This window comes from Boleophthalmus pectinirostris, unplaced genomic scaffold (assembly GCF_026225935.1).
Source record: "Boleophthalmus pectinirostris isolate CB_2022bp ecotype Guang Dong unplaced genomic scaffold, ASM2622593v1 HiC_scaffold_6, whole genome shotgun sequence".
Classification (NCBI taxonomy): domain Eukaryota; kingdom Metazoa; phylum Chordata; class Actinopteri; order Gobiiformes; family Gobiidae; genus Boleophthalmus; species Boleophthalmus pectinirostris.
The window spans coordinates 33,509,398-33,581,486 of record NW_026571447.1 but is presented as its reverse complement, the minus strand read 5'-3'; positions in this window follow the sequence as shown (position 1 = coordinate 33,581,486).

The window sequence follows — 72,089 nt, the reverse complement described above, 5'->3', positions numbered from 1 at the left end:
TGGTGGCAACCTTAGCGGTCTTAGGAGGAACAGAGTCAAGTTGAGCCAGTTTACAGTGCAGATCCCAGTGCATTTATTCCCAACAAGACCAAAAAAACTATTTACAAAAATTCCAAAAAGGTTAAAAACAGGCATAGCAGTTACCTGCGCTCACACAGCACCTTCTCTGAACAATGTGAGGCTGGCTTCTTTTAAAGGCCCTGTCGTAATTGGGTGAGCCCACTTTAACGATCAGGTAAGCACCAATCATTTGTACATTTAATATCTAAAAAACAACTATCCAACAGTGCCCAAACAACATCCAATTACATACATAAAAAAAAATATATATATCTTTATTTAAATTAGCAGTGTTCAAATGTTTTAAAATACTAAATAGAACCAGTTAAAAATGTGTGCTCCCCTCCTCCAAACACATGGTTGGCTGCCCCGGAACCTTCTTAAGGTGCTCTGGCTCCCCGGGGACTCTTTTGGCCAGAGCACCTGAGGCAGACCACACCAGAGGGCAAGTACAATCACTTTAGAATTACTTTTACAATTTAAATGCACTTTACTTTTACTTATTTCCTTTTCTTTTTCAGGTAACTTCAATCTGCACATACATTTTCAATAAACATTTCTTAAACTTTGTTTCAGTTCCTCATTTTACCTTTTAACTAGCCCTAGGCCCAAGTAATGGACTGGCTACATTACAGATCCCAATGTCGATATTTTGGCTTGAAGTATATGCAGATACCGATATCAACCAATACTAGGGTAGAGACTGAAAATAGCATTGATTTCCTTTAAAACACAAACAGCATAACATAAAAAGAAAAAAATAAAATAAAATAAAAGAAGATCCAAATGTCTTTTGTAATTACAGAACACTTTGTAAAAATACAAGTTTAATATTATGAGACGTTTTGAGCCCAATCTACGTTCCTCCCCTCACATATGGTCATGAGCTTTGGGTAATGACTGAAAAGACGAGATCATGGATACAAGTGGCTGAAATGAGTTCAGTGAAGAGCTCAGTCACAAGGGAGGAGCTTGGAGTAGAGTCGCTGCTCCTCCACGTTGAGAGGAGCCAGCTGAGGGCATCTGCTCTGGATGCCTCCTGGACGCCTCCCTGGAGAGGTGTTCCGGGCATGTCCCACTGGTAGAAGGCCCGCGAGGAAGACCCAAGACGCACTGGAGGGACTATGGCTGCGTTCAGACTGCAGACTGAAGTGACCCAAATCCGATTTTTTGGCCCCTATGTTCCTGTATCTGATCTTTTAATGACAGTCTGAACGACACAGATTTGATTTTTTCAAATGCAACCCAGGCCACTTGGATATGTGCTCCTGAAACCGATACATATCCGATCTTTTGACATGCGACTTCAGTCTGAACGGCTAAAGCGCATTCATCCGACCTACACGTTATCAACAATCCACAAACGTCACTATTCTGCGCTGAAGTGGGCGAAAATTGTTAATGAACTCGGTGTCACTGAAGCAAAGCACATCACCACTCACCACTCTTGGCTACATCTGCGCATCCAAACGTTCCTTTCAACGGACATTGCTGCCACTGTCCAACAAAACGCCAAGGCCAAAAACGTTGTCCTTCTCCTTCTCAATCTCCTCCTTAAAACAAGTAAGTTGTTCATGTTCTGGCTTCGGTACGAGAGGTAACTTTAAAATCTCCAGGTGCTCAGTGCTCGCGTTCATGTTTGTACAACTTCCGTAAACACAGAGCACGCTCGCTGCGGTTGACATCGTCGTGTCTCCAGTGCACATGCGGGACACTTTCGGGCCGTTTAATGTTCACACTGGAGTCACATACAAGTTGTATATAATTAGAAATGTGAACGACCTCGCAAAAACATCGGATTTCACAAAAAAATCGGAATTGAGCATTAAGCCCTGCAGTCTGAACTTAGCCTTTGTCTCTCAGCTGGCCTGGGAACACCTCGGGATCTCCCCGGAACAGCTGGAGGTAGGGTGTGTCGAAAGGGAGGGCTGGGAGTCCCTTCTCAGACTGCTGCCCCCGTGGCCCGGCCCAGGATAAAGCAGAAGAAAATGGATGGATCAGTCTTGAGCCCAGATTGGCCAGTAAATTGTCTTATTACACCAATTTATAGACTAAAATGGGATCCTGACTGAACAAATATCTTGGAAGTCGATATCCGGTCCACCAAGATGTTCAATTTTGGCGCAGATACCCATTAACAGTATCGTATTGGTGCATCCCTAGTTCCAGATTCTGAGCTTGTTTCAGTGGGAGAGAGGCTGGGGAAGACCTAAGACACATTGAAGGGAGTTTGACTCTCTGCCACACTGTGATGAAGACACAGGAGTGAAGAGTGTGGAGAGAGAACAGAAGTCTGAGTGTATTTAGTTTCATTTAACCAGAAAACTCTTGGAATTCACTGTCTCATTTTCTTTTTTTTTTTTTTTCTTTTCCCCAGACCGAGGTTGCCAGGCTTCAATAACCAAACCTGCACAAAAGCATCTGAAGAAATACTCACAGAACATTCAACGTGACTGTCCTTTCCACTGTACTGTAGTGGTACATTTACATTTAGTTCAATAGAGTTGAAATGATCCAAATGATTCTAGTGAAGTCTACGGAGTTTAAAGCAGTGGCCATTGGTGGGATACTGCAGGTCTGTACCACATTACCTTTTATAATAACCTTTTACTTCCACCCCTGTCTTCTGTGGCAGGTGCTCCTCTTTCTGTCACATTTCCTCATCACCTTGATTTGTGATTTTGCCAAACATCCCCAAATAAACGGCTTCCTTCCACCTGCCTCCTCGGCCTTCAGTCACCACCGCCCACAGGTAACTCATTTAGAGGACAAATAAACCTGCGTCTGACTCTTCTTCTGACCCAGGCTCCTCTGCTGCTCCTGACATCTGTCCAGAGCACCACCAAACGCCCCCAAAACATATACAAGCATGATAAGACCCCCATTTGGCTGCCAGGGATAACAGGTTCCTTTGACTGTTCCAAACTTACCTTAAAATTTGCCCAAAAAAAATGCATAACGAAGAAGAAAAAAAAAACATAATTCCCTCAAAAAATGCAACTTAATTCTACAAAATCAGAGACAAGGGACTGACATTTCATCTTGAAAGTCAAGTTCAGAATCAGAATGTGTCATTTCAGTATAAAAAAAAAAATACACAGAGACGAAATACTGCACTCAGGTCCAGGTGAACAGCAGCACAAATAATAATAAAAATAAATAGTTAAAATATCATATGTCAAATACAGTCTTTAAAAAACACAGCCCCCACCTGCCCCCATTTTCTAAAGTGTGTTCCAAGTCAGTGCTGTTTTGTAAGGGGCATTAGTGTCTGGGCTTTCTGACAGAATTGATCTGTCTCACCGCATCAGGATAAAAACTGTTTCGTGGTCTGGTGGTCCTGGCCTGCAGATGGCACAATCTTCTGTCTGATGGGAGAGCTGAAAATAGTCCATGTGCTGGATGGGTGGAGTCCTCCATGATGCTGTGGGCTTTTGTCCTGCACCTGCTGATGTAAATGTCTTCAATGCAGGGCAGACTACAGCCACAAATGCCCTGAGCAGCTCGAACTACCTTCTGCAGAGCTTTCCTCTCTGCCACGGTGCTGCTGCTCAACCACACAGTCATGTTGGTGGTGAGGATGCTCTCCACCGCACACCTGTAAAAGGCCTTCAAGTTCTAGTAAAAACAATAGAACAGAGAACAACAGACTGTTAACATCACATATGAACAGTTCTTCAGATAAACTATAACATAAACAACAGAACAGAACAAATTTACCAAACTCTCCATCTCACTCCAAATCACTAAATCCATTCAATTCTTCATCCTCGGTGTCACTTCTGAACAACTCCATGACCTCCGGAGGTAAACAGAGCGCCGCTTCCTCTTCTGTGTAGCTGTTGTCAGACTCAGCATCAGTTCCAGTTAGAATTACTCCGGCCTTTCTGAATCCCGACAGGATGGCCGAAATCCAGGCTTTGTTGATTCATCCAATGACAGACAGGAAAGTTGCATTCAATTTTCAGTGGTGCAGAAGTAAAGGTGCGATTGACTGACATGATACAGACGGGACAGAGGCTCTTTCTGCAGGAGACATGCGCAGTAGAGCCAAGTGACAGTGGTACAGGAGTAATAGGAGCAGCAGATACTGACAACCAAGAATACAGCCTCTCACGACTGTCAGTGTGAAAATGTTAATATATAAGTTGCAGTGGAGTATAAGTCTTAGGACCACCCAAACCAAAACCAAACCTAAACGGGAACATCTCCCGTTTTCTTCTCCTTCCACAAGGAACTGTCAACAATTGGTCTAACGTATATGTCAAAGTACACTGATGTTTGCATTAAACCCATAGACATTTATAGATGTTTATATGTCTATGATTGAACCGAGTAGTAAAAGCAGGGACTTCAAGTTTAAGCTGCCACTGAACGCTGCGTAGTGAACTGTTGGGGTGTGCAGTGCATTGAGTTTTACTTCTCAAAATAGCTTATGTCCCCTTCCGAAAAAAAAACAAAAAACAAAAAAAAACTCTTGTACTGCCTACTTCCTTAAGTATTTTCAACACAGTAGTATGTCTACTTCTGTAAGTGCAATCATTTAGATACGAAAAAACACTAGTACTAAACACAGTTAATGCTGTACTTGGGTTATGTCCATAAGTTTCATTTATTTGTACAGTTTGAGCAATTCCAGCGTCATGTTAAATGTACATAAACAGATTGATGTTGGAATGTGATCAGACCCTCTCCGGGACAGGCACTGACAATGAAAGATAACAAGTGAACAAGTCAGTTAATGATAGAATGACATGAGCCTTGACGTTAGTTATTGATTGGCCGCATAACCGTAGATCTACAGCGAGCCAGGGGTTTATGTTTATGTTCTTAGCAGAAGCTTTTACCCAATAACTAACGTCAAGGCTCATGTCATTCTATCATTAACTGACTTGTTCACTTGGTTGCTTTCATTGTCACCGTACGTACCGGAGAGGGTCTGATCACATTCTATCATCCATCTGTTTATGTACTTTTAACATGATGCTGGAATTGCTCAAACTGTACAAATAAATGATACTTACGGACATAACCTCTTGTGAAACACACGTGTTGCCTCTTTGCTTTGACCGTACACAGTATAGACTAGGCCTGTAACGATAACAAATTTTGCAGGACGATTCATTGACCAAGAATTTATTGCGATAAACGATAATATTGATATTTTAAGACCGATTTCAACTAATATAATAACCATGGAATAAAAATGCAAATACATCCTCTCAGTGATCAATAAACCTGACTTTCTAAAGAACATTTAACACAGGAACTGTAAGACAACCAAAAACAATAGGCCTAAATAAAACAGACTTAACATAGGAATAGCCTAATGTGTCTGGCTCACAGCAAGGACTTGTTAACAAAAATGCACTTGAATAAACCACTGCTGAACCAAACACAACCAAAGCAATAAATAAAATGGATTATTTAGTCTGTAACGAAATTGTCCTTAAAAGTTATATTAGTGATTGACTTACATTGGGATATTGTGTCTCGTTTCTCTGTGGCTGCTGCTGTGAGTCTCGTCATTTTGGTCTTGAAGTGTTCGTATAAACCCGAGATACAGGATGTTATTTCTCTATGAAGGAGCCTCTGTCCTGTCTGGTGTCATGTCGGTTCGGTTTCGGGATTTCGAGTTCTCCCGGGTGCTACGCTAGTTCTGTCGCTCGGGTTTGGGTTTATGTCGGCTGTTGGGGTTTGAGACATTTCTTCTCGTCGTTTGCGCGCTCACTGTATTTGACGCACGTGGCTGTTGAGACGTGTCCCGTTCACTCGTGTTGTTTCGGCATCGTCACTTGTTTTGTCACTCGGCGATGAACTGCAAGCACATCGCACAGACAGCGGCGCTATAGAAGTTTCTAACATTCACTCTCTTTGAAAGCGAGAAAGAGCGAGAGAAAGCGAGGAAAACAAACAAGCATGCAAATAGAATTTATCGTGGCTGGAAAAGTTATCGAGCTTGTTAAAAGTTATTGTACAATTAATCGATTTATTGATTTTTTTTACAGGCCTAGTATAGACTTTTGCCAAGAAGAAGCGTTAGTTGATTACACGCTACAGAAAGGCCCATTAGGGAGGTTCACTGAGTTACACGTCGATGCTGCAGACCAAACCTCCTCAGGAACATACTGTGAAACATTACAGACAAAGCATGACATCCTTGGAGAAAAGCAGCAGAAAAGTTAAACAATGCACCTTTAAACTTAATTAAATGGTCACATTTGGTAAATGGTAAATGCACATTTTTCTATTTTCCACCTCAAGGCACTCAAAGCGCTTTACAACAAGGAACCACTCACCCATTCACACACATATTCACACACCAGTGTACGCAGACACTGTGGGCAAGGTGGGTTAAGTGTCTTGCCCAAGACACAATGGCAGCATTCATCTGTGGGACTGGAATCACACCAGCCAACCTGTGGGTCAGTGATCTGACCGCTCACCTGTGATGTTTTAATGTCGAGAGCAGGATTCAAACTGCCAACCTCAGATCAGTGGGCGAATGCTCTACCAACTGAGCTACTGCCGCCCCAATTAATTCCATTCATCTTTATCAAAACCATCCACACACTCACCATATACGACAATAAAACACAACTTTCATTCTTCACTGACCCTGTAACTCGACTGCTGCTGCTTCCACCTGTACACACACTGCTCCACGTCCTCCATGACAGGCCCCAGTCGCTCACAGCGGGCCATTACAGGCTCTAATTACGGAGGCAGCCTGCTATAAGTCAACAGAGGCTGGGAAGAACCATTGTGAGCTCCACGCACATACGCCCCCAAGCAAACAGTGCCATCCATTTTAATAAAGATGTCCCTTCTGGCACACCGTAGGGAGGAGCGAGAACAATGGACTGATAGACACTGTGAACATAGGAGAGGGTGCTGCTGCCGAGTAAAGTATGCACAAGAAAAGCAACTAAAAAAGTCAAAGTTCTCACAATAACATCGTGGACCATCACGATATATTGAATTTTGAGTTTCTTTGCTTAAATTAAGAGTTATGGTGCAGCAATAGCTAAAAAAAAAAGACAGAGAACTACATAGACCATGATCCTTTGCTCCATTTCAGTGCAGACTACATGAAGAAATAACAGTTCTAAGCACTTTTAAGCTTTTAATTCTTTGGGTTAAGTCTTGTCAAGGCATTTTAAGAGGAAAAAGTTGCATTTTAACAGTTTTATTTGTAAGTCTCCATGAAATATCACAATAAATATCGTACCGTGAGATGTATATCGTGAAAATATTGTACCGAGAGATTTGGATATTGTTACATCCCTAATCGTGAGCCTTCTTTGCCTGATTCATCAATCTGTTCTTCGTTTCACTTCGTAGAAACCTTGTGACCTCGCAGCCTTAGATTTTGTTCGCTCAACGGTAGGTGGGTGCTTTTTTTATTTAACCAATTGCTACTATTTGGTCGTGACGTATGTAATGCGCCGCTAACGGGGCTAACTGGTATATTAAGCTTTTCCCAAATCCCGTAGGAAAAAGGACAATAACATCTTTCTCCTTGATAAAATTCACCAAACATTCTCTTTGTTCCGGCTTTAAATCCTCGATCTCGGGAATCGTTGCCAACACAGAATGTATGACTCTTCGCTGATTGGCTCGTGCCTGAACTTACACGTCTGGGGTTTTTGCGAACCGTCTAGTGCAGGGGTGTCAAACTCATTTTGGTCCGGGGGCCATATCCAACCTACTTTGATCCCAAAGGGGCCGGATCAGAAAACTCATGTCATATAAACCCCAAAAATAACAATAAGTCAAATATTTGTGCGGAGAAACACAAATCTATTACAGAAATCTTTTTAAAGAACTTTGAAACTAAACATTTTTAAACTAAAAATCTTCGTAAATGAACTCTTTCTTTTACAAATTATTATGAAGAACCTGAAACTTTAAGAAAAATGCAATTTCAACACAATATTTTAACATGAACTTGTATGTAAATAGGAATAAGTAAATTTTTGTTGTAAAATCCTGCACTCGGCTCCACTTTTCTCATCTTGGACATTTTTCTGATGAGGGTGTCACGGTCAAGAGTCAAAACGATCGTCCTTTAAGAGCGTTTGGAAAGAGACAAGTCTTCATTTGTGCTGCTCTGGTGGGAGGGGCCACGTACAGAGACACTGGAGACGCTGCTGTGATAAACACCACAGAAAATTAACAAGATTTTAATAGAAAATAGAATTAAAATATTTTAGTAGAAAATCAGCGGAGGGCCAGATTAAAGGTGTTGGAGGGCCGCATCTGGCCCCCGGGCCGCATGTTTGACACCTGTGGTCTAGTGTATTCCGATTCCTGACCTCGTTGCTGGAGAGAAATGAAAATGAGCGGAGACACTAGGTGGCGCCAGCCTGGCTAGAGCCTCCCCACCATAACCATGAGCTTTCCCAAGATATTGCAATAAATATCGTACCGTGAGGTTCAAACCGTGGCAATATCGTATCGTGAGACTTGGATATCATTACAGCCCTAATTATTACACCAGACTGTCAATGGAAATGTCTGTGTTGACAGAATAATGTCTGAAATAAAACTAACTTTACATCGCATGAATCGTTGCATGTTGAGGGACTATTTTCTCAGCAGCAGCAGAATTTTACTTTGCCGGTAAGATAGGCGCGAGGTAGGGGTGTAACGATGTAACGATATTCAGGTTCTATGATACGATATCATCACGGTACGATATTTACTGTGATATTGCTTGAAAGCTCATGATATTGTGGGAAGACTCACGATTAGGGATGTAACAATACCCAAATCTCTCTGTACGATCTTTTCACAATACACATTTCACTGTACGATATTTATTGTGATATTTTGTGGAGGCTAAACAAAACTATTAATATGCTACTTTTTCCTCTTAAAATGCCTTGACAAGACTTAAAGGTTGTATGGAGGATTTTTTTTTAGTTTCAAACTGTCAGTGAAAGATTAAAATACCATTACAGAGCAGCTTTGTAATTATGATGACCAAAAAAAAAAAGAACGCAAATCTATCAACTGTGGACGTAGTGAGGCCAGATAAACATCAGCCAATAGAAAACGAGGCTCTCTCATTTTCTATTGGCTGTTGGGTTGTCAATCAAACTCCCTAGTATAACTGACTCGTCGGAGCGCGGGGATTACGTGGTTTACGCAGCGGTTCTTAGAGGCTTTTACGAACTGTCGCTTCCTCGCATTTCGCACAAAGTTTGTCGCGACGGCGGACGAGAATCCACGACCGGTTCGCCGCAAAAAGAAAGTCTGTTTTTGAGGTCGCTGAAAGAAGAAGAGAAGAGGAAAAGGAGCAAAGCCAAACTGAGGTGATTCTTGGAGATCTCGTCCAGCGATGGCGCGACCGAAGCAGACGAAGGGTCTAAAAAATGACGCGTTGGTCGCTGAATTACTTCTAGACAGGAAACTTCAACAATAATTCTGAACGCGCACAAGGACTGTCGCTGTATTTCTCTTCCCTTAAAAAAATCCTCCATACAACCTTTAATGTAAAGACTTAAAAGTGCTTAGAACTGTTATTTCTTCATGTAGTCTGCACTGAAATGTAGCGAAGGATCATGGTCTATGTAGTTCTTTAGCTATTGCTGCACCATAACTCTTAAATTAACTTGTAATTTGATATTATTGTGAGAACTTTAAAGATAAGATATCACAATATTCAGGTTATTGTTACATCTCTAGTGCAAGGTGATATCAGTCCACCGCTGCCAAGCTTTCTATCAGAAAGTACAATTCACTGCTGCTGTTCAGACATAAATCCTTCAAATACAAGATTGGTTTTACTTCTAAAATTATTCTATCAACACAGACATTTACATGGACAGTCTGGTGTAATAATAGATTTGTTTCGTGTGCTTTGTGGAGTGGGTAAGACTGTTTTTAGTGGCAGGATAAGTATGGCCATAGACATGCACTAGTCTAGTATTTTATTTATTTATTTATTTATTTCGGTCACAGGTATATTTTGACATTAATTCATAAACAGTCATATTTAACATATACAGACCGAAAAGGTGCAGGCTGAAGCTTAAGCTTATTATGCCTTTACCCTTTATTCCTTTGTCAGAGCTTCATCTTGACACCAGTTCATCTTCATAAATACAGCAGGAAGAAACAAGCTAATCAGTAACAGAACAACAAAGTTCTACAGCACAAACTAAGTCTCATATTTCATGTATCTGTCCAGAGTTAAACATTTAAACTTCTTTATGAAGTGAAAGAAAGTGGTGCACAATTTTAGGTTTTCTGTACAGTTGTTCCAGAGCTCCACCCCTTTAACAGATTTACAAAATTTCATAATGTTTGTTCTGATTTTTCTTTTTAATAAACATGGTCGTGCCTCTGAGCTCATATCGGCTCTTTCGGATTTTGAACATGTTCTGTAACGATTTCGACAGGAGATTGTTGTTTACTTTGAACATGATTTTAAGAGTGTACAGGTCGACTAAATCGTAAAATTTCAGCGTTTGAAGGTTTATAAATAATGCATTGGTTGGTTCGTTATAAGTTGATAATGTGATTGCTCTTATTGCCTTTTTTTGTAGGGTAAAGATTGGCTTTGTATTCGTCTTATATGTATTGCCCCAAATCTCAATACCGTAGGTTATGTAGGGCATTACCAGCGAGTTATATATAATAAAAAGAACAAGCGACCTCTGCAAATCAGTGTCAGTGGGACTTTGTTTGGTGCGTTCACGGTGACTCTGGGCTTTGTTCATTTGTTTCGTGTAGGGAGGGTGCTGGATTGTCGGCGTGTTCGCAGTGACTCAGTTGTTCAGTTGTGTCTAGAAGTGGCACATTGGACTCGCTTTTTCGGTTCATTCCTCCGTTCCTCCGTTCCATTCCTCGTCAGCATGGAGTGATGAGTGCGTCTGTGGGTGCTTTTCGCTTTGTAGTTTACTGAAGTCGTGCTGTGACACCCGAGTGGATTCATGTACAGGGCGCTCTGGATTGCGGAGCGCGCAGTCGTTTTTTGATACGGTTAGCGGCTTAAGAGTGCGTCTAATAGCCCAGGAAATACGGTACAATGTTGTTTCATCATCTAAAACATACCTGGAGTTGTGTTTTTCACTACAATAATTTGGATAATTTCAGCCCTGGAACTTCCAATCCCTACTAAACAAAAGGTTAAACGCAGCTGTTAACTGGAAAATGGTGGAAAAGAGCATTTTGAGCTTTGGAGATGTAGACAGACTAATAATAAAAGGTTACTCAAACATGTGTGGATGAAACAAAACTCAACTCCAGGTCTGTTTTTGAGGAGGTAACAGTATTCCAACGTTACTAAAAGGTCACAAGAGTAAATTTTGCATAATATAGGTCTTTAAATGTTGTAAAAGAAGAGCAGTTTCACAGCTCTCAGGTCCTATTTCCTCTTTATATACTGTATATTTCTGCAGTTATGTCTTATTTCATTAACATATAGTTGAGAGATTTGAAATCTTGAGATCTGTAATCCATTAATTTAATCCATGGTCATTTATCTTCACCAAACTTAATGATTTCCACTCTCAAATCTCTGCTTTTCTCCTTTTTCTTTTTTTTTTTTTTCTTCTCTTTTGCTGGTGCCCAATGTAGCTAAACAAATATTCATTGATTATGTGTCTGGTCTTTGAAAATGCCACTTTAATGCCAATTCATGCATCATTGTTTCTCCTCCCACCAAATCTAAAATGCACCACTTAAGTCCAAATAATTAAAAGTCCTATATTATAGAAAATTGGTTCTTTTGAGGTAATAATTTGTTCTAATCCATACCTGTTTTGTTTCATTCACACATTTTGAGTAACCCTTTATTATTTCTGTCTACATTTACGCAGCGTTTGTGTGAATGAAACAAAACACAACTCCAGGTCTGTTAGTGATGAGGAAACAACATGATAACCAGTGTTGTAACGAGTAATAAAAGTAACAAATTACTGTAATGCATGTAATGTAAGGTATTAGAGGAAAAAAAATTTAATATTTTACTCGGTGCAAATATCAGTAATGTAATGCTTTTTTTACCTGGATTGAAGTGGTAGGTTTTTCATTTTTATTCATACAAATTTGCTAAAATCACCGCAATATCAGCAGCGGTGAAACGCCATTGCTACAGTTCCGAGTGTCGGGACGGGCCTGGAGATGCGCCCGTGTAGACTGTCGGGTGACCGCGGACGAAGGACCGGCGCAAAGCTCCACGCTCCACGGGGCTAATTGCAGCTGACGCTCGATCACACTTTGCGGACACCCTGCTCCTTGGGCTCGGGGTTCTCTCAGGGGTGGTCCTAGATTCCAAATTCTAGTCCAAGATTAGTCCTGGTTTAGTCCTGGTTTAATCCTAGTTTAGCCCTGGTTTAGATCTGGTTCAGTCCTCGGTTCAGTCCTTGTTTAGTCCTGGTTTAGTCCGGGTTTAGACCTGATCCAGTCCTAGTTCAGTCCTCGGTTTAGTCCTGATTTAGACCTGGTTTAGTCCTGGTTCAGTCCTAGTTCAGTCCTCAGTTCAGTCCTGGTTTAATCCTGGTTTAGTCCTGGTTCAATTCTGGTTTTAGTCCTGGTTTAGACCTGGTTTAGACCCAGTTCAGTCCTCGGTTCAGTCCTGGTTCAGTCCGTATACAACGCAGAAGTTCGGCATCTTCACTCGCTGATTTTTATTTGACGATCAGTTGTTTTGATGAGAATAACTTAAAGTGATGCAATAGTAATGTAATGTTTTACATTTTAAATGCAGAAATATTCTAATGTCACAAATTACTTTGAAATGACAGTAGCAAGTAATAAATAACACATTACAGTTTTGAAGTAACTTCCCCAACAGTGATGAAAACAAAGATCAGAATTGTTATTTCACACCATTTTCCCTTTAATTAAATTTCTACTTTACTTACACTTAAATATAAAACAAAAGTACTTTACCTCCTCTGATCAAACGCAGTGTCAGTTGTACAGGGCTGTCGAGGTTGAGATAACATATTTGGATTCTGTTTGGTGCTCTGGCCTCCTGAACTTGTCTGACTCTTTATGGGAGTGTATCTGAGGAGACTTGGTTAAAGCTGTAATGACGCTATCCCACTGTGGAAAAGTTCAACAAACAACATTTGGAAAGGTCGATGCAGCGGCTCACGAAGGAGCTTGTCTCCGATGGTTAAAGTGTTTGCCAAACCGTTCACTAGGTTTTCTTGGTTTTGTTTTGCTTTTTTTTTTTTATATATATATCTAAGTTAAGAGTTTACGACCTCTCACTGAATGCCACAAAATCTACAGAAGGGACAATAGTACACAATACAGTAAATAAAACACAGGTATTAAAGGTTTTATATGTATCTATATATCGTGAGCGTTAAACCATATTAAAATGTTCTTACCTCTTCAAAAATAAACCTGGAATTTTGTTTTTGTTTCATTCAAACTTGTTTTATTATTAGTCTGTCCAAAGCTCTGTTCCACCTTGTGATATCATGAAGTAGTACTTTTCAAGTTTCATGTTACAAACCAGCGCTAGGGACAAAGGAAAATGGTAACACTTTATAATAACTACACCTTATTTAGCCTTAATAAAGTATGAACAAAGACTTAATTAATAATGATTCACGCTTAGTAACTACTTAATTACCACCTGAATTAGCACTTAACTTGCACTTAATTTGCCTGTGCTGTAAATAGTTATGAGTAACTATTTCTTACTTAATTACTCATGAACTAACCATTTGTGTGTGCATTTGTAAATGTATATTTAAGTACAAATTTGAGCATTTATTAATGATTAGTAAGCCATGAGAGAATGATTTACTAGTAATGCATTATTGTTTCTCTGGAATTTGACCAACCTTAACAAATGTTTAATAAAGCATAATTAGTCTTCACTTTAGAAAAGCTCTCAGAAAGACTTAACTAACAGATAACAGCTGCCGGAATTATCATTGCATTGTATTATTAGTAAATCATTCTCTCATAACTTACTAATGATTAATAAATGCTCAAATGTGTACTTAAATATACATTTGTAAACATGCAAATAGTTAGTTCATGAGTAATTAAGAAGTATTGAGTTGCTACTTACAGCACAGGCAAATTAAGTGCAAGTTAAGTGCTAATTCAGGTAGTAATTAAGTAGTTACTAAGCATGAATCATTATTAATTAAGTCATTGTTCATGCTTTATTAAGGCTAAATAAGATGTAGTTATTATAAAGTGTTACCAGGAAAATTACACGAACACATGTGATGTAAAGTAAGTGGCTTTTATAAAGAGAAGTAAGTAAGTACAATAACAAAAAAGGGTGTTTTGCATAAGATAAATCAAAAATGCCCAATACAACTAAACAATAACTAACAGGATTAAATAATTCAATGAAAATACAAATGCTCAAGGGCTGGGGGTGGACAAACATATCCTCTTCTTTTATTGAACTCCATGATGAGAAACAGGAAGCAGTGATAAACTCTCCTTTGTTCAGCTGACACTGAATTCACACGTGGCAAATAAACTAGAGAGAATCAAATATCCAAATTAAAATAGGCACTGAGACTGTTTTTTGATTGGTGTTATTTGAAAGAAACTTTAAACTAAATATAGGAAATAGAGGTCAAAATCTTTTTTTTTTTTTTTTTTTTTTTTTTAAACACTAAAACAGAATAATTACTAAAGTTACTAAAAGGTCACAAGAGAAAATTTTGCATAATATAGGGCTTTAAATGTTGTTCACAGCTTCACAGCTCTCAGGTCCTATTTTCTCTTTATATACTGTATATTTCTGCAGTTCTGTCTTATTTCATTAACATATATTTGAGAGATCTGAAATCTTGAGATGTGTAATCCATTAATTTAATCCATGGTCATTTATCTTCACCAAACTTAATGATTTCCGCTCTCAAATCTCTGCTTTTTTCCCCTCAAATAAACCAGAGAGAATAAAATATCAAAATTAAAACAGGACAGGAGTTTTTTGATTGGTGTTATTTGTAAGAAACTTTAAAATAAATATAGGAAATAGAAGGTCGAAGTCAGTTTTTTTTTTTTTTTTGTTTGACACTGAAACAAATAATGAAATAACAAACTGTTTTCTTGGTACACTGACTGTGGAGCAGAGGAAAAAGACAAAATCATCTCCTATAAAACCTTAAGCCCACACTTTCAAACCAAAAAAAAAAAAAAAAAGTAGAAGTATGGTTTTATTTGAAAGAAACGTTAAAATAAATATTGAAAATAGAGGTTGAAATAAATTTTTTTGTTTGACACTAAAATGGAATAATGAAATAACAAACTGTTTTCCTGGTACAATGACCGTGGAGCAGAGAAAAAAGACAATATCATCTATTATAGTGAACATAAACACCCATTTGACACTTATAAACCAAAACAAAACAAAACAAAACAAAAAAAAGTAAAAGTATGGTTTCTGAAATACATAGAGAAATAGTATTTTTATTTGAAAATGACTCTAGGGCAGAGACTCAAAGCCACGGCGTCACTGATTTAAGTCTATTTTGTGTAGAAAATTGTATTGGAAAAGATGTTTTTGCTTGAATAAAACTGCACCTTGGTATTCATTCTTCTATTATTGCTTTTCAAAATATATAAAACATGTCAACAGGTAAAAAGAGAACAGCCCAAATAGTTCAGCCAAAAAACAAGATGCACGATGATCTGGAGACGTGGACATAAACTCAACGCTACAGTAGCTCTAATCCGTCATCCGGGCATCGCGCCTTTAAAAGTACATCGAGTCTGTAGACGGTGTCAGCGAAGGAGACGGCCCGTAGATTAATAACGCCGAGTAAAGCGGTACACGCTCACAAACGCTTTTATAATCTCTGTGTCACTTTTTAATGAGATTTCTCCCCTCCAGCAGATACGCGATACAGCCATCACACCCATCTGCCGACCTCCCGCAGCCAATCGGCGCTCGGGAGGCCGGTCACGTGACCGCGCGGCGCCCCGGACCTGCAGAGCGCGGCGTCAATCAAGAAACAGGATATCATCGTGACAAACCCGCGAGGCGTCGTCTGTGGGGGGAAAGCGAACATTTCGGCATAAAACACTTTGTCATAGCGGTTGTTAATTAAAGTCTGACTAATTAAGAGCGCGGCTTTGATAGCATTAGAGTAATCACACAAGAGCTCCCAGTGATGCAGTTTCCGTGGCGATAGCATCTCCAAAATGTCCGCCGAGAATCGCTCTAATCCAATTCTAGTCAATTGGTTACACAGCGACAACTAACCGCGTGTAAGCTTTCATAATGCTGCTCATTTCGCTGATGTAATGGGTTCCCAACTGCAGAACAAGATAGTGGCGCTGATTCAATATCCACTCATTGGGACCAAAAGGGAAGGTGTAGTTTACGCTAACGAAATTGGGGAGTGGGGAGGACGGGAACGGCTTCTGCGTCCGGCGAAGGGAGTGGGAAATCAATAGCAAAACTGTACTAAACAGATTTTTAAATACATTTTAAATAGTCTCTAATGTGTCATAAATTGTTGTCACCAGTTTTTCATGTACTGAGATGTGGCTACTAATATTATCAACCAATCTGTGTATCATTTGTTCATTTGTTTTTCAAAATAAAACCAAAAATAAGAACATGAAAAAAAAAAAAAATTTTCTTCATTATTTGTCTCCCAAACCAAAATGAAAAAAAATGGATGATTTGTTTTTTTCAGTTTCGATTTTGTGTTTAAATGAATAATGGAAAAAAAATTAAATAAAACGTATAATGTCAGTGTCCCGTTTCCGTGACCAAAAAATTTGTTTTCTTGCCTGGCGAGAATTTATTTGAAAATACATTTTTGGGTTTGATTGACCCGCCCTAAGAGAGCAGGAAAAAAATAAAAATAAATTGGGTCAATGTGACCCCAAGGAGACCGTGAGGATTTTAAACTGCAATGCCACATATGGACTGAACCAGGACTGGACCAGGACTAAACCAGGTCTAAACCAGGACTGAACCAGGAGTGAGTGTCAGGACGGGCCCAGAGGTGCGCCCGCGTAGACTGTCGGATGATCAGAACTAAGATAAGGACCATACCAGGACAAGACCAGGACTGAGACCAGGAGTGATACCGGGACCAGACCGAGGCTGAGACCAGGACCCAGACAAGGCCTAAAACTGGGACTAAACCAGGACTGAGACCGGGACTAAGACCAGAATTGAGACCGGTTTAGTCCTGGTTTAGTATGGGTTTGGACCTGGTTTTGTCCTGTTTCAGTCCTGGTTTAATCCTGGATAGACCTGGGATTTAGACCTGTTTTGATCCTGTTTTAGTCCTGTTTTAGTCCTGGTTCAGTCCGGCATCGCAGTTTAAGGGCGTTTTCACACCGACAGTATTTGGTGCGCACCAAACGGTCCATTCGAACCAAAAGTGGTTAGTTCGGTTCGTTTGCGTTGGTGTGAAAGCGTCAATCGGACTCGGACCCGAACCAAATCAAGCGGACCGAGACCGCAAAAAAGAGGTGGTCTCGGTTCGCTTGAATCCGCACCAAATGACCAACTCTGGTGCGGTTCCTCTGGTGTGAACGCGAACCCGGGTCCAAACCATAGACAGTATGGACAAACGGACTATTCGAAATGCACCATGGGAGGGACACGCGTCTCCTCTGCCTGAAATGACTCGCTGTACGACTCCAGCGCAGTAACAGATTGTTGTCCAGACGCAGACGCGATTCATTTTCGAATTATTTTACCAACAATGGCCAATACAGAGAATGTAACACACGAAGATCAGAGCAAGTATCAGTGTGCGAACGTGTGGCTCCAGAGTGAGTCAAAATTGGGGGTGCGCACCCCTGTTCGGGACCTACACGCACAGAGACGACCCGGTGTCCCCCGTGATCACACAGCAACCAACATTTGTTATTTTAGGCTTTAATTAACCAAATAATTCCATGGCAATAGGCAATCGCCCATTCAATTGATACAACTTAAAAAAGTCCCTGTTTTTAGCCTAGTGTGAGAAATACAGTCGGACTAGATCCAAACCAGAGTCCCGAACCAGCGGGGGCAGCTCCAGTTCAGGCCGGGCTCAGAGGAGCTGGAGCGGGGAGCCTCGACCTGAGGAAGCGCTTTCCCCGGGAAGAACCAAATGCGCGGAGGACGGACGCTCAGAACAACATATAACAAACCAAACTGGACTCGCGCTTCTGTCCGGATGCTGCACACCACCTCGGAACCAGCCGCGGTTCTTGAGCGCAGAGAACCGGAGCAGCGCGCCCGGACCTGTAGTCCACAGCACATTCTTGCTTTTCCCGCACGGAAACAGCGCGCAGACGACGGAACGTACCCGCTCGAACTCAGTCCATCAAGCACTGGTCTTTCTCGCCACCGTCTGGAACCAGCACATGGAGGACAGAGCCTCCGGACCATCTGACCAACGCGCTTGTAGGACGAGAGACCAAGGACCAGACCCCAGCCCCGTCCTGAGGAGCTGTTGGCTGCTGCTGTTACCCGAACTCTGGGCTGATGCGGTGAGTTTGTACAAAGTTCTACATGTTGCTGTTTTATGAGTTCATGGTGATAATTTGAGATGAGGACGGCCCGTGGTATTAACAGGAACATCGGCGTTGATAACTGGAGGTATTGCTGTTTTCCCGGGAAACAGAGACACGTGAATCAAACCAGTTTTGGTTCGTTTGCCGGTGTGAACGCGGACCACACTGGAGTGTATTTGCTACATAATAACAATTTTATTGCCTGGTGCGGACCAAATAATCGAACTAGCGGTGTGAAAACGACCTAAGTCAAAGAAACGGGAAACAGGAATCTTTTTTTTTTTCCATTATTCATTTAGACACAAATTCAAAAAGTGAAAAAAACAAAACAAAGAAAATCATTATTGTTTTAGTTTTTTGTTTTGGAGACAAATAATGAATAACATTTTGTTTTCTTTTCTTTTCTTATTTTTGGTTTTATTTTGAAAAACAAATGAATGAATGATACACGGATTGAAGTCTACCATTTATTTATGTATTCATTTATTTGGTCAGGAGAGTGCACGTGTCATTCACACTCGTGAATTGTCTTACACTGGGTTGAGCTGGATTTGAACCACCAGCCTCTGAGCCAGTTCACATTTCATACTTTTGGTTTTATTGATATAAAATATTACTCCAGGTTCAGACTGTGTGAGGTGCAGCTCTGGTCTGGTGGCTGTGAATATTCGTATAAATTACAAGTAACACGAGGAGCTCAGAGCGCGAGCCGTGCAGTCCGCTGGTAAAGTCCAGTGGTGCTGCAGTGCCCAGTTTTTTTTTTTTTTTCTGGACACTGGACCGATCTCAGCCTTTTGCCTTGACTTCTACACATGGATATATAGTTCGTTTACATGTTCCTGTACATAAATAATACATAAGATGAAGTGAAGATGAAGTGTTCCTGAATTCTCTTGTAATTACATCATTGGACTGTTCCCTATTTTCAGCTTTCATTTTAAGTTGGTTGCAAACAGCTCCAAAGTTCATTTCAGTTTAATGAGACGACCTCAGGGGCAAAAGGTCAATCAAATGTATCTAAATTAACTTCTTCTGGTAAAGAAAAAGTCCTAATTTGATCACAAACTTATCTTCAACACTCCAGACTAACCTTAAAAGTGCATTATGTAACTTTTCCGGTGGAGGGTCTGTCAGATGTTTTTCTTCATGGAGATACTGTGGAACACATTCAAAAAGTTACACAGTGCATCTTTAAGGTTATGTTTACACTGAAACAAATCACCCCATTACCGTATCAGGAACTATTTGCGCCCAGACATGTTGTTTCTGTGTCCACAATCAAAACCTTCTGTAACATGAAACCCCCTGAAATACGAGTCACATGACCAGGCTGGCGTCACGTTTTCAAGACGTAATGTGAGCGGTAAAAACAAGAAAGTGGAGCACCGTGTCTGAAGTTGCAGCAGCTGATATTGAACCGAGGAAAATGGCAAGCGTTAAACTAGTAAGTACTTCTAGCTGTGCTGTTTCCCGTTTGTCTCTGGTTTGTTTAAACTGTTTTCCGCAATAGAGTCACATGACCGATGTCACAAACCGAGTGAATCAGAAAGGAGCAAGTCACAGTGACGTGGTCCAATAAGGACAGAAACTAGAGCTCCTACGTCAGAGTATCAGCAATTTCAGGTGTCTACACAGTGCCAGATCAGATCCGTACTCGGATGAATCCATGGGAGCTGGCGACACCAGATCGTTCCGTCTCTGGAGCCATTTCCCATCGGATTAGTGTGGACGAACACTAGTGCCTCCACTCAGTTTCATTTCTCTTCAGCAACTAGGTCAGGAATCACAATACACTAGACTGTTCGCAAAAACCCTGGAAGTGCAAGAAGGGCACCAGTCAATCAGCGAAGAGCCATACATTCTGTGTTGTCAACAGTTCCCAAGATCGAGGATTTAAAGCTCGGAATAAAGAGAATGTTTGGTGAATTTCATCAAGGGGAAAGACGTTATTGCCCTTCTTCCTACGGGATTTCGAAAAAGCTTAATATATCAGTTTGCCCCGTTAGCAGAGCATTACATATGTGACTACCAAATAGCAGCGATTGGCTAATCCATACGTACTGTTCAGGTCAAATTTGAACCATTTTGATATTCAACAGTAGAAAAAATGCCCTAAGCATCATCCTTTTATCCTGAAATGTGATGACTTTTCCAAAATTTGGCCAAAGTACAAAAAAATTAAAATATTTTAAAATGTTATATTTCTACTATACACTGAAGCTGTTTAGGGTCAGTTTTGACCCCTATTTATTAAGATGGATTTTTAGCCCTATCGGTGCGGGTCAATTGATGGAAAATGGAAGTTTTAGGGAATCTTGAAACTGTGAAACTGTACAGATCATGTTTGTGTGTATTTTTTATGGGACAGTGGTGACAGAGTTCAAGAGGTCACTGATTTGAGATTCCCCCATGCCCCAGGTTCACACAGATAGACGCCTGTTGGTTTTTGAAGGGGCAAAGGAGAATATTTCTGCTCTCAGAAACATTATATTTATATGTTACACATATGTATTAATGTGGAACAGTCTATTTAAACATTCCAAATAGATCTGTAGTTCAAAATTTGGTTTAGACACTTACTATGAGGGAATTCTTGGTCTGTGTCAAATTTGACCCGAACCATACTGTGAAGGCTTCAGAAATGAACAGTATGTAAGGGTTAAATGACAAAAAGTACCTGCCTACCGTCGAGTGAACAAATTCTAACACTGTGAGGTCAGACGGTTTCTACAATGTGTAATCGGCTGATGAATCAGGCTAGACGAACACCGCATTCTCAACGAAAACGACTCAAATACTTACTAATGTGGGGGGTGCCTTAGTTGGTTGCAAACAGCACCAAAGTCCATTTATGTTTAATGAGATGACCTTAGGCGCAAAAGGTTAATCAAATTTATCTAAAGCTGCATAATTTCACCTCTTCTGGTAAAGAAAAAGTCCTTATTCAATCACGAACTTATCTTCAAAACCCCAAACTAACCTTAAAACCCAACACGTGCACTATAAACTCTAATCTTGAATCTTACAGTTCAACTTTTAGCCAAAACATGAACTCCTCCAAAATGCTTATGAAGTTCTTTTCCTTTGCATAATGTATCTCGTAATTACTTTAAGCGCCGAAGAAAACCATGGAGAAGAATGGTGCGAACGGTGTGCCAAAACAAAGTGCCACATCCATTACTTCTTTGTTTGATTCAATTGTGATCGGGGACGTGTGCATTTTCGCGCTTTAACAAATCGCCTCCTGTAGCATAATAAATGGCCTACATAAATCATGTGTCAGCTTCGGTTATGACAGCAGGCAGTAGTGGATATGCTCTGATTTCTGTGCGTTTTCTCCTGATTACATACCCCGTGTTTTTGTGCATCTGTTGTCTTCTGGCTCCCCTCCTGCAGTTTGTCAAGTTACATTTGTTTAATCGTATGGAAACGCGCACACGTTGAGACTTTTCAGCATAAAGGGCCATTTTACTCTATTTTCTGATCTGTTATAATGTTGTTTCCTCATTGAAAGCAGATCGGGAGTTGTGTTTTGTTTCTTTCACATGTTTAATTAACACACAGATCCTGCATATTTAGGCTGAGTTCTGATTTCAAGCACAAAATGTAGCTGCAAGCGGCAATGATCGGCCCTTGTGTGTGCCTATGCCCTGCAAATGGCGAGCCCCGCGAACGCCACACACCCCACAGACGCTGCGTCCCGCAAACATCGCGTTCGGCAGTAACCCTAATAATGTTAAGCGTGAGTTGGAAAAAGTTACCAGTTGGCAAAATTTCAGGATTTTTCGTCATGGTTCACTGAGTAAAAAATGTGTGAGTTGGTTAGGAGAAAAATAAATAAATAATTTTCTGATAAGAGAACAATGTTCCGCTTTTTTTTTTTTTTTTGCCAACAAACTATACATTTTTGGAAACCTCTGGCACATTGCAGCTTCATGGTGAGGGTCCCTGGTCACTACAGGCGAGTCACGTCGCACCGTTTCACTTTCCAGCCACTAGGAGTTTTGCTCATTTTGCGATACTAACAGGTCCTTCGCCAGCTTTTGGCACTCGGGCCTAAATATTTGAGCAAAACCAATATATCCGTTAACATGGGAACAGCATATTATACGTTTTTTGAAAGCTCTCAACCTTCCCCACGTCACCCATTGACTTTCATTCATTTTAGCAGTAGTAAATATAACCCAGGCCTTGGTCGTGGGTTACTGGGATACTGCTGTTCATGTCGGGGCGACCGAGAGGATGAAGCTGCACAAAGTCCTCTCGCATTCACTCATGAGCTCATTGTTGCGTTTTGATCTGGTTTAGACCTGGTTCAGACCTGGTTTAGACCTGGTTCAGACCTGGTTTAGACCTGGTTCATGGAATGGAAAACAGAAGTTAATTTTAAATAGTTTACTTACCTTACGCATTGAGATATTTCCTAATCATTTACGCACTGAGTTTCTAAGCACCTTTCACAACCATCAGAGAGAAACTGCCTGCCGTGACAGCAAACTTAACAGCAACTAGCATGCTAACACACACTTCCTTGTTGACGGACAATAACATGTTTTATAATTAGTTGCAGAGAGCACACAACAGATTTATTTTAACCTCAAGAGCTGCTTATATAATATATCTATACTGGAGCAAGACACATTTTGCTCAAATACGTAGGGAAAAAAATATCTCTTTAAACATATGGAAAAGCGCGCACACTGAGAGACTTTTCTGTTTAATTTGACTGAGTGTACGATAGAGCCGGAAGCCGTGGGGACACTGTGGTATTTCACGGTATCAAATGAATGGTAATTTTGGAGCCGGGGTGAACTCAATTATACGAGTGGAGCCCTATTGTGCGGCACTAGAATGAGCCTGTGATTGTGTCTGGAGTCGTTTTATGGCATGTCATTATCAAGTAACCTACATCAGCTTCATGTAAACAGCTATGTGAGGCTGTAATTGAGACATAAACAGAGGATCAGACTCTATACACTTTACAAATCCAGTAAAATGTGCAACAAGGGTTTGAACGTCGTAATATGTGTTGCCTTTGACTGTATATTTCCCAGTAAATGAATGTGAGATTTGATACTTAATGGTTTTATATGATGCAAAGTTGACTCTTGTGAGCTTTAACCAGTGATTGGGAAGGTTACTTTTAAAATGTATTCCCCAACAGATTACAGTTTACATATCCCAAAATGTAGTTTGTAACGTAATCCATTAAATTATTTAAAGTGAGTAACGTAATCTGAATACTTTGGATTACTTGATATTGTCCTGCTTTTTAAAACTACATGAATGTAACAACCACATCCTGCAAATTCATGTTTGTTCTCTTCAAACTTGTCTGTTGAGCCCAAGTCTCCATGAAAAGGCTTTTGTTTTGCTGTAGAGAAACAACGACTAGGAAATCTTAACATAAGACAATAAAAAGCTCACTCTTAACTTATACTGGTTTTAGTCCTGGTTTAGACCTGGTTTTAGTCCTGGTTTAGTTCTGGTTTAGTCCTGGTTTTAGTTCTGGTTTAGTCCTGGTTTTAGTTCTGGTTTTAGTCCTAGTTTAGTCCTGGTTTGGTACTGGTTTAGTCCTGGTTTAGTCCTGATTTAGTTTTGGTTTAGTTCTGGTTTAGTCCTGGTTTAAGTCCTAGTTTAGTCCTGGTTTAGTCCTGGTTTTAGTTCTGGTTTTAGTCCTAGTTTAGTCCTGGTTTTAGCCCTAGTTTAGTCCTGGTTTAGTTCTGGTTTTAGTCCTGGTTTAGTCCTGGTTTAGTTCTGGTTTTAGTCCTGGTTTAGTCCTGATTTTAGTCCTACTTTAGTCCTGTTTTAGTCCTGGTTTAGTCCTGGTTTAGTCCTGGTTTTAGTCCTAGTTTAGTCCTGGTTTAGTCCTGGTTTTACTCCTGGTTTAGTCCTAATTTAGTCCTAGTTTAGTCCTGGTTTAGTACTGGTTTAGTCCTAGTTTAGTCTTAGTTTAGTCCTGGTTTAGTCCTGATTAGTGTCCTGAGTGACTAGCACTCATGCCTCACAGCAAGAAGGTTCTGGGGTCGATCCCTGGGCCTTTCTGTGTGGAGTTTGCATGTTTCTCCCCGTGTCTGGATGGGTTTCCTCCGGGTGCTCTGGTTTCCCCCATCAACCCAGAACATGCTAGAACATGTTGTACTTGAAGGCCACGCCCATGTTCTGTTTGAATTAAGCCCTGATGAAGACCAGTTAAGGTCCAAACATTTTGGCTTTGGCCATTCAAATAAAGGCCTTTTAACATTTTTTTTTTTTTTTTCTACTTTTTTGGAGTGCCTAGACCTGTTTAATGTTGTACTGCAGAACTTTCCAGGCAGAGCAATGACATTTAATTGGGTTTTTATACGTGTTTATTGTACATAATGTTGATGAATAAAATGTGAAATGTCTGCAAACAAATTTACATACAGATAGAGGTAAGATCTTAAAGGTTGTATAGAGGATTTTCCAAGGAACGAGAAATCCAGCGACTGTTTGTCCTTTTTCAAATGTTGCGCATGCGTGAAACCACCCCCTCCCCTACAGCTCCCTACGTAGAAACGCCTTCTCCCGCCTCCTCACTACGCCAGAAACAGGTTTGTTTACAGCCGGTGAGCTGCACATGACTTGTAAACAACTAACTACAGTGTTGGTTAGGCAAGGCGGAGAAGTGAGGAGCGGGGGGAGCGGGTGTGCGGACATTTCGTTCGCGGACGAGAAGTGAGGAGCAGGGAGAAGAGCGGAGCAGGGAGAGAGGAGAGAGGAGAGAGGAGAGGGGAGCGGTGCGCGGAGATTCCGTGCCCGTAGAAGTGAGGAGAAGGGGGAAGAGCGGAACGGGCAGCGGGGACAGGAGCAGGAAAGGGGAGCAGAGAAGGTTGCGCGGAGATTCAGTGCGAATGAACTAGCTACAACACGCAGCAGCAAGCGGACTCTTTCTTTGCCTTGAAAATTACGTTTTCAGACATAGGATATCGCTTTCGTGTCCTGAAAAACGTTTGACTAGCTCTTGGAAATAAAGTACGTTTTCATAATAAGCAGAAGTTACCTGTCCAGGAGTAATTTGGCGACCAATGCGTCAGTCTTTAGACCCTGCGTCTGCTTCAGTCGCGCCATCGCTGGAATGAATCTACAAGAATCACCTTAGTTTGGCTTCGCTGCTTTTCCCCTTGTCTTCTTCTTTCAGCGACCTCAAAAACGGACTTTCTTTTGCGGCTAACTGCTCCTGGATTCTTGTCTGCCATTGCAACAAACTTTGTGCTAACTGCGAGGAAGATATAGGTCAAAAAAAGCCGCTAAGAACTGTTGCATTGGTGGAGTAAACAGCGTCTGTGCGTCTTGCGTCTGTGGACTGCGTGACAGGCGTACGTAAACCACGTACCGGCGGCGCGCAGGCAGGTCAGTTACGCTAGAAACGTAGGGAGTTTGATTGATAGCCTGTCAGCTAACAGATAACGAGGCCGTGTCGTTATCTATTGGCAAATGTTTAGCTGGCCCCACCACGTCCAGAGTTGATGAATTTTTATTCTCTTTTTTTGGTCATCATAATTACAAAGGCTACTGCACCTCTATAATGCTATCATTGACAACTTGAAACAAAAAAAAACAAAAAAAAAATCCTCCATACAACCTTTAAGACCGAGCCCAAGCCCAAGCTAAAATGTCAATCATTACTTCGGGTCGGGTCGGGCTCGGGCTTCAAATAAATATATGTTTATAAAATGTATGCTAAAACGATGTGTGGATACTAAACTAAGGATTACTTGTTATAAAATAAATAATATGGATAAAACAGAGAAGTAATGTAATGTAATTGCTATTTAACTACTAAACAGGATCCGCAGAGCCAGAGCTCTGCGCACGTGAACGCCCCCTCTTCATTTAATAATCTTCCCCTCCGCAAGTCTGCATCTATTTTGACCTGGTATCCCCAATATGGAGGAGCAAGAAGTTAAACTAAAGGCAGGAGAACTGAAAAGACAAACACGCACCGGTAAGAGTGAGGTGTGGAAAAGCTTCAAATTGATTGTTGAAAATGCTACAGAAACTTGCGTTGGCTTCGCTGAATGTCGTCAATGTGGCGCTTTGCTTTCATACGAGAGCAAAAAGACTGGCACCTCGACGCTGAGCACTGCTCCTCCTCCCGAGTCCTCACAAATAAAATATGACATTTCGGGTTTGCTTCGGGCTCGGGCCTGCAAATCAAGTTAATTGGTCGGGCTCGCACCGGGTCGGGTTTTTAATACCCGCGGGCCGGGTCGGGTCGGGCTGGATTTTTTAGGCTCGATCTCACCTCTACATACAGATATGAATAAAGTAACCTAATCTAACCCAGATCCATCGAAACAAGCAGGTGACGGACCCCCCAACCAAAAAGTCACACCGTGCACTTTTAAAATCCTACATGATTGTTTCTGTCATTTTAAAGTTTACGTCCTCACACAATTCAATACAGACAATTAATAAGAGAAAAAGCTTTATGCTGCTTAAGTCTATTGTGTGCGTGATTTGAAATCCCCGTCAGACCCGAACAAAAGCGTAAGTTTGTGTTGCGCTAACAGGGTTCCCTCTGGTGCTGTCACTCTCTAATTAAACATGTACATTCAGAATCCACCGCCAAAACCACCAGTGTCATTTAAACTGCCTATTACCCAACCGCTCATAATTACATCTCAATTTAGACTGCCGTATTTTCTACACCGCACAATAATTAATGTCCCAATCAACCTTGCTGGAACAAATTATATTACCTCGTTTTAAAATAGCTGTCACATTTGCATAGCGATTACAGTGAAAGAATAGTAGCTCAGGAAAATTACTAATGACGATAATTACAAACAAAAGCATGCGATCACTCATTGAACGCTCACTGGCAGGTCGCTCACTTCTCCGAAATAGAGCCGCGTTGTCTCAAGTGATTGTGTTTTTGGACTAGAGACAGGTGGAGAAAACAATGCAGCTAGATCGATTTAGCGGGAATTAAATCAGGCGATGTTTGAGAATTGTTCTTTGAGCTTGGTTGTGGCGGATCCAGGTGTGGGCTTGTTGTATTGGTAACTTATAAACCTAAAAGTAGAGATTACATGTACTGAATACTAATTTTGAGTAATTGTATTCTGGTACATTTACTTTCATGGCGGAACTTGGAAGATAATTTGTTCCATTAGATTTTTAATTTTAAGCACCAATGAATTTCTCACTTTGAATTTTTTTTAACTCTGAAAAAAAAAATTTATTTATTTTTTTTATTTTTTTGTAAATTCTGAATGGCAGTTTTACATTTTCAAAGTGTTTAAAATAAAATTAAAAATTAATAAAAAAATAAAATAAAATTAAAAAAAATTAAAAATCACTTTTTAAATATTGAGCACAAATATTTTTAAGTCCTCAAATTCAACAGTCAAAATTCAGAGTGGAAAATTTGCAGTGAAAAAATTGCAGCAAAGATCCAAAATGTCAAGGCAGAAGCAATCAATCCACAGATCCAATCTAATTTAGTAACAAATGGTGTAATGAACCATTCAGATTGGTCAGAATTAGCCTCATCAAAACCTCTCTTTTATTTCTTTAAGTGTAAACCCTGTGTTCAGTTATCCTTCCGAATTGTTTTTCTGAGGAAGTTGCCTAGTGACGCACATGACACGCCCCTTTCCCTGGGATGGCACGACTCCTACCTCGGTGGTAGAAAAAGTCGACCGAGCAAGGATTCTGAGTCAGACTCCAAGATACTTCACCCACTGTGACGTGTAAATATGAAGTGTTTTCATGGTGTTTGGACACTTTGGTGGTTTAAATAAAAATTTTAGTCACTCGTGTCAGTGTAATACTTCACTGTGTCCGTATCACTGCCTGTGGGTTTGGTAGTCTGTGTTGCGGTGAGGCCAATATTGAACAAATATTTGATTTAACGGGCGTTAACATCCCTATGGTTGTAACGAAAGAGAAATCATAACATAAAAATGAAGTGCAAATTTCAAAAATTAATTAATTAAAGTGGCAGCGTTTTCATAAAATAAGGGAACAGTCATAATCATAATCCACGTAGTCCGACACGCGAAACATAATAATACCCTTCAAGCTCGGACATGACGTCAAATCCAAGGTCCAAGTGGGAGTTGAAGATAATCGAACGCAGGGTAAACCCCGCCCACAGATGAGAACGGCCAATAAGAAACAGCCTCCGTCCTCCTCACTCACACATGATCAATTGCTTCTGCCTTGGCATCTTGGATCTTTGCTGTGAAATTTTTCACTCTGAATTTTTACTGTTGAATATTTAAAAGGCTTTTTTTTTTTTTTTTCTTTTTTTTGTGTGAATTTGAAACATATTGAAAAAGTATACTTAAAATTACAGCAACTAAAACTCTGAATAAAAATAATTCAAACATCTTTTTTCAGAGTCAAAAAAATCAAAGTGAGAAATTCAACAGTATTTAAAATTCAAAACAAATTATCTTCCATATTGATCGCTTAAAGGTGCATTGTGTAACTTTTCCGGTGGTTGTTTCTATGCATTTCTCATTGCTTTGCTTAGCCAATGATATAAAAGAATGAGGACCTCGCACATCAGTTACTAGAGACGGGTGCGTTGGAGGAGAGGGAGCAGCCCAAGAACACAGACAAAAATCCCGCACACCGTCTTACTTGCAAATTGTGAGATTTATTAGGACAAACCGTGCAACGTTTCGTCAGGTCTAGGTCGAAGGCCTAGTGCCGAAACGTTGTACAGTTTGTTCTAATAAATCTCACAATTTGCAAGTAAGACGGTGTGCGGGATTTTTCTCTATATCGTTGAAATTTTCCACAGTACGACATTAAACAGCTCTACCTTACATTTATTCAATTATGGCTGGTTTTATAGCTCAAAAATACCTAGAAAAAACATTTAGCATTTGTTCACTACAGGTGTTTCTATTGCCAAAAAAAGACAGTAATTTTCTCTGTGAATGTGGGTGACTCTCCACAGATCTGAACTGTAATGTAGCGTAGAGCTGTAACCTGCTTGTCTCCCTTGTGACTCATGATTGATGGGTTTAATCTATACTATGGAACATTCTAGACAAAACAATAGAATTTTGAGGGATAAAAGCAGGCAACGGACACTCCTCTAGTGCCCCTTTAATAAAACGTATGGGCATGAATAAAGTCTGATTGTGAAGTGATTATAATATTCCTTAACTAACTTTAAATGGTGCAGTGTTAATCCTTGATACAAAAGTGTATAAAATCACAGACTAAAACCTTCTTTAACCTTTCGCGGGCTCTGCGGAGATGAGGTGGAGGTAATTATAAAAGCTGTCTTCAGTGGGAGTGGAGTACAGAGAGAACACAGGGCTGGGTGGGATTATAGAAGAGGTGAGGCAGACCAAGAGGAGGTCAAGAAGCACTGAAGAGGGATGAATGATGCGTTCAGGTGTAGCAGGAGAACGGGACACTTCTTAAGCAGCTTTGTCTCATGTCTCTGGTGTCTGAATGAAACCAAAGAGCTGAAAAGACACAAAGACAGAGGCAAGAGGAGGGTTTTGACACAGAAGATAATACAATGAAACACAGGCTACGTTCAGACTGCAGCCTGAAGTGAACCAAATCTGATTTTTTCGTTAATATGCGACATGTATCTGATCTTTTAACGACAGTCTGAACAACACAGATCTGATTTTTTTTCAAACTCGACCCAGACCACTTGGATATCTGCTCCTAAAACCGATACATATCCATAGTTTTGACATGTGACTTCAGTCTGAATGGCCAGGTCACATTCATCCCACCTACACGTCGGGCTCAGGAGTCTAGTCAGTGGAGGGAATGTGAGGTTAGTGAGTTAATTATCATCTGGGGGGGATCGCTGTATTCAGGCCTAATTGGAGGGGTCTTATCTGAACCGGGCATTTTTTGAAATGATTGCCAAAGAAATGGCTGAGCACAGCTACAGGCGGTTCTGGCTCCAATGTCAACAAAAAATAAAGAGTCTTTAGCCTCCATGTATTTGGCCAAATACAAGGAGGCTAAAGACTCAAACAAACAAAGCGGCCATGGACGTTTAATCTGTCCATTTTATGAAGAACTGGACCATATTTTGGGAGACAAGCCCAGCGTTTAGGCAACTTCCGTAAACACTGAGCACGTTCGCTGTGTGTGACATCGTCGTGTCCTCCAATGCACAAGCAGGACACTTTTGGGGCGTTTAAAATTCACACTAGATCACAGATAAGTCACATTTAATTGGAAACGTGAATAACCTCGCAAAAAAATCTGATTTCACAAAAAAATATGAATTGAACTTTAAGCCCTGCAGTCCTAGGCTACGTTTACACTGAAACAAATCACTGTATCACTGTAATTGGAAACTATTTGTGCCCAGACACAATTTCTGTGTCCGCAAGCCTTTCCTATCCACTCAGCTTTGTGCATATTTGTTTACGTTTTACAGAAACAAAACTTAAAACCACATGGCTAATTTGCATAAACTAAGCACTCAAAAAACAGCTCACTACTGTGCACTGATGCGGTTCAGCTTCTGTCAAACTAAAGGACACGACTCAGTGGAATATGAGTGTTCTGTCTGTGACAGAGGGGTGTTCTGCTGGTGGTGAGTCTGTTCTGTGTTTCTATCGTGTTGGAGATGGTTCATGTTAAACTTTTCAGAAATTTTACATCTTCAGGTCATACACATAGACCGGCAGTGAATTACTTTGCGGCGCATAGACCTACATCAGCGTTTTCAGACGTCCACACAGCGCCGAATCAGATCTGTACTCAGATGAATTCGTGGGAGCTGGCGGCACCACATCGTTCCGTCTCTGGAGAAATTTTCCTTTGCATTAGTGTGAACGAACACTGCATCCACAACGAAAACGACTCCAATACGTTCTAGTGTGGACGGGTCCTTAATGTAGCCATAGACTGGTAAGAAGAAGGGATACTGGCCTTGATAATCTGATCTGTTGATTGATCTATTGAAAATGTAAAACAATTTAATGGTTTAATGCAGGTGTAAGGTAAGGTCAGGTATGCTTTATTGTCCACTGTATTTGACCCATCCCTAGGCTACCTTGGCTCTGGAGTGGGATCAAACCCAGAACCTTCTTGCGGTGAAAGGAGAATGCAAGACACTCCTCCATCCCAATCCCACCCCCTTGTAGTTGATCACTGAAATAATCCATAGTTAAAACTAAATATTATATCTGTTGAACTGGCAAAAGAGCCAAGATTTAACCTATAAGCAGGAAGCTGAAACTCATGAATAAAATTAGAATTCTAATTTCTACTAATTGATTTGTGAATACGGCCAAACATTATTTTCCAATCCACACGCTTGTAATAATTAGAAGTGACGTCTTGTATTTTCAGGTCTCTAACTGTGGCAATGTTTTTATAGCAATTATACAAATTATATAAATCAGTATAAACATAATTTGAATCGGAGAAAGTTCTCACAAAATCCTTCAAATCAGAAATGAAACCCATGATTAAAATAATGTGTGACTCGATTATTACATGTTGACAGTACTTTAAGCGAGGTGCCCCATCAGGCTTACGACCCCTTACGGCAATCATTACAATCTCTCTTTCTATCTGAAGTTTTAAACGCTGCTCTTGGTTGGTTGCAACTGGATTAAATGGGCAATTATACATTTAATTGACCATGTACAAATATGGTTGTTGGTCTGTTAGTCGTCTGAGTCAAGGTCATTATATGATGCAGTCCGATCCTCTATAACCCAATTAAAATGTGTAAATAGCATTGTGAAACTCGATATAAAATGTGCTCTGACCATAGGCAGTAGACAGAAGTGAATTAAGGGAGTGTTCTGAATTTTGTATCCCCTGCATCGTCTTAGCAAGGACACCTTCAGTGCATTGTTGACATTTCTCTGTGGTTAACGCCGGCATCAACAAACTATTACAGAATTTGTCCTTGTGTAATATTATCAGTTTCTCTGGTCAACTCATCACAGAAGAGGTATGCTATGCTCTTCTCATTTTATCTCGGTCAGCTCGTCTCCAATCTGTCCTTTCTATTTCTTTCTATTTAAATCTCCTTGTGTGGAAGCATAGTCAGGCTTGAATAGTCAATACTGACGTGCAGTGGATTATGTAGAGCAGGTTAATGTGAATAGTTTAAGACCGAAATGAAGAGTCTGACAGCAGCAGTGGTGGAGAGAGGCGCAACATTTTTCAATACAAAGTGAATTTGAGACAGAATGCTCACGTTCTATTTGGAACACAGGTTAACTATGTCCATTTATATACACAGTCCCATCCATCCATCCATTTTCTTTTGCTTATCCGTGGTTGGGTCGCGGGGGCAGCAGTCTAAGCAGGGACTCCCAGACTTCCTTCACACTTCCTCCAGCTCAGCTCCTCCGGTGGGACCCTGAGGCGTTCCCAGGCCAGCCAAGAGACATTGTCCCTCCAGAGTGTCTTGGGTCTTCACCGGAGCCTACTTCCAGTGGGACATGCCCAGAACATCTCCTGAGGGAAGCGCCCAGGAAGCATCCGGAACAGACGCCCGAGTCACCTCAGCTGGCTCCTCTCGACGTGGAGGAGCAGCGTCTCTACTCTGAGCTCTTCCCGTGCGACTGAGCTCCTCACCCTGTCTCTAAGGGAGCGCCGAGTCACCCTGCAGAGGAAATTCATTTTGGTCGCTTGTATCCACGATCTTGTCCTTTCAGTCATTACCCAAAGCTCAGGACCATAGGTGAGGGGAGGAACGTAAATTAACTGGTAAACTGAAAGCTTTGTCTGGCTCAGCTCCCTCTTCACCACAACGGTCGATACACTGACTGAATCACTGCCGACGCTCCACCAATCCCCCTGTCAATGTCACGCTCCATCCTCCCCTCACTCGTGAACAAGACCCCGAGATACTTGAACTCCTCCACTTGAGGCAGGGACTCCCCACCCACCCGGAGAGGGCAAGCCACCTTTTTCCGGTCGAGAACCATGGCCTCAGATTTGGAGGAGCTGATCTTCATCCCAGCCTCTTCAAACTCAGCTGCAAATTGCCCCAGTGCGCATTGCAAGTCCTGGTTCAATGGAGCCATGAGGACATCATCCACAAACAGCAGAGATGAGATCCTGTGGTCCTCAAAACTGGACCCCCTCTGGCCCCTAGAAATTCTGTCCATAAATACAAAGAACAGAACCGGTGATAAAGTGCAGCCCTGGAGTCCAACATGCACTGGGAACGCAAGAATGACTCAAAAGTTAATTTACTTGAATTATTAGAGCTACAGACTGTAAATCCCAGTGCATAAACAGTCTAAAACTCAAATTCAAGTAAGTTCACTTTTGAGTCATTCTTGATACAATGACCAATTAAAAACATAACACAACTGAAGCTTCCACACAACACGCTTTAAACCCGTTAGTGTGAACGTGGTCGTTGAAAAGTGCTTTGTAATAAACTTGCCTTGTTTTGCACACAACCCCAAACTCGGGTGTTTAAGTGGATCTAGGTAATGGATGGAGCCTTTTGTGTATGTTGTAATTTAACTCTGACGAATGGCTAATGCATTTGCGGGACCTTAATTATCATCAGTCAACTTCAAGTCATGGCGGCAAAACAACAGAAACTCTGCAAACATATTGTTCTGAACCAAATGGGATCGCCGCTGAAGGTAAAATGGAATCAACTTTAAGTAATTGCCTGAAATGCAAAGCGTGCACAAGCCAAAGTCATATATTTACCACAGTTTCTCCAGCTTCATCAGGACTGTCACAGAATCTACCTGGGGTTTGTCTCGCTGTCTGGGCCCACTGGGGTGAGACAATTTATCCACACAATATACAAGGAGAATAAGAGATAAGCAGGTGCATCTTTATTTGCCTGAAGATGGGCTTATACTCTGTGATTTTTGGGACGATTTTTGATGCAAAATTCAAATCCAAATAAAAGTTCTTTTCACAGACCAGTGTGTTGTTTACTTATACCTTGGCATGTTTCATTTTACCAGATCATGTGATGTTGCGGTGACCTCTCCTCCCGAGTTGCTAGTCTTGTCGTTATTGTCTGTTGCAGAGGGTTTCTTCCTTTTTTTCTCTTTATGAACTGGTTTCAGATAGTTAGTGTTGCAGATTCCTGACAGTTTAAATTTCCAGATTTCAGATAGTTAGTTGTAAAGAAGACAGAAGCTATGTCAGATTCCAGACAGTTGAAGGAGCAGAAGTAAAAGATAATTATGTCACAGATTGTAGAAGGAAGGGTGGAAGGAAATGTGTTATTGTTTTTAAAGCGCTTTGTGTTGCATTTTTGTTTGAAAAGCGCTCTATACATAAAGTTTGATTTGATTTGACATGCCTTGTGGCTGATTTACACAGATTTCGGCACCATTCTCTTACCTGAATCAGTGCTGGAATAGCGCCATCTGCAGTCTAACGTCTCCAGAACAGCATCCGTTAATAGGTCCCCTTTTCCATGCTTAAAGGTGCACTACGTAACTTCTTAGGTGGGGGGCTTGCTACTTGTTAGTTTGCATGGAGATGTTATTTCTTTGCGTGGCATGTTCCACCGTAGGAAATTAAAGATGCATTGCGTAACTTTTCTGGTGGAGGGTCCGTCAAATGCTTTCATTGCTTGGTCTGGAAAGTTCACACTATGGTATTAAACTTTTCTATCTTCACAGAGACCAAACCAGACTAAGTGTTAGAATAATTGTATATATTATCCCATATTTGCTGTATTTGCTATGTACCAATCTTTGTGTATTTGAATAATCTTTTGTGCTTGGAAACTGTATGCAGTCATGTGTGAGCAACGGTGATTCGGCTCTCGGAGCGCGGGAGCAGACGACTTTCAAGGCTGCACGGAGAAATCAGTGTCTGAAAGCTAAACGAAACATATGCATCTGCTGTTGATAACACATATTTGTCATAATGTGTATGTCTGATGTTTCCGCTGTTTTCACCCCCTCTCCCTGAGAGCGGAGACACCCATTGTAACTAGGGACCCTCTTAAGACAATAAAAAGAGGAGACGCAGAGAGTGCACCAAAGCGGGTCGAGATTGTAACGGTGAATGCACTCTCTGTCCGCCCTCCTCATGAGAAAACGATTCTAATCTCTTGTCTTTCTTCTTGTTTTTACAATGTTTAGGTGGGTTTAAACCTGACATTAACTTACCAAAGTACAGGTCAGATCTGTCAGGATTCCTGTTTTATTCCCCTTGTTCTGTCTTCACCCTCCCCTTTGTGTCTTGTGTGTCTGGAGCTGGGCGGAGAATCTGGCACCACCCTCACCTCTGGTTCCACCCACCACTCACCTGCAGCTCATTTGCCAGTCAACCTACTCCTCTGTAGTATCCACACCTCGCCAGATCAACAGTTTATCCTACGCAGTGCAACTATTGGCTCCAGTTTTGTCTCTCGAGTTTTTGCCTGTTCTTGCTTGTTTTTCCTCAGACCCGGTTTCTGCACTCTGCCTGCTTTGAATCTCACCCCAGCCTCTGACCCAACTTCCAGCTACCTGTACATTTTTGTTATTAATAAATCCTGTTCATTTTTGGACTTTTTGTCCGCCTCATTTGATCCACCAGTCTCCACAACAAGATCTGTGACAACATCTCCCGCTCACTGTCAAAATGTCTGTTTTCCTGGTATTTTTGAGCTATAAAAACTAGTGCTGTCATGCGATTAAAAAAATTGAGAGATTAATTAATTATGATCTGTAATTCATTAATCTAATTAATCTCATTTTAATCTCACCTAAAAATTGCTGAGAAAAGCTTCAATTTGAGGTATTTTCATTTAAATTCATTATTACATTATTGTGGCAGATCAAAAGACTAATATAGATTAAAAAAAGTGACTTTATAAAGTCATTTATTGTTTAACAAATCTCTCCAAATTGTCTGTTGAGCCCAAGTCTCCATGAATAAGAAACTGTTTGTTGTAAAGTAGCAAAGACGAGGAAATCTGAACATAATAACTTTTGTCTACTTAAAGACAATAAAAAGTCCAGTCTTTCCTTAACCATATTAAAAATATTATTGATAGAGAAATGTTTTATATATGAGATCACTGGTTTTAGTCCTGGTTTAGACCTGGTTTAGACCTGCTTTAGTCCTAGTTTAGTCCTGGAATGGATTAATCCTGGTTTTAGTCCTGGTATTAGTTCTGGTTTAGACCTGGTTTTAGACCTGGTTTTAGACCTGGTTTTAGTTCTGGTTTTAGTTCTGGTTTAGTCCTGGTTTAGTCCTGGTTTAATCCTGGTTTAGACCTGGTTTAGTCCTGGTTTAGTTCTGGTTTAGACCTGGTTTTAGTTCTGGTTTAGTCCTGGTTTAGTCCTGGACTGGTTTAGTCCTGGTTTAGTCCTGGACTGGATTAGTCCTGGTTTTAGACCTGGTTTAGTCCTGGTTTAGTCCTGGACTGGATTAGTCCTGGTTTTAGTCTTGGTGTTAGTTCTGGTTTAGAGGCGCACAGGAGGAAGCGCGGTTTACGCAGCGTACGCGAGAAAACACGATCCACACGCGGCTCACGGGAGCACGTCGGTGTCCACGCAGTGTCTACGGAAGGAAACGTGGTCCGCGCGTTCTCAGGTTGAATGACGATGATGAAGGTGTGTGTTTGTGTTTGTTTGTGTGTGTTTGTGTTTGTTTGTGTTTGTGTGTGTTTGTGTGTATTTGTGTGTGTGTGTTTGTGTGTGTTTGTGTGCGTGTCCCCTCATGTGGCAGGTCACTATAGGACAGTAGTGCAGACATCATGAGCCTATGCAGGTTGTTTTCACCAGTGACATTTAAGTTGTAGGCGATTTTATATTTGTTATTTTCTTTTATATTTCACGTCGGGAGAATAATTTCCAAGACACGAATGTGTTTTTACCTGTGCACTGCTGCCTCTGTTCTACTGGCTCTTCGACTTCGTCCATTGTGCGACAGACGTTTACATCGCTGTTACTGCGTGCGTTTTGTGGGGGTTTCCGGCAATGAGTGGAATTACCGAAATAAAAAAATGTATAAATGTGTTTTGTGTGTGTGTGTGTGTTATTGTCCCAACAACACATAAAAACAGGTTTTATAATAAAGCAACTCGCATACAGAAACACTAAAGTTAGAGATTAAAAATTAGATTAACGCGATTAAAAAACATAACGCGCTAAATATGACTGTAATTAATCAATCGCAATTAACGCGATAATTTGACACCCCTAATAAAACCACCTGTAATTGAAAAAAAGTGTCAAGTAGATCTGCTTAATAAAGACGTCCATAGAAACAAACATGTGATGGACCCCCAACCAAAAACTTACACAATGCATCGTTGATCTTATCTGCCTTGGTGTGTTTTCAATTACAGGTGTTTTATAGCTCAAAAATACCTTAAAAAACATAAATTCTTACCATGCACAGACTTGCTTTTCCATAGATCTGTTCAGTAACATTCAAAGCAAAGTAATAACATCTTCATGAAGACAAGAAGGTGGTAGACCCTCCACCAGAAAAGTTACACAGTGCACTTTTATTTTAACATTCTGTAGACTTGTTTCCGGATCTCAATAGCTTCCTTTTTTTTGGTTTGTTTTGACTTTTCAGACCACATATTGCTACTTTGGATTCAACTCTAAATGTTAATATTGTGTTTTTGTCTGGGTTAGTCCTGATGTGTGTGACCCTTGTAGTCAGATAGAGTGGAGTGATAGAGCGGCTGTACATACACAGTGTTTATTTGCTCACATCGGTGTCCTGAATGTGACTCTCTCTGACAGTTTGCTTATCTTTTGCCACATTCAACTTGATTTTCTGCTTTTCCGTACCAAAAGTTAATATGAAAAGTTCCATCAGTGTAATATTGTGTCTCCTTTGTCTCCCGTATTATCTTGCGAGGTTGTTTTTGCTTTGTGTAGACAGATGGACAAAGTGCTCTCTCCTCACTGTCCTTCCTCTGGAGTTTAAAACTAAAATAAACCCTGTAACGGTCTCCTCCTCCAGCGCACTTCTTTAATCTAAATCATTAGACTGTGTTAATAAGAGGCCTTTGCTCTCCGCTCATCTGAATATTCATTGTCAGATGTTTGGTATGAGACCGTAAAAAGGTCTGGTGTCACTTGTGGTAAATTTTAATGGTGCGCTGTGTAACTTTTTGGTTGGTGATCTGTCACTTGGTTGCAGTATGAGATTAGACAGTTCTACTTTATATATTCAATTGCAGGTGCTATTATACAGCTCAAATATCTAGAAAAACAGACACTCTGACTGTGAGCACTGTCGCCTCTCCTTAGATCTGACCTGTAACTTGGTCTGGTTTGGTCTTAGTGAAGATTGAAAGGTTTAATATCATACTGTGAAATATTCCAGACAAAGTAATAACAACTCCATGGAGAAAAACATTTGACGGCTCCTCCACTGGAAAAGTTACACAATTTTAGCCAGGCTGGCGCCACCTAGTGCCTCCACTCAATTTAATTTCTCTACAGCAACTAGGTCAGGAATCAAAATACTCTAGATCAGGGGTGTCAAACTCATTTTGGTCCGGGGGCCGTATCCAACCGACTTTGATCCCAAAGGGGCCGGATCAGAAAACTCATGTCATATAAACCCCAAAAATAACAATAAGTTTAAATATTTGTGCAGAGAAACACAAATCTATTACAGAAATCTTTTTGAATTGATGAACTCTTTTACAAAATATTATAATATTATGAACAACCTGAAACTTTAAGAAAAATACAATTTCAACAGAATGTTTTAACATGAACTTGTATGTAAACAGGAATAAGTCAATTTTTCTTGTAAAATCCTGCACTCGGCTCCACTTTTCTCCTGTTGGACATTTTTCTGATGAGGGTGTCACAGGTCAACAGTCAAAAACGATCGTCCTTTAAGAGCGTTTGGAAAGAGACACAAGTCTTCATTTGTGCTGCTCTGGTGGGAGGGGCCACGTACAGAGACGCTGGAGACGCTGCTGTGATAAACACCACAGAAAATTACCAATATTTTAATAAAAAATATAATTAAATTATTTTAGTAGAAAGTCAGCTGAGGGCCAGATTAAAGGTCTTGGAGGGCCGGATCTGACCCCCGGGCCGTATGTTTGACACCTGTGCTCTAGATGGTTCACAAAAACCCCGAAAGTGCGAGTTCGGGCATCAGACAGTCAGTGAAGAGCCATATATTCAGTGTTGTCAATGATTCCCGAGAATGATTATTTAAAGCCTGAACAAAGAGAATGTTTGGTGAATTTCATCAATGGGAAAGATGTTATTGCCCTTCTTCCTGGGGGATTAGGGAAAAGCTTAATATACCAGTTCGCCCCTTAAGCGGCGCATTACATACATCACAACCAAATAGCAGTGATTGGTTAAATCAGGCGTGTCCAAACCACAGTCCGTCAAACTAATTTTTCTTGGCCCTCAGGCTTCCAGGTGAATTGGCCCAAATTACTGTGCATCAATTTAAAAAAATACTTTTTGCTGCAAGTAATTTATTTTTTTATCTACCTAGATAAAGGCAATATTTAATATTTTGTGTGTGGTTTTAAGGATCCTAGCATGACTAAAGACTGATGGTTCATTCTAATGTGTTAAATTATTCACTGTATTGAGCACCAGTCTAAGGCCCTCGATCAGCCCTCTGCTTCATCTGTGTTTAGATACGTGACCCTTGATGAAAAAAGTGAAACAAAGTAAAACTGGCTGATGAATCAGGCTAACACAACGCACCTTCAGTGAAGAAAAACAAAAACAAAAAAAAAGCCTTGAATTTCTTTTAAATGCTGGTGTTAAAACAAAACTCAAAATTGACTCTTGTGATTTTTAAGTAATGTTGTCAGCTGCTACCTCCTCAAAAACACACCTGGAGTTGTGTTTTGTTTCATTCACACATGTTTTATTCTTAGTCCGTCGACATCTCCAAAGCTCAAAATTCCACCTTGTGATGTCGTGAAGAGGTAGTTTTCAAGTTAACAGCTCCTTTTACCTTTGGTTTAGTAGACATCGGCAGTTCCAGGGCTCAAATTATCCAAATTATTCAGGTAAAGGTGTATGGAATTTAAAAACACAGCACTGGAGCACTTCCTGTATTACCACATGACAGTACAAGGTGATTAAGAGAAAAACTGAATGAAGAAAAACACAACTCACAATAAGCTTTTAATGAGGAAACAGCATTATAACATAGAATATGGACCATTTACGGACCATGGAGTGCAAACTGGACTAGGCAGGGTGCATCTATAAAACACTGATATCAGACTCCCCTTCCTGATACACACTGATTTTGGCTTAAGATGGATCGACACTACAGTGGACACATTTCCACAATCACAAACACCAAAATGACGACAACAAACAACAACAACAAACAACCACCACCACAACAACTACAACAACAACTACAACAAACAACAACAACAACTACTACAATACAACAACAACAACTACAACAACTACTACAACAACTACTACTACAACAACTACAACCACAACAACAACTACTACTACAACAACTACAACAACAACAACTACTACAACAACAACTACAACTACAACAACAACAACAACAACTACTACAACAACTACAACAACAACAACAACAACTACTAACAACAACAACAACAACACTAACAACAACAACAACAACTACTACACAACAACAACTACAACAAACAACAACAACTACTACAACACACAACAACTACAACAACAACAACAACAACAACTACTACAACAACTACAACAAACAACAACAACAACAATACTACAACAACAACAACAACTACTACAACAACAACAACAACAACTACTACAACAAACAAACAACAACTACAACAACTACTACTACTACAACAACAACTACTACAACTACTACAACAACTACTACAACAACTACAACCACAACAACAACAACAACAACACAACAACAACAAACAACTACAACAAACAACAACAACTACTACTACAACAAACAACAACAACTACTACAACAACAACAACTACAACAACAACAACAACAACTACTACAACAAACAACAACAACTACTACAACTACTACAACAACTACTACAACAACAACAACTACTACAACAACTACAACAACTACTACAACAACAACAACTACAACTACAACAACAACAACTACTACTACTACTACTACAACAACAACTACTACAACAACTACAATAACAACAACTACTACTACTGCAACAACTACTACAACAACAACAACAACAATACAACAACAACAACAATACAACTACAACAACTACTAACAACAAACAACAACTACAACCACAACAACAACAACTACTACTAACTACTACTACTACTACAACTACTACAACTACTACAACAACAACAACTACTACTACTACAACAACTACTACTACAACAAACAACAACAACTACTACTACTGCAACAACTACTACAAAAACTACAACAACTACTACTACTACTACTACTACAACTACAACAACAACTACTACAACTACAACAACTACTACAGCAACAACTACAACCACAACAACAACTACTACTACTACTACTACTACTACTACTACTGCAACAACTACTACAACAACTACTACTACTACTACTACTACAACAACTACACAACTACAACAACTACTACAACAACTAATACTACTACTACTACTACTACTGCAACAACTACTACAACAACTACAACAACTACTACTACTACTACTAACAACAACTACAACAACAACATTATTGATAATAATACTACTAAGAAAAAATATTATAACAAATATGGGGGGAAGGAAAAAAAAGAAAATGCCTTAAAAATTATGCTTTAAGATTGTAATTAATAGTAAAACATGATGAATGGAAATAGTGATGGTAAAAATAATATTAGTTAAGTATAGTGACTAAAAAGGTTTATTAAACAATCGGAAAAAGAGAGAGAGAGAAAAGGAAATTAAATTATAAATTGTCCAAAATACCAATATAAAGCAGCCTAGCAGTGTGGTTATGCGGCACTACCACATTACATTTGTTTTATTTAATTACATTTGTGTTGGTTTGAGTGTTGGGGAGGGGTGTATTTGTTGTGGGTGTTGTTCTGTTTTTGTATTCTTAATTATTTACTTATTTAACTATGTGTGTGCTTGATTTGACTAAAAAACTGTGCGATTTGTACATATGTGTGCAACAAATAAGTAAATAAATACATATATTGGTGGGTTTTTTGATCGGTCTTTGCTTCTTACACTAAAGTGTGCTCAAACTCAAACACAACAAAACAAAACAAAAACAAAAAAAAGCAATTACAAGTATGCTTATTTAGCAAGGGAACAAAATGGGCATAAATCAAAAAGCCTACACGCCGATGCCCTCTGTGTATTTAAAACACTTAAGTCTTGCTTTTGCTGAACCATCATCTCTTTACTCCTCCTCTCGCTTTTATTTATTTTCTATCTGTTTATATTTTGTCTTTTTAGAGCTCGCCGTGCCGTGGTGGTGTGGTGGTGCTACCCAGAACAGCCTTGCCCATTAACACGGAGGAGAATGACTTATGGACTCTATTAGCTGGAAACAACAGTGGCCCTTGGATCCCAGCGCGAGTCCAGCCCTTCTCCGCGATTAGTGTCTGCGCCGTGAAATATAAGTCTGAGAAAATATAACAATAAAACGCAGACGACGCTTTGAGGACCCGCCATGTAAATTATCCGGAGCTGTAAAAACCTATTTCGGAATTCTACCATGAACTGCTTAATTCTCTGTCTTTCGCTGTAATAAAGTACATCTGACACCAGGGCCCATATTTCTTTTTTTTACATTGTGAATGAATAGGCTTGCAATTTAAGGTGCATTAGGCGCTCAATCATAGAAATAGAGAAATGTAATAGAAAAATGCGGCGGCCATCAATCATTAAGAAGTGGGTGATTTATCTTATAGCGTCTGTGTATATATTCCGGATGTACATGTCTAAAATTAACCATCGATATATGACTGTTTCCTTTCCCCTGCCAACTACACGTCTCTGTCAATCAGTCAAATCGTGTGACCTCGCCATCGATTCACGTGAATGCACTCTCTCTCCTCATCTCGTTGGTATTTCCGTTATAGGTTATTCCACGCCAAATCTCCGAATGCCCACGCCCTACCATCTGAGATTTGACTGAAAAAAATGTTGGAGTTTCACACACTTTCCAGTTGAAAAGTCCCAAATTTTAGCTCCCAACTCCTAAAAAATATTTTGTCTGACCTGTTTTGAGCAGAGTTTTCCAAGAAGCCACTTTCTGATTGCTGTACAGTGGTCCCTCTTTTATCGCGGGGTTTACGTTCTAAAAATAAGTAGTCAACTTTATATTTTACAATTATTATATCTGTTTTAAGGCTGTAAAACCCCTCAGCACAAACTTTATACAAATTTCTCAGACAGGACACTTACAACCCTTTTTGCATCCTTCTTAAAACTTATCGCTCCAGTTGTCCTTTTGTTATTTTTTTGTGTTTTTATGTAATGAACCGAAGATTCATTTATTCTGTAATGGAGCCCTACAGCGCAGAGTCCTGCACGGGTCCATTTTTGGAGACCCACACCCGCCAGTACAGAACCGCACCTGCCCGTTAACCAGAGGTTATATCAAACTTTTGCGCTGCATACACCGCGAACCGAACCAAGACTAAATTAGGACTAAAACAGGACTACACCAAGACTAAACCAGAACTGAATCAGGACTCACTGTCGGGACGGGCTCGGAGGTGACCACAGGAGAGAGGCCCGGCTCATATCCCTGCTCTCTCTTAAGTCCAAGATTAGACCTGGTTTAGTTCTGGTGTATTCCTGGTTTAGTTCTGGTGTAGTCCTGGTTTAGTCCTGACCCGCCTGTGTGTAATCACTATCACAAGAAATGGAATATATTCAAGACCTCTGTCGAGCTTTAAATGAAGTACAGTTAGATATCTATAAAACATAAACCATTATCCATCTATTAGTGTACAAAGTTAGGCATCTAAATAATAAATGTTCAATAGTAACAGGCATTTAATCAATCTAATTTTACTTATTCATGATAATACATGAAATCCCAAGAAGCGCAAAGCTTCTTGAAGCTTCATTTGCTCTAGCAGTACATCTACTGGACACAAAAATATCAGTTGACATGAATTTGAAGTGTGTGGCATTTTGCAGAAAGCCCATGAATAAAACTGTCAGCAAAATAAAGCAAAATATGTATATTGTAGTAGGGCCCGGTCAAGCAGAAGTAAACAGCAAGGCCAAAAATGTAAGTTAATGCATCTGATATAAAAATGTATTGAACAGATACATATGTACTCTAGTTTATGAAACTGTTTACATTTTTTCTGTACTATTTTTGGTTCTAAAGTTACATACGTTTTAAACAGACCATGTCACATGTACAAGTCTTAGGCCTTGAACAAAAATTATTTCTCAAATTTCAAAGACCTGCAAATCCTCTTCAGGTTAACTTTCAAAGTTAATCTTTGACTAATCTATTCCATCTTTGAACTGTTGATGAAGGTACATGATTTTTCAAAAAAAAAAGTATTTAAAATGATAAAAAATTGCTTGGAAGGACTGACGTATATTATAGAAATAGTTTCCTTTCATTTTGAAGTAATATTAAAGTATTTGGAAGAAAAAAGCTGACAAATTACGCAAAATCATGCACCTACTACTTGCTTGCACAATTTTCCCTCCGTTACTTTTCCCTCCGTTACCATGACCTTTCTTAATTAAAAAAATCGCATATATGAAGCAAATATTCAAACCAGTTTGTTAAGGATATGTAAGTGAGAACCAAGAGTTATCACTGTTTGTATTTATTGCCCAAAAAGTGCTGCATATTTCATTCCCTCCGTTACCGACATGAGTTTTTACATTTTTTGTCAACAACTTGAAAGAATATCACAGGTTTAACTTTACCCTGTTGGAGTGTAACTCTTTCCTACATTCTGATACTTTACTTATTACAATAGTCCCTCTAGTTTCTGAATAAGAGCTATTTGAATGTAAAAAATCTGCCCCTGTTTCCCACCATTACCACTTGTCCGTACCCAGTGTTGGCAGTGTACTGTCTATCTATGTACTGGCAGTATGGAAAATGATTATTTGGAAATGATGAAAATGGAAATCGCAGCAAAATTCAAACCACTTCCTGAATCAGTCACGTGGTACAGCCGGGCAGCGAGGCTTCGGACGTCATCATTTTCAGCTCCTCCCCTAAATGGAGCGAGCCTCGAGACGCGCATCGCAGAAACACCCCCTCCTTACTCGGCACACACTTTGAAGCTTCGATACGGAACGTGACATCACTGCTGAGCACACAGACAGGTATCATTTTACCGCAAACATGTCAACCCACATACATTCTTATGGTGAGCGGAGTCGTATCTCCGCAGACCTGACCTGTAATTTGGTCTTGGCCTGGTCTTGTCACCTGCTTGACGCTGTGGACATGATTGGAGTTTAATGCCACACTGGGGAGAATTCTAGGCAAAGCAATACAAATTTTAGTGGCAAAAAAGACATTTATGTTCGCATGTAGTAGTATAACGTCACATATCTATTTGAATAATAATAAGATAAAGCAATTCCAATGTTCTGAAGCAATTGTGGTGTATAATTAGCTTGTCTTTTGATCAAGAAACAGTAACTAAACAGAGAAGACTAGCTTCATTTTACTTTACACACCCATTATAGTTGAAAGAAAATAGTCCAGATCACCATTCCACACCTCATTTTGCGATCATTTCCGTTTGCCCCAAAGACAACGCTCTTGGAAATAAATTAGCAGCAATTTTCCAGATGAGTCGTCAGTTAGATTTGCTTGTGCCGATATGTGCTGTGAAAATAACCTCATCAGCAACGCGGCTCCCCTGTTTTTCCCTCTTTCAGTGCAATTTGTACGAGCGCTCTCGGAGAATATAGGGTCTCAGTGAAATTACGTATTATGCATGGAATTACGGGGAATTATTGGTGGATTAGTAAATTTAAATTGTATGCAAAATACTTCGGTCACTGGTCTTGCATCTCGAAGAAACAAATATCTGTAATGAATGGGTCGTAACATCACAGAATATTTTATTATTACTTTACTTTATCATAATATCATAAAAAAATTTGAACAAACTTTATGAAGTTTTGAAATTTTGTGTATCTGTTAAAGGGCTGGAGCTTTGGAACAACTGTATAGAAAACCTGAAATTGTGCACCAGTCTCTTTCACTTTATAAAGAAGTTTAAATGTTTAACTCTGGACAGATACATGAAATATGATACTTATTTGTGCTGTAGGACTTTGTTGTTCTGTTTCTGATTTGTTTGTTTCCTCTTGCTGTATTTATGAAGATGAACTGGTGTTATGACGCTCTGATAAAGGAATAAAGGGTAAAGGCAGAATAAGCTTAAGCTTCAGCCTGCACCACAGGTGTCAAACATACGGCCTGGGGGCCAGATCCGGCCCTCCAAGACCTTTAATCTGGCCTTCGGCTGCTTTTCTACTAAAATATTTTAATTATATTTTCTATTAAAATATTGGTAATTTTCAATAGCATATCAGCGTCTCCAGCGTCTCTGTACGTGGCCCCTCCCACCAGAGCAGCACAAATGAAGACTTGTCTCTTTCCAAACGCTCTTAATGTCAAACATGAGAAAAGTGGAGCCGAGTGCAGGATTTTACAAGAAAAATTTACTTATTCCTATTTGCATACAAGTTCATGTTAAAACATTGTGTTGAAATTGTATTTTTCTTAAAGTTTCAGGTTGTTCATAATAATAATATTTTGTAAAAGAAAGAGTTCATCAATTCAAAAAGATTTCTGTAATAGATTTGTGTTTCTCTGCACAAATATTTGAACTTATTGTTATTATTGGGGTTTATATGCCTTGAGTTTTCTGATCCGGCCCCTTTGGGATCAAAGTAGGTTGGATACGACCCCCGGACCAAAATGAGTTTGACACCCTTGGCCTACACCTTTTCGGACTGTGTATGTTAAATATGACTGTGAATTCATGTCAAAATATACCTGTGACCAAAATAAATAAATTAATTAAAATAAAATCATGCATGTACCATAGCAAGTGTCAGGGCATCCAGTATAAAGAGTTTGGCAATTAATGTAATAATAATACAATAAATCAAAACAGAAATCGAGGTGATTAGTGCAGGAATTAGAAGAACATGGCGTTGCATTTAGTCTCATAGAAAATCATCTGCGTTTATTCATACTCCAGCTATAGATTAATTCATAGTCAGGATTGCCTGGGTAATGGGTTACACTGTGTAACTTTTAAAGTGGAGAGTCTGCTACTTGCTTGTCTCCATGGAGAAGTTATTTCGTGGTCTGGAATGTTCCACAGTGACATTAACACATATCACCTTTGTATTTGTTCAATTACATGTGTTTTATAGCTCAAAAATATCTTTAAAATGTGGATTTGTTCTATGTACAGGCTTGCTTCTCCACAGATCTGACCATTAAATTGTTGTTATGACCCGGCTCTGCTAGGGACAGGGAAGTAACAAAAATAAAACCGGTAACACTTTATAATAACTACATCTTATTTAGTCTTAATAAAGCATGAACAAAGACTTAATTAAGAATGAACAAAGACTTAATTAATAATGATTCACGCTTAGTAACTACTTAATTATTACCTTAATTAGCACTTGCACTTAATTTGCCTGTGCTGTAAATAGTTACTCATAATTATTTCATACTTAATTACTCATGGACTAACCACTTAAGCATTTATTAATCATTAGTAAACTATGAGAGAATGATTTACTAATAATGCAAAGCAATGATAATTCAGGCAGCTGTTGTCTGTTAGTTAAGTCTTTTTGAGAGCTTTTCTAAAGTGAAGATGAATTATGCTTTATTAAGCATTTACTAAGCGTGAATCATTATTAATTAAATCTTTGTTCATTATTAATTAAGTCTTTGTTCATGCTTTATTAAGGATAAGTAAGGTGTAGTTATTATAAATTGTTACCAAGATGTAAAATGGAATAAATTAAATAATGTTTAAGTAACAGGAACAAAACAGACTAAAATATACAGAAAATACTCTAAACTAAGAAATAGAAACAACAGACGAGTTTTGTGCCAGAAAAGGAGTCACGCAGGCTTACCACTTGTTTTGTTTTTGTTTAGAGTATTTTCTGTATATTTTAGTCTGTTTTGTTAATTTACCTGTTAACTAACATTATTTAATTTATTCCATTTTACGTCTTGGTTTTATTTTTGTTACTTCCCTGTCCCTAGCAGAGCTGGGTCGTAACAATTGTGATCACCAATTTTATTTCCATACTGTGCAAAAATCAAGACAAAACAGTAATATCTTCATGGAGATAAGCAGGTGGCAAACCCTCCACCAGAAAAGTTACTTAGTGCAACTTTAAGTCAACCTTTTACACAATATTAAAGCTGGGGTGCCTGATTTTCAAACTGTGAAGGAAGAAAGTGTAGGGATATAAATCTAACTCATTCCTAGCGCTCATAAACTTTTCGACACATTGCTATTCGCATGCATGTGTTTCTGAGCACATGCGCTGCTTTAAAACTGACAAATACTTATATACGGATTGATTTATTTCTAAGTCCTCATTTTGTGCCAATAAGTACACTACCAGTGAAAAGTAGTCGTATAGTTCTTTATTTCTATGATTATCTCATTGCAGATTCTCACTGAAGGCATCAAAACTATGAATGACACAATAAAGAAACTCAAAAGAAGAAGAAACTTAAAAATAGCCTTTACCCTTTACACTAATTCGCACATTTGGCATTCTTTGACCCTGACAACTAGCCTGATTCATCAGCCAGTTTCACTTCGTAGAAACCGTCTGACCTCGCAGTGGTAGATTTCGTTTGCTCGACGGTAAGCGGGTACTTTTTATCATCTAACCAATTGCTGCTATTTGGTCATGACGTATGTAATGTGCCGCTAACGGGGATAACTGGAATTTTAAGCTTTTCCCAAACCCCGTAGGAAAAAGGGCAGTAACGTCTTTCCCCTTGATGAAATTCACCAAACATTCTCTTTGTTCTTTAAATCTTCGACCTCGGGAATCGTTGACAACACGGAATATATGACTCTTCGCTGATTGGCTGGTGCCCGAACTTGCACTTCCGGGGTTTTTGTGAACCGTCTATTGTATTTTGATTCCTGACCTAGTTGCTGGAGAGAAATGAAATTGAGCGGAGACACTAGGTGGTGCCAGCCTGGTTACCTGACAACTGAAGGCTGTATCAAGTGGTGGTTTGAATATTGTTTAATGAAGTTACACATTGAGTTGAAGCTTAAACACTGAGATCTTATCTGTTGAACAGTACCATTGTGTTTCCTATATAATGGGTAACCTATGTGCTTCTAAGCAATTTCCTTTGCAGAACTGGGACTGTGGAGATAACCCAACTTGGCTTATCTAAACAGACTTGGTGTGATTTACAATGGTTTGGAGGGGGTTGTCACTTCCCCCAAAGAAGAAATGCTGACACTTCAAGGCGGCGATTCAAGGCGGGAACCTGCTCAACATATTATATGCACATTCATATGGATGTTTATAAAAACTGTTTTGAAGTATTCAGAAGGGGTCAGATGCCTGATGTGAGCCCTATGTAACTTTGTAGGCAGTTAGGGACAACGATCTGACCCAGAGCTCTGTATTAGAATTGAATTGTCAGGGGAATAAATTTTTGTAACTTAAATTGATTGAGTCTAGTAATTTTTTATAGAACACGCCTAATACACTGTGAAGCGAAAACTATTTCAGTAGACTTCATGAAGCTCACTGAGAGAAGGCCAAGGGTTTGCAGCACTGTGGACAAAGCAAAGGGTGGATACTGTGAAGATTTGAATATAAAAATAAATATTTGGTTGGTTTATTTAACTTAGTCTCTTTGCAACATAATTCTAAACATCTTGCTTCATATATTTGATGTTTTCCATAGGTATTTAAATGTAGAAAATAGTAAACATTGAATGAGAAGCTGAGTCCAAACGTGACACAAATGGACTATACGTTTTTTTCTGATCCACCTCAATCACAAACAACGGAAATTAGGGAGACGAGAGACGATTTCAGACCCAGATCTCTTTGTAAAAACACATGGTTTTGGTTGCCTAGGCAAATTCAGTAGGGCATCCAGCATAAAATGTCACAACACCAACAGAAAACGAGACTCGTTAGTAGTTCAGGAAGAGAAGACAGAAGAAAAGGCACGTTGTATTGACATATAGATTTGACGTTTCGCAGACTACATCGCCAATAATATCACGGATGCACTTAACTCCCCAAAGCTCAATCAGTTGAGCCATCACTTTCACCTGTATATCTATTTCTTTCCTTCTCCATTTATTTTTATCAGCCTTTTTCTTTTAAGATGCAAACCCTTCACGCCTCCCCTTCTCTCCTGTGTCCTCTGATTGGCCTCTATTAACCCAGAGGTGCGAATGGCAGAAGCAAATAAAGCACCATCTAAAAAGAATCGATAAACGCTACATCAGATCTAAAAGACAGTGCTCGCCTGAGGTCCGCCACACTCCGAGGGTGGGCCAGTCCTTGGGTTTAAAAGAAAGCTTTATAGTGCTGTAAACATGGCCCAATTCTCTTTTCCATTTGGAGCACATAAAAGTCCTGACACACCAGTAAATCTGCACAGGAGAGTGGGCGATCTCTGGCCTCACGCTTTCTCATGGTAGATCTGCCGTTACTCTGTTTCCACCTCCATCTGCAGCAGCGCCACGCCAAGGCTAAGGATCAGCACAGGAGAGCTTTTAGAGAGGAGGGTGCTTACATGTGCAATATATCCACTCATTTTTATTTTTTTTCCAAAGATGGAGCAGACACTAAGATGTAGGTATAATAGTAAAAGCTGGACTCCATCTTACAGAAAACGCGAGGTCACTGTGTTGAGTGTAGAAAATGAAACGTCTTGGACTGCTTCAGTGCATGGTATAATGTCTTGTAAAAAGAAAGAATCAATCAACAGTCTCTATAAGCTGAAGGCGATCAGGAAAAAGTGAAAAGTAGCAGGTACTTCAAGCTGATTGGGTGAAGTTCTATGGCCCTGTCACACCTTCACGATTAAGCCAGCGTATGTCGATATACCATAATTTCCAGAAAACGCTGGCATACGATGAACTATCAATGTTTTTTTTTTTTTGTTTTTTTTTCAGTTTTCAGAATCAAATTTATTTGTCATTCCAGTATAAAAAATACACAGAAACGAAACAATGCACTCAGGTCCAGGTCAACAGCAGCACAGATAACAATAAGAACAAATAGTTATAATAAGAATAAATAGTTTAACAAGAATAAAATAGTTAAAAATATTGTATATCAACCCGCCCCCATTTTCTAAAGTGCCTTCCAAGTCAGTGCTGTTTTGTAGTGTTTTTTCTGACAGAATTAATCTGTCTCACGGCATCAGGATAAAAACTGTTCCGTCGTCTCGTGGTCCTGGCCTGTAGGTGGCGCAATCTTCTGCCTGATGGGAGAGCTGTAAAAAGTTCATGTGCTGGATGGGTGGAGTCCTTCCATGATGCTGTGGGCTTTTGTCCTGCACCTGCTGATGTAAATATCTTCAATGCAGGGTAGGCTTTGGGTGTATACTTGGTGTATTCGTAACGAGTTGGACATATACATAACATATTAGTAACTTAGAACGTTTTCATAATTTATACCAACTAATGCTTGGTGTGTTTCCAGTGTCCACAACTTATGCCCAACAACAGTCTTACTTATGCGTAGCGCACGGCAGCGTATCGCCAACGCTCACGTGCCATCGCCTATAAAAAGGCTGCCACTCGATGATTCATAAATGCACTAGACATCGCTGGGGGCATACGCAGGAAGTTGGTGAAGGATGCATGGTCCTCCTTACAGTGTTGCTGATCATACATGTCAAATTGTCATCGCCTCACGATCCATGGTCTCACCCAGTTCCTTCTCCACCGTTGATCTCTGCGTAACTGGTAAGTGACAAATCGATGAGATCGTGCTGATGTTGGAGGACAGCTCGTATGTATTCTCGTCTCAGCCTTGCCAGATCCTCCATCTCTCGGGTGATATGTGTAGCAGGTGGTACCATGGGGTCTGCTCACCTTGAAGTCTGGAGGAGTACTGACGGTTTCCACATTTTTATAAAGCAATTTTCCTACACGCTGACAATGCGCCATTATACGGTAGCTGTAAGTTAGAAACAGATTCAGTAAGTTCTGTAGCCGTCAAACACATCTGCATACGTCAATATGTGTTGGAGGTAAGTTCGATATAAGTTACACACAGGTTCAAAGCACATTACTCAAAAGTTATGGGTACGCTAGACATTATCTCAATATATTTGGACTTTTGAGTAACTTACAATTAACGTGTGTGAACATGTGTCAACGATCGAATAATTTACCTAATTTATGGCCCACATATGCTGGGCGTATAAGCATACAGTGACATACATCCAGAAATTTTCAGCATGTTCAAAATTTTTGATGACCTTGAGGTATGTCGACATATGCCAGTACGCTTCAGCGTGCTCATAACTTACACAAAACTTACATAAACATAAACATTAATTTATCTGACGCACACCAGCATATTTGTCAAATTTTTCATACGTCAGCACATGCTGGGTAAATCGGTGTGACAGCCCCGTTAATACAAGCTGAGAAATCAAAGTTTTGTTTAAAAGGGTCCATTTTACGCTATTTTCTGATGTATGTAATAATGTTGTTTCCTCATCAAAACATTCGCCGAGTTGTGTTTTCTTTCATTCCCACGTGCAAACCACAAACCCTGCATAATGAGACTGAGTTCTTCTCTCATACAGAAAACACATAGTTCCACCTTGTGATGTCATGTGGTAATACAAGAAGTGCTCCACTCTGTTTTTAAACTCCATACACACAGAATCATTTGGATAATTTCAAACCTGGAATTATCAATCTCTACTGAATTAAAGTGACATCACAAGGTGGAACACAGCATTTTGAGCACTTTGGAGATGCAGACAGACTAATAATAAAGGAAATAAAGGGTTACTCAAACTCTAGGTATGTTTTTAAGGAGGTAACATCATTATAACATGGCTTAAAGATCACAAGAGTGAAATTTGTGTAATGCAAATCCAGCTGAGAGAAAAGCACAGACTTGTTCCTGTCCACAACTGCACAAAGCGGTTATCTGTACACATTTAAAAAAATCTAATAGTCCTTTTTTCCACTAAAGTAGGCTGTCAGCGTCACCATATTTTAGTTGGTTTGGGCGCTGTCCTGTGATTGGTCCAGTCTCCAGTGTTGTCAAACAAGATGGATTCTTGAGAGTTAAAATGGACTGTGTCAGTAAAAAAAAAGTGTTGAGCGTTATTTGTTATTGTGCTAAAGAGTTGAGAATAAGGCCAATGTTCAGACGTCCTTCAGTACTGTATAAATGAACACAGCCACCACGTTCCAAATGAGAAGTGAGCATTTGGCTCCATCGACTCTGGGTCCAATTCATTTTCTATTGAAAAACTGTCACCCGTCTCTCTGTAACTGCCGCGGCAAGCTTCGTCATTCTGGTTTTAAAAAGTGTGTAGCCATGCACTCTACATGATCCTTTCCTCTATTTTGTCCATACATCAAGATATGAAAATTAATAACAGACCAGTCACGCGCTTTCGATCCTCAAGGTCGCTCCCTCTAATGTTTGTAACAGGTTTGATTAACAGCATTGCTAAGCTCCTACTCCATGTTTAACCAGGATGTACAGTAAGCAGGAAGAGTTGAACAAAATGTACTTTATCTCCAATATTAAAAGACATACACAGGTAAGAGCGCAGGTGGTGGGAAGGGAGAGGCAGATAAAGGCAGAATAAAGTTTAAGTTAATTTATTTTTACAATAATGAACCTGGAACCATGAATAATGGAGACAAAAAATGATTATAGTACTGCAAATACACGACCAGTCAAAAGTTTTACAACCCTGTTTTTTTTCCACTTATTTATTGCAATTCAAGTCCAATGAAGATCTTGAAATGGTACAAAGGTAAGAACTGAACAGACAGAAGTTAAAAAAAAAAAAGACAAAAGATAGCAAAACACAAGTCCAAGCTCTGCCAAAACTACCTCAGGAAAAAAGAGAAAAGATGGTAAAGCTTGAAAACATGAAGTGTCCAGCACAGTGTCCAGACTTAAACCACATCGAGCTGGTTTTGTGATGAACTGGACAGAAGAGTGAAATGCAAGAAACCTGCAAGTGCCACACATTTATGGGAACTTCTACAACAGACTTGGGAAGAACTTTCGGAAGAATATTTGATTTCTATCGCAAAAAGAATGAGCCACGAGTGTGTTCAGCTGTTATACCTGCCAAAGGTGGACACTTTCATCAATCAGAAGTTTAGAATATGATTTGGTCAACAGTAAAAAGTAAAAAATAAATAAATAAAATGGAAAAAGTGTAATATACTAAAACTTTTGACCAGTAGTGTACTAACAGCTAAAGTTTCACGTGGCTAAAATTGAATAAAACAGCAGTGGCTATCCACCTACAACAATATATTACAATATTAGGCCACAAAACATAATTCAAACACAACCAAATACAAGAAAAGTACAGACAGCAAGTTACCCCAATATTAGTTGGTGCCTTGACGAGAAATGCTGAGGCTCCGCACCAAACTAGCAGCAGCGATATTCTCGTGGCAGCTCACGTCAGGCCGAACTACACTGCCTCTGCAAGTAATATAAACATTGTCCATTTGCTTTCAATATAAAGAACAGGGTATCCCCAGGTTTGACTACCCCAAATTTAACACTTTTAAAAACATTTCTAAGACCACTTAAATGAAAATTAAGACCAACATCGCACTCATTATGCAGGTCAAAAACACCAGATCCAATTCTAATAATGACCAACCAACTACCAGCACTATATCTAGAATCTAAGAGCCACTTTGGATTAAACCTACACTTCCCCGTGATCCATTCAATGTCTTCCTCCACTGTACTGATGTTTACTCATTGCCGCCGGCGCCAGAAACCAAAGTATTGTTTGTGCATACTCCAAATTAGACGTTCATTCATCTTATGTGTTCAAGTTGTGTTTTGTTTTTTAACATTGCACTGCAGCCCGGTTGAGTATACAGAAAAAATAGACCTTTGTGAAAAAAATAAGACTTGGACAATAGAGATGTAACAATTACCGAAATATTGTGATATCGTATCGTCAAAGTTCTATCGTCAATAATACCATGGAGCATCTAAATATATATCGAATTACAAGTATCTTTGCTTAAAATAAATTATGGTGCAGCAATAGCTAAAAAAAAGACAGAGAGAACTACATAGACCATGATCCTCTGTTCCAATATAGTGCAGACTACATAAAGAAATAACTGGTCTAAGCATGTTTAAGTCTTTGGATTAAGTCTTGTCAAGGCATTTTTGTTAACCTCCACAAAATATCACAATAAATATCATACCATGAGATAAATATCTTGAAAATATCGTATTGAGAGATTTGGATGTTGTTGCTTCCCTAATTGTGAGCCTCCCAACCGTATTGTGAGCTTTCCCACGATATCACAGTAAATATCGTGGCCACACCAGCTTGTCAAAGCCTGATCCCGTCAGATCCCAGAAGCTCAGCAGGGCTGGGCCTTGTTAGTACTTGGATGGGAGACCTCTGGGGATTCCAGGTGCAACAGGGGGGCGCCAGTGGTAAAAACTGTCGTTGTGTCCTTAGGCAAGACACTTCATCCACATTGCCTAGTATGAAAGTGGTGTGTGGGTGAGTGATGTTGGCCGATGGCATAGATTGGCAGCCTTGCTTCCGCCAGTCTGCCCCAGGGCAGCTGTGGCTACAGTAGTAGCTTACCACCACCAAGTGACTGAATAATGAACTGTAAAGTGCTTTGTGTTTCTTGAAAGGCGCTATATAAATTCAATGATTGATTAATTAATTGTACTGTGAGGTTCATACTGTGACAATATTGTATAGTGAGACTTGGATATTGTTAAACCCCTATTGGACAACATCATTTAAGACCTTTTTAAGACTTTTAAGACCCAACAGCTACCCTGAAGAAAAATACATGGCAGCAGCTAAGTCTGACTCATCTACACAGCACTTAAATGGCCCTGAGATGCGAAAACCGGGTACAGTACGGTAGCTGGGGAGGGACAAATGCGACCTGCTTCATAAAGAAATTGGTTTCAAATTCGCCCCATAACTGTCAGCCTCGATAAGCTTCATTTGACTGGAGCCGAACGCTACGGGTCACACTTATTTAGTCCACTTCTATATACAGTTTGTGCTCACTTCAGACGCATAAACACAGCAACAGAACTCACAGATAGAAGCACTTTTTATGCCTAATTCATGTTTCCGAGAAGACTTCAGATGACATTTCTAAACAACAGCAGCTCCTCTGTCTTGATCTCGGCAGCCCCGGCGGACCCCGTGAAGCCAGCGCAGGAGTTAAATTTAGGTCAGCACTTTATTATGTGTAACAGATGCCGTGGTGGCTCTACCCCAGGGTTAGGGAATTGCATTTGCGGTCCACCATGACAGAGGAGCAGACAGTTATGATAAGCGTGCGGTGGGGTGGAATCCATTTAACCTCCATGCAGTGCAGTGAGGAGACAGCCCACGCAGGGAGGAAGAGGAGGGGGAGGAGCCGAATGGGACCGGCAAACAGGTGGTACGGGCTAAATCGGACCAGACCTCTCCCTCCTCATCACCCCAATTTCTACATCATTAACCTCAATGAACAACTGCAGTGCTAATGGACTGACCAAGGCAAGAGGCATGCAAACAAGAAGGTTAAGTGGCCGATGTCCATGCAGAGTTAGAACCAGAACTTTTATAGGTTTCAATTCAAGTCAAGCAATTACCACACCGTGTTAAAGGCCCTCTACCTGATTATTACTGTCTTAAAATACAGAACTGATTCATTTTCAACAATTCGCAGTGGTACAAAGTTATTCCTTATTTACCATATGCATTCAGAGCATCCTAATTATTCACCACGATGAGGTTTAAAGCGCTTTTCACGACTCTCAGTGACCAGTGTGGCGTTTTGTTAGCCTGATTCATCAGCCGATTTCACTTCATGGAAACCGTCTGACCTCATAGCATTAGGATTCATTCGATTGATGACAGGCGGGTACTTTTTTTATTTAACCAATCGCTGCTGTTTGGTTGTGACGTATGTAATGCACCAAATCCCGTAGGAAGAAGGACAATAACTAAAAACTCGCTCTTGGGAATCGTTGTCTACACATCAGAACTTGTCGTCATGTTCTGGGTCCTTGTAAATCGTCTAGTGTATTCTGATTCCTGACCTAGTATGAAGAAGGTCAATAACATCTTTCCCCTTGATAAAATTCTCCAAACATTCTTTTTGTTCCGACTTTAAATCCTCGATCTCAGGAATCGTTGCCAACACAGAATGTCTGTCTTCGTCTACATCCATCTCGACCTCTTTGTTTACTGTTGTGCTGCACCACAAAAGGGACCCAGACAGGAGCTTGAGTTTGACGTCATGGCTTCACAGCTCTTCTCTGATTGGCCGGTGCATGGTCTATAACTTCCAGGGTTCTTGTAAACCGTCTAGTGTATTCCGATTCCTGACCTAGTCACTGGAGAGAAATGAAAATTGAGCGGAGGCACTAGGTGGCACCAGCCTGGTTATGTTGTTATGCCTGAAACACAATACAGTATAAAACCTATAAAGCCAGACAAGCAGCATTTTGTTGTGACATCAGTAAAGCTAACACACACTACCTGATTACTGGACACCTTTTTTTTTTAATGTATTCTTTTGGGCAAGTAGAGATCTACATTCTTATACAATGGAACATACAACATAAATGGAATCATAATAGAAATGAAAATAACCACAACTAAAAATTTGCCCAAAAAGAAGTGGGAAGAAGAAAACTTATTTAATCCACACCCACATAAACTGCTGACTGTATTCACGCTTACGTCAAAAAGCAGGAAGACATTTGGAAACATGTGTGGACAACTTCCAGTGTAGTTCCCGACACTGGGCTCACCGACCGACTGTGATCAAACCCACTGCAGTAAATGTGATGTAAAATGACGACTGTATACGTATGTGCTGTTTGGAATCATCTTGAATTCGGCACCTCATCTCTCCTAATCGCTTGTACCCAGTGCGTTCGGAGTTGTGCATCAGTGGAGAAATGATGAAAACTGATGTATGGTTGTAACTGTTGATTAGAACACTACAATGACTATGGAAATTAAGAAAACTGGAACATTTTCCCATTTTTTACTACCGCTAGACTTACTTTACTAGACTTTACTACCAAAAACAGAACCCGACGAAAGTTGTCATCACATGTTTTCAAATGTCTTTATGGGCTGCGAGTCTATTAGATGAAGGAAGAGTGTATATTTTGACCTTGATACGTTGGACAAACGCAGGCACATGACATTAAATGAAACTTTTTGTAAAATTAAAAGAATGTGGAAATAAATTAATGAATAAATGGAATACGTTTACCCATAAAAAAATTATTCTCTGCATTTGACCCATTATTTATTGTCAATCTGCAAACCTGTTACCATTTATTAATCTCTGTTTTTTTTTTTTTTTTTTCCAAAGATCCAACAATTTCTAACATAAAGCAGACTGAGTGGTCCAGTTGTGGATTAGAGCACTGTGTCCATTAGTGATCTTTTTCAAAACCCCTGCAGAGCCTGAATATTTTGTCAAACTGCCACGGCGTGTCTCCAGAGAGGGACCTGAAGCGATTAATCCGAAGCTGGCCGCGGGACGCCCGGTCGGAAGGCGTCGGAGTGTCCAGCTGGAACTGCCAGATGTGTCAAAGGATCCCCGCTCCCACCTGCTCACTGCTGTTCACATTCACGAGCGGGGCCTTGGACCGCTGATAACAGTGCAGGAGATGTGATTGACTGCTGTTGGCACAATAGCTGCCAGTGGTGCGGCTGAGGCTGACAAACGCAGGGAGCAGGGAAATCACCTCGCTCCCTCTCCCAGCAGGCTTTGCACCACACTGTACAAAACATGTCTGTAATGATGAGGAATACTGCTGGATTTGGATCGCTGTGATTGAGTACAAAAGGCTGGGCATGTTTTGTGCCTGAGTCAAAGATATGGTAGAAAAAGAGGTGCAGTGTAATTGTGTTTCTTAATATTCAGCATACTGTACATCTAATATTTATAATTGATGTGTCTGTTAGAATCTCCTGACCTGGCTCTTGCAAATCTCAGATGGGAAATAATCTGTATTTCCACAAAAATAGAAGTATATCTGTTCGCGTTACCATGTTTGTTTCGGTGTGGGCGCTGGCTTCTGCACAAAGCACAGTGCTCCCATGTGGTCAGTCTCTGCACCACTGGGACCAACACGACCTATCACATGCAAGTGCTTCAGTTGGAGCAGAATAAGGTGGATTCTCAAGAGTTTGTAGGGTGACTGTCCATCCTCAGAGCCGCCTAGACTCCCTGTACTCAAGACAGTTACAGAGGATGTCCCAGAGTATTTTAAAAGACGTGCAACATTCACAAAATTTAGAGTTTCAGCTGCTTCACTCTGGTCAGAGGCTTTTAGTCCCAAGATCTAGAACAGGGGTCTCCATCCTTTACAAAATGAAAATGCCAGAGTTACTAGTTTTAGGGGTCACAAGAAATGGAGGATATTTAAGTGTCACAGTGAGTCTTAAATGAGGTTCAGTTAGATACATAAACCTTTATCCATTTATTAATGTACATAGTTAGGCATCAATATAATGCAAGTACAATGGTAATAGGTGCTTAGTTAATCCAATTTTATGTATTCAGGACAATACATGTAATTCAGAAATCCTTTGGCGAGCTACTTGGAAGGAGGTGGAGAGCTACTGGAAGCTCCCGAGCTACAGGTTGGAGACATCTGATCTAGAACGAATCATTATAAAAAGGAGCTTCGTTCCAGCTGCTGTCATACTTATGAATAAATTGTAATCTATTCATCGATAAATTTTAGTACGTTTGTCGTGTGTTTTTATATATTTAATATTTATTGTGATCTTAGCCAAGCGTGATGGATGACTTTAACTAATTGTTTATGGAACAAAGCCGTTCTGCACAGGAGCACTGTAACACTTTATTTTGTAATTGTGTTTTTATACGTGTTTATTGTTCATAATGTGGATGAATGAAATGTGAAATGTGGGACCTGCCTCTCAAATCTGCAAAACTAATTTACCTATGGGTACGAATAAAACAACCTAACTTAATCTAACTGACATAAAATAGTAAGAATTAATCTTGCTGAAAAGGCTGAGTCTCCTGCTCTGGTCAAAAACTTTGCTCGGGATTAAAGGTGTTTGCTTCTCTCCACGAAAATGCTTTGCCTGGAATATTCCGTTAAACTTATTGTGCTTATCTTTACATCACCTGAGCTGTAACTGTGCCTGGTGATGAGACCTTCTTGTCTCTGTGGAGGTGAATATGTTTAAGGCTACGTCCACACGACAACACTCCTGGATTTTTTTCTTTGTGGGTTGAATAAATGCGCGTCCACACACGTGCCAGATCAACAAATATTCACATCCACACAACGGAGCACTGAGTGAAAACGATGTAATACATATGCTACACCTGTATGTGGCGCTGTAAACAATGATAATAATATTTATAAATGCAGATCTCATCACAGTTTTTTAAACTTTAAAGTAATTTAACCTATTTTAGATGTATCCCAGAAATATAGCCGTTTTGTTTTGCAAAAGTTAAACATAAATCAAAGAAAGAATCCATTTATTCCATTGAGTCATGTCCTTTAGTCTGACAGAAGCTGAACCACATCAGCGCACAATAGCGAGCTGTTTTTTTGAGCTCTTAGTTTATTAAAATTTGCCTTGCGGTTTTAAGTTTCTTTACTGTAAAACATAAACATAAATGTACAAAGCTGTGTGGATAGGGACGGCTTGCAGACACAGAAACAACATGTCTGGACGCAGATCGTTTCTGATACGGTGATACGATGATAGGCGGATTCGTCTGTGGTGCGTGTTGTTAGCATTAGCAGCGTGTCTCGGTTGCTGGGTGATGGGAGCAGCTCCGTAGGCTACACCTGTCCCATTTCGGTAACGCTCTTGCGGTCTGTGGAGGCCAGTTCGAGGGCTACGGACTTCGCTGTATCGGAGGACCCTGGCAATGACGGGATCCTGACGTCATGGTTTTCCAAAAGCTGCGGTTTGTTTGTCCACACGAAAACGCGACGCCGGCATTCTCCGATTTCTCCACTCTGGAACCCGTTTTCAAAAAACTCAGTTTTCGCCCACCTGAAACGCCAGCTCTGTGTGGATGAACAGCCAAAATGAATAAAAACTTCCCCATTTTGACCAAAAAACATTGTGTGGACGGTCCCCTAAATCCATACTCTGGAGTACCATATGAGGAAAAAGAAAACATGACAAGACCAGACCAGAAAAAGTTACATAGTGCCTTTAAAGAAACGACCCTAATTATGTCCAACTTAAAAACAATAAAAGCCGGTCCAAACTCCTTCCGTACCTTCTTATTGTGTTAAACCATGTGTGCAACCATCGTAAAACGCAGGCTTGGGAAAAGTAGTACACTATAACCATTTATTCTTACTGCCAAACCCTATAAAAACCACCGCTCCCAATACTTTATGACCTCTTTACATATTTTTACAGTGCATGTCGGCCTGAGTCTGAATCTGCACTGCTCCCTCCATCACTGACACTGATAAAGCAGAGGTGCTCCGCCAGAGTGCCGTGTGCAAATGAGCAGATGAGAGGGGGGTTATTACAGACATCAGTTGTGCCGCTCCAGAGACAGGCCCATCTCTCTGCGCGTACAGCCTCCCCTCGGAAAGTACTGTGTGGGCAAAGTACACGGTTTGTTTTATTATCTGTGCAACTCAACACCCTGTGATACTGCTTATGGACTTTTGTGGGAAGTTGCATTTTTTTTTGTGTGAAATCATCTTAAATGCCATTTGAAATAACGTTCGCTCTCTGGGTTATCGCAGCGAAAGATCTGCTTAGTCTTATGGACCGCGTGAGTCGTGGTAAATACGCTGCCTGTGCATGTTTTTGCTTTGTCTAAAATGTTCCATATTGCTCCCATCTATCCGCGTATCATGAAGACAAACAGGTTCACAACCCAAGACTATAAGAGGGAGGTGTACTAACATTGTCAATAAGTTTCGGGAGCTAGTTGTGAGACACGTTCAGAACGTCTCATATCAGCTGGTGTTACTTCCTGTAGGCGTGGTAAGAATGACGGACCCGGTGGCTTGGACTGACCACGCCTCCCGTCGTCCGGTGGTCTCTGGAGGAATGTGTCCAGGGTGCAGTCGCAGAACATAATGAAGTAAAATTTTTATTTATGGAACTGCCTGCCAGAGGACCTCAGGGCTGCAGAGAATGTTCTTGTTTTTAAGAGCAGGCTCAAGACCCATCAGCTTTTGAATGAAATCTTATACTTTTACTTGTTTTTATTGTACACATTCTATTATATTTATTTTAGGCATATTTTTTAGGATTTCCAGTATTTCCTCTGTAGGAGCCCTCTGCATTGGGAGTGGAGGTCGGCTGTGGCTGCTGGGTCTGTCGTGTGGAGGGGTGGTGCTTGGGCCTCAGGTGCCCGGGCTTCATCTCTCCCCTGGGCCCTGTGGTGGTTCCTGGTGGCGATGGACGTCTCTCTGCCCCCGATGGTGCTTTCTCAACTGGTTCGCCTGTATTCAGCCTCACATTTTACTATGTCCGGTTATGTATTTTAGCATGTTAGTGTTTGTGTGTGTGAATGTGTGTGCATGTTTGTGCGTATGTGAGTGTGTCTGGGTTGTTTGATTGTGTGGGGTTGGGGGTGGGGGGGTTTGGGATTGGTGGGTGGGTGGTTGGAAATGTGGGACTGTTTTTAATCACTGTAAAGCACTTTGTGTTGCATTTTGTATGAAAAGTTTAGATTTGATTTGAAATTTGTAAAATACTGTACTTAAGTAAAATAAATAGGCATCTGTATTTCACTCAAGTAGATTTTAAAGTCTCTGAGCTCCTCCACCACCACGTGCCCAACTGTGCCCTCCGATCAGTTGACGCCAACCTCCTGTGGCAGTAGTTCTGTTCTGTAGATCCGCTCTATGCTGTAGACCTGCTTTGTGCCAACACTGTAACACAAATTTAGACTCGTATTTGCTTCACGTTTCGGTCTTTCTCTTCTAATCAGCCGCACTGTGGGAGGGGCTTGTGTTCGCTGTACGCAGGAAGGAGCGAGAGCGTGAAAAGGCGATGGGGCGGCGTGCTGACGTGAGGCAGATGGACAGGTAGGATGTTTAGGAAGTTGAACCTGCCCTGTGACGCACGCTGGTACACGAGGGCACACGCTGTCGCAGACGAGCCGTGCATAGGGAGCGTGTGTGTTTGTGATGCGCCGTAGAGTCTCCGCGGGTTTTAAATGAGCGCACAGGCTGCACTGAGACGCCCCACACGCTCCTGCACCCGGTACAAGTTTATTGCCAACAGCAGCGGCCGTAATGAAATATGATCGCACTTGTTGAATGTCAGACCTTGAGTGAGAGACAAGACTGAGTCTAAACGCGATTGAGTCCGAGACGAGTTCTAAGACACGACGATCTAGCCATACGACTTTGGCGATCGACTGGTAGATCATGATCGACGTATTGGGAACCCCTGATGTAAAGTGTCTTTGAGTATCTTGAAAAGTGCTTGTATTATTATTATTATTGTTGTTGTTGTTGTTGTTGTTGAAATTTTTCTAAGTATTTTATTATTATTATCATTATCATTATTATTATTATTGAGACCTGCTGAAAAGGCGGGTACAGGTGATGGTGTCAGTGTTTCACTTTATGATTTCTCCTTGATCCAGCATTTGGGCTGGTTGTTTTCCGACTCCTCCCATGCAGTTGTTTCTTCTGTAGTGAGCTGACATTGAATTTCCTTCTGGATAAATAAAGTGTCTCTCTGTCTGTCTGTGTATCTTCTATCTTATTCTTTAACCTAAGGCTGTGTTACTGGGGTCAGGGAAAATAACCTAAACTAAGAAACAAAATAACAGGATTAACGCAAAATGAGTTTGGAGGCACATTTTTGGTACGCAAAAACCCCGGAAGTGCAAGTTCGGGCCCCAGCCAATCAGCGAAGAGCCGTATATTCAGTGTTGTCAACGATTCCCGAGATCGAGGATTTAAAGCCGGAATAAAGAATGTTTGGTGAATTACATCAAGGGGAAAGACGTTATTGTCCTTCTTCCTACGGGATTTTCGGAAAAGCTTAATATACCAGTTAGACCGCATTACATACGTCACAACCAAATAGCAGCGATTAGTGAAATAATAAAAAGTACCCGCCTACCGTCAAGCGAACGAATTCCAACACTGCGAGGTCAGACAGTTTTTACAAAGTGAAATGAAGTGAAACCAGCTGATAAATCAGGCTAAATGATGGAAGCCGAGGGTCCGAAATGAGGACAAAATGTCAAAAATGAGGACGCATAACAGAGGTCCAGACAGTAGGGCCAAAATCCGGACAAATGACCACTCTAGCTGTGAATCTAAAAAGAAGCCAAAAAGGATCTTGGCTGGAGCTTATATCGTGCGTGTTTTAGACTAAAAAATGTGTTGTGATTAACCTCTAGAGTTACAACATTGATAGACTATTACACAACAGTGTCAAATTCGTTATATAACTTCATATAATTTTGTTCTTCTTCACTTCTTTTCCCCTCAACATATATTAGACTAATGTAACTATCTGTTGTCGTACAATAATTCACAGTGAGGCATTGGCAGGCATTCTGACATGACGGGAGAAAATGTCAGAAGATTTATCTGGCGCTCCCATTTTCTTGCCTCAGTTTGGTTAATTGCCTTGAAAGAAGCTAATCTGTGAGTGCCCACTGCTTTAGTCCATTTGTATTATGTTTTAATTGACTGTACAGCCGTCAGGTGGCAGCCATTATGAAGAGTGGGCGCAGAAAACACCACATTACGCTGCATTAAAGTCAATTAATTGGAAAAGTCCTCAGCAAGGGACTGCACTCCTTCAATGCCACTGGTCTCTCCCTGTAATTATTTTTACGCTCCGGCCGTATCTCCGCTGAGTAAATGGGGAAAGCAGCCAGACAGTTTCATCTTTGGAGAAACTTCGATTAATAATGGCTTTTGTTCATGTTGGTACTCAAAGACGGCGCATGCTGCTATGTTAAAATCTACACGAAAATAACTGGAAAATGTACTCTTTGTACTCGCAGAACATGGAGGATTCAAAGGTGCATTGTGTAACTTTTCTAGCGAAGGATACATCAATTTCTTTTCTCGATTAAGATGTTATTGCTTTGTCTGGAATGTTTCACAGCGTGGTATTAAAGGGACAGTCTAGAAGTTTGGACATAGAACCTCATTTCCTACTGAGCCAGAGTGTTGGAGACGTGTGGAGACACTTTTTTAAATATTCCATCCAGTCCTTGTATTTGCAGAGGTCGCTGGTGCTAGGCTAGTGCATGTCAATGGCCATAGTTATCCTGCCACTAAAAACAGTCTTACCCACTCCACAAAACACCCGAAGCAAAACAATTATAAAGGTAGACTCGATGTAAGTTAGTCGATGTAAATGTCTGTGTTGATAGAATAATTTTACAAGTGAATCCAACCTTGCATTTGAAGGATTTATGTCTGAGCAGCAGCAGTGAGTTGTACTTCCTGATAGAAAGCTCGGCAGCGGCGGACTGATATCACCTAACACCTATCTTACCTCCAAAGTAAAATTCTGCTGCTGCTGTGAAAATTCATGCAATGCAAGGGTAGTTTAATTTCAAACATTATTCCATCAACACAGACATTCACATTGATAGTCTGGTGTAATAATTGTTTTGCCTGGGTGTTTTGTGGAATGGGTAAGACTGTTTTTAGTGGCAGGATAACTCTGCGTTCGATTATACTTTCGAATCGGTTTTCAGAGGAAGTTGCCTAGTGACATGCCCCTTTTCCTGGGACGGCGCGACTTGGACCTCGGTGACGGAAAAAGTAGACCGAGCAAGGATTCTGAGTCAGATTCCAAGATTACACTGTGATGTGTAAATATGAAGTGTTTTCATTGTGTTTGGACACTTTGGTTGTTTAAATGACAATTTCAGTCACTCGTATCAGTGCCGTACCTCACCTCGTCCATATCACTGCCTGTGGGTTTGGTAGTCAGTGTTGTGGTAAGGCCAATATTGGATAAATACTTGATTTAACAGGCCTTAACATCCCTAAGGTTGTAACGGAAGAGAAATCATAACATAAAATTAAGTGCAAACTTCAAAAATGTAATTAATTAAAGTGGCAGCTTTTTCTTAAGACGAAGGAATAGTCATAATCATAATCCATGAAGTCCGGCACGTGAAACATCCTCAGACCTCGGACCTTCATCCGAGGTCCAAATGGGAGTTGGAAGATAATCGAATGCAGGATAACTATGGCCATTGACATGCACTAGTCTAGCACCAGTGACCTCTGCAAATACAAGGACTTGATGGAATATTAAAAAAAAAAAGTGTCTCTACACGTCTCCAACACTTTGGTTCACTAGGAAATGAGGTCCTATGTCCAAAACTCCAGACTGTCCCTTTTAAAACTTCCTATCTTCATGGAGCCCAAAGCAGACCAAGTTAGAGGTCAGATCTGTGGAGAGGCAACTCTGCTTACAATCAGAATGACTATTTTTCTAGGTATTTGTGAGCCTTAATTTTAAATTTAAGGTAAAGCTGTTTAATGTCGTACTGAGGAACATTCCTGGCAAGAGTAATGACATATCTGTAGAAACAAGCAGGTGACGGATAGCCAGGCTGGCACCACCTAGTGCCTCTGCTCAATTTCATTTCTCTCCAGCGACTACGTCAGGAATCGGAATACACTAGACGGTTTGCAAGAACCCTGGAAGTGCGAGTTCAGACAGCAGCCAATCAGCAAAAAGCTATACATTCTGTGTTGGCAACGATTCTCGAGACTGAGGATTTAAAGCTGGAACAAAGAGAATGTTTGGTGAATTTTATCAAGGGGAAAGATGTTACTTCTTCCTATAGCATTTGGGTAAAAGCTTAATATACCATTTAGCTCTGTTAGCGGCACATTACATATGTCACGACCAAATAGCATTGGTTGAATAAAATAAAAAAGTACCCTTCTACCATCAAGAGAACGGATCCTAATGCTGTGAGATCAGACAGTTTCCACGAAGTGAAACTGGCTGATGAATGTGGCTAGGTGATGGACTCCCAACTAAAACTGCATAGTGCCCCTTTAACAATATTAATTTGTTTATTTTTGAGTCCACTGTATGGTAAAGACATGGTGAATATGAGCTGTCACCAATAATTAAACTATATTAAACAAAATGTGTTTGCAACGCGTGACACTGCAATTAACCCATGTGCGAGAAAATTATTGCTACCATTTAATCTAAATATCTTATTTACTTTGTGCAGTGAAGCCTTTATATTAAGGACATGAGATAATCTAGTAATTCACACACCAAGGTCTTTATCCACACAAAGTTGATTAAAAACGGGATATTATCAACTTTGTGAGAGCTTTCTACATCGTCAAAAACACACCTGAAGATTTCTTTATTGGAATCTTTCACAAACACGATTCTAACCTACTTTATGGTCAACACCCACAAGCCTACGTCACTCATGCTCCCGAACAGGAATTTCCATGAATATACAAAAGCATGATACTAAACAATAGTCTACAACTTCACAAACCTGATGCGATGTGCAGTAGTTTGATTGGGTTGTGATAGCTGTTACGACCCAGCTCAACTGTGGTAAGGGACGCAACAAAAAACTAGATGTAAAATGGTTAAATAAAGTGATAATTTAATGAACAGTAATGTAAAAAGGTAAATTTAACAAAGGAAATCGAAAAGATATACACAAAATAACCTAAACTAAGAAACAAAACAAAAAAACAGGATTCACAAATACCGAGTATTATGTCAAGAACGAGTCACGTAAGTCTATCAAAAACAAGACCTAACACACAATAAAACCACAAATGTCCCTAAACAAAAGTCACATAAACCTACAAACAGAATCGAGTGGCAACTAAAAAGACTCAAGGGGGAACTCAGAGCGTTAACAAACAAAAGTGATTTTTTTAATGTAAGTATGTTGATTGTTAGCCAGGCTGGTGCCACCTAGTGCCTCCGCTCAATTTCATTTCTCTCCAGCGACTAGGTCAGGAATCGGAATACACTAGACAGTTTACAAGGACCCCAGAAGTTGTAGACAGCGCACCGGCCAATCAGAGAAGAGCTGTGAAGCTGGCAATTACTTGGAAACCACTGAGCATCACATATGTCACGACCAAATAGCAGCGATTGGTTAAATAAAAAAGTACCTGCCTTCCGTCGAGTGAACGAATCCTAATGCTGCGAGGTCAACCGGCTGATGAGTCAGGTTAGTTGATTGTGACACATATAGCATTTTCAAAACAATAAATGGTAACATGGTGATCTAAATATGTTATGTGTTAGAACTTAATATCAGTCAATCAACAACTTTATTAATCCCAAAAGACAATTCAGTTCGCACATCGCTGGTCATGCACAATCCATAAATAAAACAACATTAAAAATCGAATACATACACATACTCATACTCAAATCTCATCAGGGAACACAATAGCAAATTTACTTTCCATTTAAAAGCTTTATGGCAGAAGGAATAAAAGATTTAGCGTCGTGGTTGGTCTTTTGTTGTGGGGTGACATATCACATTTGCACCAACTGTGAGAGCACTACATGGTTAGGCTGGCTCAGTATGGCCTTAGTCTTTTGGAGCACCCTATGTCTCCACACAGACGCCAAATCCTCCATCTGAACACCAATGATTTTGCCACACACTTTTACTGTCTGGTTCAGACTGGTCTTATTTTTCACAGACAAACACATAAAACCAGCAAATAATAATACCCCATAGATGTTTAATACCCCCTCTTTAAGTGGAGATTTAAAGGTGCTCTATGTCACTTTACAATTGGGTGTTTGCTTGTCATTCGCTTTGGAAATGTCATTGCTCTGCCTCAAATGTCCCACAGTACGACATTAAACAGCTCTACTTTACATTTAGTCCATTACAGGTGGTTTCATAACTCAAAAATGCCTTTAAAACAAGAGTGTAGGTTTGGTTTCAGCTTTGGCATATGTTTTATGAATTGTTTCCAAAAACACACAGAGTCTGGGCAGATCCAAAATAAGTGAGAGTTGGTTTCATTTTTCAGTTTGCAAAATGTTCAGTTTGTGTCCATTGCTCTTCTGAGATCATTTTTTAGCGGATAACAGCGATGTAGAAGTTTGTCGCAGATTTCCCTTTGCTTGTTGGTGATGAGATATTTGTGAGGTCATGTCCGTACATTTTTGCATGGAATATTGTCAGTAGAGTCGGGGCGCGAGTAATTCTCCGTTTGCGAGCTGCACTTGTGGTGATAGTTGCTCTTTTTCCACGGTGACTCATTATAAGGCAAGTTTAACTGAAGATGAAGCCAAGTAAGTTATTTCTGATAAGTTTTTTAGAGTTTGGTGTGCGGCGTTTTCACTCACGTCTGCTCAAGCCGACATCTTCAGGTGCTGGTCCTGTCCTGCCACTTCCTCAGTTTAGGCTCCTGGCTCCACTAGTGACATCACTCTGTTGCAGGACTAACCCTGTCGTCATATCATTGAACACATCTCAGAACGTCTAATCAACAAAATGTGAACTAAAACATGTTCAATTAATACTATTGAGTTTGGAAAAATAGCATAATAACTGTATATTTTTGTAACGATATGCAAGTCTCACAATACGATATTGTCACGGTATGAACCTCACGGTACGATATTTATTGCGATATCGTGGGAAAACTCACGATACGGTGTGGAGGCTCACGATTAGGGATGTAACAATATCCAAATCTCATGGTACAATATTTTCACGATATACATCTCATGGTATGATATTTATTGTGATATTTTGTGGAGGCTAATATGTTACTTTTTCCTCTTAAAATGCCTTGACAAGACTTAATGCAAAGAACTAAGACTTAAAAGTGCTTAGAACTGTTAGGATCACGGTCTATAGTTCCCTCTATTGCTGCACCATAACTCTTAATTTAAGCAAAGAGACTTGTAATTTGAAACATTGTGATGGTCCACGATATTATTGTGAGAACTTCGACGATAAGATATCACGATATTTCGGTTATTGTTACATCCCTAATTTTATTTTAATAAAATAAAATGGCAAATATTAGTAGGGACTATTTTGTCTTCCGCAAATATTGGTTGTGACATGTCCCCACCGTCCCTGTGCAAACCTAGGCCTTTACTTCAAAAACATTCATTCTGACTGTGAGCGGGGTTGCTTCTTCACAGATCTGACCTGTAACTTGAAACATTCCAGACAAGTCAATAATGTCTACATGAAGAAAAGCATTTGACAGACTCTCCACCAGAAAAGTTACACAATGCACCTTGAAGATGAAGGGCAAAATATCGTACGGTGGTGTTTTATTTCATTTTTTTACAATTTACATGTAGTGATCAGCCAAATTTCACATGTAAAGCATCTAGTGCTGTCATGCGATTAAAAAAATTGAGATTAATTAATTATGATCTGTAATTAATTAATCTAATTAATCTCATTTTAATCTCACCTAAAAAATGCTGAGAAAAGCTTCAATTTGAGGTATTTTCATTTAAATTCATTATTACATTATTGTGGCAGATCAAAAGACTGATATAGATTAAAAAAGTGACTTTATAAAGTCATTTATTGTTTAACAAATCTCTCCAATTTGGCTGTTGAGCCCAAGTCTCCATGAATTAGAAACTGTTTGCTGTAAAGTAGCAAAGACGAGGAAATCTGAACATAATAACTTTTGTCGACTTAAAGACAATAAAAAGTCCAGTCTTTCCTTAACCATATTAAAAATATTATTGATAGAGAAATGCTTTATATATATGAGATCACTGGTTTTAGTCCTGGTTTAGACCTGGTTTAGAGTCCTGGTTTTAGTTCTGGTTTTAGTCCTGGTTTAGGGTTTTAGTCCTGGTTTTAGTCCTGGTTTTGGTGTTAGTTCTGGTTTAGAGGCACAGGAGGAAGCGCGGTTTACGCCGCGTACGCGAGAAAACACGATCCACACGCGGCTCACGGGAGCACGTCGGTGTCCGCGCAGTAACTACGGAAGGAAACGTGGTCCGCGCGTTCTCAGGTTAATGACGATGATGAAGGTGTGTGTGTGTTTGTGTGTGTGTTATGTGGCAGGTCACTATAGGACAGTAGTGCAGACATCATGAGTCTATGCAGGTTGTTTTCCCCAGTGACATTTAAGTTGTAGGCGATATTATATTTGTTATTTTCTTTTATATTTCACGTCGGGAGAAGAATTTCCAAGACACGAATGTGTTTTTCCCTGTGCACTGCTGCTCTGTTCTACTGGCTCTTCGACCTCGTCCATTGTGCCTGACGCCGCCAACGTTAACGTGACGTTCACATCGCTCTTACTGCGCGCGTTTTGTGTGGGTTTCCGGCAATGAGTGGAATTACCGAAATAAAAAAAAATTATAAATGTGTTTTTTGTGTGTGTGTGTTATTGTCCCAACAACACATA